Here is a 66,051-nt window from a genome sequence, read left to right on the forward strand (position 1 = left end):
TTTAAATAAGTTTTTAAAATTCAAGACCTTACTACGCACGTACCACGTAATGTTATAAATAAAACCTTAGAGTCAATCAAACCTTCGATCCCGATATTCATTTGAGCCGAGAGCTCAAATTTAAAAATTCTTAAATATTTAACAAACGGTTAACAACTTATAGAATAGTAACTATTATATAAAAAGAGATATCTTATAATGGTTCAACTGTTTGTTCAAATCTGAATTTTTTCATTCAATCAACAAACTTTTCTAAACTTTAAGCTCAAATTTACTGGTGGCAGATCCCAATATAAAAAAACAGTCATTATTATAACTGTTGTAACCATGGAGATGTTTATACATGTGTGAGTTTTTGTCTCTCCTGTAGTAACAGGTTTAAGGTTAAAATTACGTAGGTACGCAATTTGACTCTCTCTCTCTCTCATTCTACATTTTCCCAAACTCGATTTTTTTTATTTAACACGAGTTTAAAAAATTAATTTAATGTTATGTAACAGAAATGTCGAATTAACTAAAGATTGTTTTTTTTAATGTTTAAAAAAATTTATGCGTTGAAGAAATGTGGGGAGTTGTTTTTATAATAAATAATGTGTACATACGCAGTGTGGGGAGGGGGAATTAAAAGCATTAGGTGCGTACAAAAGGAAACGAGTATCCTAAAACAGTAGTTTTTACTGCGTGCGTATTTTATGGATAACCCCTTATGAAAAATAGATATTAGATAATTTTTACTTTGTGTATATTAATGTTCAAGAAAGAAATTACTGATTTTTTTTCTCCTTTTCCTTGGTAAAAGATATTGAATCATGCTTTTATAAATATATTTAAGAAACTGACGTGCATCATTTTTTGATGGTAATGCGTCAAAAAGGTCTTCAACATGACGTTCGTAAAACAATGGCTCAACTCCATTGGTCGCCTCTGGTCACAAGAAATTACAGAATTAATTGAAGAGCAAACGAACCTTTAAATTTGCGAGTTATGGGAAAGTCAATAAACACAAGTGTTAATGAAATTTATCAATTTTATTAGCACTGACAAAACAAAATATATATGCCAATATAATCCAAAAAATTTTCATAAATAGGGTTTCAAACTGATTTTATTTTTTTGTATTCATATCTGCTTTTTTTTTAAAGATATCTTAGCTAATTCCAAAGTATGGAATTAGCTAAGATATTTTTATTCTGAAAAATATCTCAGCAAATCCCAATGTTTTGGGATCAGCTGAGAAACCTTTACAATAAACATCACTCTTAAAAAGTTGAATTTGAAAAATTTTTTTACCAACGGATACTGAAACGTTTTACCGGTCAAAATAAAAACTCTACGGTCTTTAGGTTTCTAAATTGTATAACTGACCATATAGAAGATTTGACTTCTATAAAGTTTCTTTTCCTTACAACAGTCGCTCCTACAATGAGTGTAGTCAGTCAATAATCATTTACATTGAGTTAAGATTTTTAAAGATGCTTGCAAACACCTTATTTACATGCTTTTCAACTTGAACAAAACGTGCTCAGTAGTATGACTCATTTTTCAAATCATTTATACAAGACTACGTGTCCTTTACCTATAAGACCATTATAAGACTTTTTTCTCTTAACACTCCTAGAATATACAGCGGTGGCCAAAAATTAAAGACCACTCATTTTTTAGTTGGTTTCTTAATCTTTATATTAAAATTAAGAAGATTCTAATTGACATATTAAATTTTTTTTTTAATATCTTATTAATTAAAACATACGGATTAAAGTGGTATAATTTTTTTTAATCTAATTCTAAATAAATAGCGTTTAACTTATTAAAAAACTGATGAGTACTTATAAATCTTCTTTAAATAAATTGGACAAAATTTAACGACCACTTTCAAATCTTTAATTTGCACTTATTAAAAATAATAATCCATTATTTTTTTTAACTGTCTTAATTGCTTATTACGTTGGGTATAAAATAAAATGTCGAAACCTGAGTTTCGATATCAAATAAACATTTACTTTTTGAATTGCAATAAGGATATAAAAATATTGCAAAAATGCGTGCAAAGATCGAAGAAAAAGACAGATACGCGGCTCTTGTATTAAAAGAAGAAGGCTATAGCATCAGACAAATAGCAGAAAAGATCGGAAGGTCTCACTCTTGCATTATTAACATAATTCAACGATAAAAAGAGACCCGGTCAATTAATGATCGTCATAGGACTGGACGCAATAAAATTTCAAATGACCGTGATGTTCGCTCGTTAGTGAGAATAATGAAAGAAAACAGACAAGCATCATCTACAGACTTGTCTACGAAATGGACACTGTCAAATGGTCTGAAAGCAAGCCCTAGAACTGTGCGAAGGGTCCTCCACAATTTAAATTATTTATGGCGTGCTGCTGCAAAAAAACCACGCTTAAACAAAAAACAAAAATTTTCCAGGAAAGAGTGGTGCAAACTACATAAAAATTGGTCAACAGATCAGTGGAGCCGTGTGGTCTTTAGTGATGAAATAAACGTTGAGGTAGACAACAGAAAAGGTTGCGTTATGTTGCGTAGACTTCCAAGCGAACGGTTCGATGAATCATGCATTTTGAAACGAACAAAACAAGGCAGTGGTTCAATAAGCATTTGGGCCTGTATGAGTGCCTGTGGAGTTGGCGTTTTTCATTTATTCGATAGTAGACTCAACAAAGAAAGGTACATCGAAATTTTGGAAAACTCGCTTATTCCTAGCATTGATTTATGGCAGTTGCAAGATGGATTTATTTTCCAGCAAAATAATGCGCCGTATCATAAAGCGCATGTTGTTAGCGATTGGTTCAATTCTAATAAAATTCAAGTGCTTCCATGGCCTGCCAATAGTCCAGACCTGAATCCAATAGAGAATTTATGGTCGTGGCTTGATCACAAGCTTGGTAAAGAACAACTTTACAATTTGGAAGATTTGAAATCTTCTATCTCTCATCATTTGAAAAATGTGCCTGATGAAGTATTCAAAACTCTAATGAATTCAATGCCAAAACGAGTACAAGAGTGCTTGAAAACAAATGGAGGAACAACACGTTTCTAAATTATTTTTTTATTGCTTTTTGAAATATTTTTGAAACTGGTCTTAAAATTTTGTCCAATTTTTTTTCCCATTTATAGTCAGTTTTTTAATTTTTTAACATTATTTTGTAAAAAAATTATAAATTCTTTTATAATAAATATAAAATATAATAAAAATTCTTTCTAAAACTGTTTTTCTTTTTTGATACCTTTTTCCAAAATAAAATTATACTAAGGTTAAAAATAAATTTTGAAAAAAAAAGAGAGTGGTCTTTAATTTTTGGCCACCGCTGTATATATATATATATATATATATATATATATATATATATATATATATATATATATATATATATATATATATATATATGTATATATATATATATATATGTATATATATATATATATATATATATATATATATATATATATATATATATATATATATATATATGTATATATATAAAAAGAAAGGGATTTAAACTTATATCTTGAGAAACTATATATATATCACTGGCTAAGATTCAAGATTTCTAGGTATTTAAAAAATACGAGCCTGATTTTTATGACTTACCACAATATGATGATAACAAAACTGGAAACAAAAAATAAATGTTAAAATTGGTTACTTTTTTTTTAAAAGTTGTTTTCAAAGTTATTCGAAAAATACTTTTCTTTTACTTTTATAATAATTTGAAATTTATGCTTGTTGTTATCTTAAAATGAGATAAACATTTAATGGCAAAAAAATAAAAAATTTTATAGCTCACTTTATTCATTTCACATCTTTGTGCTTTTGTGTTCTTTGAGCTGGCAATTAAACTTATTTTTAAGCTTTTGGCAGGTAGGTAGGGAAGTTTTGTAAAAACATTAGATGCATTAGATTTTTCATTGCTATAGTGTACCTATTAGATGCAATGTTAAATTTTAGTGTTTCGCGGTTGCAGGAACACCTGAAACTATAAATATATTGTACAAGGATTCAAACATTGTTGACCGAAGTTTAGGTATAATAAGTCTAATAATGCAAACTGATAGAATATGGGTCAATATTGAACCAGTTTGGTGACGGCTTATGTAGAATTTTCAATCAACTTTTACATTGTCTACGGTAAATTACAATATGCATTTAGTGGTGAAAAATCCATTTTCAATTTATAATTAACAAGCGGTTTTCAGACTTGAAAATTTAATATCTCAAAACAAACTTGTGATTATTTTGGATCTAAAATAAACGCGTTGGTTTAAATTAATGTCAAACCTTTTTCACTTTAACAACAAACACAACGAAAACGCAACGTCGTCAATACAATAAAAACACCAAAGCATAAATACTTTCACTATTCAAAAAATCATAAAAATAAATAAATAAAAAATTTTAACAAAAACAAAAAACATGAAATCGTAATTAGCAATATTAAAAAAAAAATGATTAAAAAAAAGCATAAAATTTTTGTATCAGAATTGATTGATGAAATTAGTCAAAAATAATTTCGACACTCCAATTAAATATGATTCAGATACTATTTGATTAAGCAAGAAAATCATCGTTAATGAAAACAAAAAACTAATTATTTATCAGAAGATTGTTAGCATGCTAAAACTGCTAAGATCAAACAGGATTTCTGTATTCTCTGAAATGAAAAAAGGCTTGAATCACCAAACCAACACATGCTAAGAATCCAAAAGCCTAAATTTTTAATAGAAAATAAATTATTAACGAATATTGTTTATTTTCCTATAATATAATTGTTTACTTTTAGTTTTTAATTACTAAAACATTAAAGGTTTTGTTTAAATAGATTGTTATATTTATATATGATACTTTTTGAAAACTATTTGTTGTTATATTTTAAGTTATATTAGTTTTAATATGTTAATTTATCTTACCGAAGCTGCACCCAGTGCATCAGAACCAAATCCTGAGTATGTATTGTACTTTCGGGCATCATTTGCAATAATAATCGAAGATATTAAGAGCAAAATAATCCATATTGCGCAGTTTAAACAAAGCTATCAAAATAAAAAATATATAAATGCATAAATAATTGAAGTATAAATATATTATATATTATGATATTAGGTGTACACATAGCAGTTTTTTAATTTCTATAAAAGTATTTAAAATACATACGATGATTTATATTTTGTTGACCACTTTCTATGAAGTATCATATGCATAGACTAGGAACTACCACTAGGAATTATTACTTAGTAGCAGGAGTTTTAAATTTATGCAATATAAAACATTTTTTTAAGGATACAGTATATGCAATATAAAACATTTTTTTAAGGATACAGACGTATTTTACTAAAACTTTAAGAAAATTATGACTCATTTAAAAAAAGCTTCTAAAACACTGTTTATCAAAATTCAAAGAAATTTATTAGTTTTATAATATTAGACTTTCTTTTTTTTTAGTTTTGTAATATTAGACAACTATTTTTGAAATACGTTTTGGAAAAGCAGTGTGCCGTTCGGCCGCAGAAAGTGCGGAGAGACTCAAGCTTTGTGTTTGGTACACTTCAAATGACTTAATGTTTGCTCGTCTACCATTTTCAGCAGAAGATTCTGTTAAACAATGCTGAAACAGCACTTTGTTGTCCTCATTATTTGTTTTTCACTATTAGGCAATCTATTTTTAGTTCATTCGTGAACTTGCAACTTCTTTTTTGCATATTAAATAAAAACGAAAATAACCAATGATACATATACACCTATAAAGTCAACGAAGTTAGAAAAGACCTGGAAAGTAATTACTATTATTTGTTTTTAGTATAAAAAGATTAGGACTTTTATATTTAATTTAATTTTTTTTTTTTTAATATAATAAAATTCAGAAAAAAAAAAATAAAAAAAATAAACTTAATCGTTAAAAATGATTCTACTCAATAGTATATACTCTGTGTTTCTTTGTGATTTGTTTAAATGTAAAACATTTTTACGATAACTTTTATGCATTTACGATAAACATTTATACATTAAATTCCCGGCGAACGCGTTCTAAACGCGTATCAAAAATATGCTCAAAACAGACGTTAAACTTATTTATACCTTTAAATAACGCAAGTAAAAACGCTAAGCAATATAAATTTAAAAAATACTTTAAAACCTAAATTATTCTTTGCTAGTCAAAATAAAATCGCTGTTTAACTAATTCACAAAGGTTTTTGTTTATCAATATTTTAATATATTTTATGTTTACTCCCTAAATTTTTAAAAATAAAGTCATTTTTTATTCAAAAACGATTCGATAAAAATAATTATTCAAAAACAAATTTCATAAATCATGAAATATATATATATATATATATATATATATATATATATATATATATATATATATATATATATATATATATATATATATATATATATATATATATGTATATATATATATATATATATATATATATATATATATATATATATATATATGTATATATATATATATATATATATATATATATATATATATATATATATATATATATATACACATACATACATACATATATAAGTATGTATATGTATATTACTAAATTATATTAAACTAAAATTAAAATTAGAATAACAATTGAAAACATAACAAACTTTTCATAATATTTATATTTACAACTTTTGTACATTGTTTTAGTTATTTGAGTTAATTGTTAAATAGAATTAGTTTGCGGTTATTTCATTGCGGTTTATTCATTGGTTTATTCATTGCGGTAGTTAAAGTCGATAAAAAAATAAAGATAATTTTATGACGTCAAATATCGCGTTAAGCTAATGCATTAAGCACGTGGCCGTCTAAACTTTACAGGCCTCGTAAACGCGTAAATCGGAACCTGGGGCTGGGAGCCAATAAAAAACAACAACTAAGATAAAGTTAAATAAAGCATGAACATTTGCTTGTAAAAAAGCGTTTCCATTTAGTGCGAGTGAACTATAGCTAATCTATTTATTTTACATAATAATTAAAACCTATTTATTCATAACAAACTTTCTACAAAGATAAAAAGACATTCCTTAGCTACAAAACTTTGTCTATATAAACTTAACTTTCCTCAGCTATAAGATACAAAATCTTTTACAAAATCACACAATCAGAGGATACAAAAAAATATATATTTTATAGTATATTTTAAAATGCTGAAGTTTCGAAAAACCATAAACTGAACATATTTAGCAACAACAAAATTTGTAACAAAGTTTTTAAAATATTTCAGATATAGATTAAAATAATAAATTTTCACCAAATCACTAAACAAAAGAAAATATAAGTAACTTAGAGTTGTAAAGTTTTCATAAGTAAAAAACACACAATAGGTTTACCTTGAAAGCTTCAAGATCTTTTGTTATGCCTCTTTAGGCGACCTTGGCGCAAATAAATTAACAGTTTTTAAAAAAATGTATAAGTTTAAAAAAAAATGTTTGAAAGTGAAATAGCACATTTCTTTTCCATATTAAAGTTAAAAGACTGATATTAACATTAAAATATTGCAGAGTGACTTTCGACAGGCATTATGAACAATTTCATGAAACAAAATATAAGAAAATATGGATACATTTTGGGACCCTCTGAAAATAACAAATTTTTACAGTTTTCTTATGCTTTTTTTAGTGAGAGCACGTGTTTTTGTATATTTCTAAAAATTCAGAATTTGTTTCTAAGGCATGGAGCAAGTTTTTATATTAAGGTTTCATGGTTACTTTATTAATAAATAACAGGTTTTTAGCTCTATCTAGAGTATTTATTTGTATTTTATGGTGACGAGCAGTAGACCCACTGTTTATGATCAATTTTGCATGTCGGCCATAAATGGCCGTCCGGCAGAATTTAAATTTTTTTTAAATTTAAATTCTACAGGTCAGAATTTAAATTTTGTAGAATTTAAATTTTGTTAAAATTCTGCAGGTCAGCCAGGTAGCTGATTTGATAAATTCGATCATGGCCGACCATTAGAACACAACTATAAGGACAAACTATTTAATTATTATGGGATTACTAAGGATTATACAATTAAGGATTATACAATATTTAATTATTATAGGATTATTAAGGATTATACAATTATAAGGACAAACTATTATTTATTATACCTACTTATATTTGTTTTCTTTTCCAGGGACTTGTATCATTGTTAATATACATATATGTATATTAGTTGTAGGTTAGGTTTAATTAAGCCTAACCTAATATATGCTTTATTTACAAAAATGCCGCTAAAGAAACGTGGTACTATTCTAAAATATACAGAGAGTCGAATGAAACTAGCTATTGAAGCTTGTAGAAATGATGGAATGAAATTTAGAGAAGCTTCCAATCATTTTAATGTACCAAGGTCTGCACTAATGGACAAGTACTATAAACGAACACCCATAGCAAGGAAAATGGGATCTGACCCGTTCTAAGTCAAAAGAAACAGAAATTGTCAAGTAAGTTAATTTATCATTTAAACTCAATTCTTATACAACACAAAAATCATGAAGGGTTTTGTAACTGAATTTTTACTAGCTGCTCAAAATCCTTTCAAAATCACTATTTGATTGATTTGCAATTTTACAGACACAGCCAGGACTCGGAAGGCGTGTTCCTATCTATTAAAGCAAATCCGAGTCCCTGGGCATATTAATTTAATAGATTGATTGAGTAAGTTTGAGATAAATTAAATAAATTTTTAGCTGTGGGGTAATGATGTACAGTACAACATGAACAATATTGCTAATTTACTATCTATTATAAAACATAAATTTTTCTTAATTTACAGCTGGATTAAAAGTCAGTGTAGGAGAGGGACACCGCCAAAAAATAGTGATGTCTTGAGCACAGCAATGCAGGTTGTATGAAGATATAACCTAGTAACTCCTTTTATCAATCATAGGCCAGGCAAGTCATGGTTCAAAGTAAGTGACAATTTTGTAATATGCAAGCAATAAAGTGTACCAACATATACTGTATTTGCCTATATATTGCCTATATATTTTGATTATGTGCACTAATTTAGCCAGTGCAACCCTTCACTATGTCATATAGCTGTATTAATTTCCTTTTTTCAGGGTTTTATGAAAAGAAACCCAACACTTTCTATCCGAACCCCTGAACATATCTCCAAAAGTAGAACTGAAGTTAAAGAGGAAGATATCAGAAAATGGTTTACTGACTGGCAAGCTGAAATGAAAGAAATAGGCTGCCTGGATATTTTTGATGACCCTTCTCGAATTTTTAATTCAAATGAAACATGTATTCAGTTAGCCCCTGTAACTGGTAAGGTCATTGGGTTTTGTGGTTGGAAGAATATCTATGAGGTAGCACCTGGACCTGAAAAATCTAATTTAACTTTTTTAGCAACATTTTCTGCAAATGGGGATATTGTGGCCCCAGACATAATATTTCGGTATGTAAGGACTCCAGTTGATATTGCTTTAACAGTCCCTAAAGGCTGTTGTATTGGATCCTCTGAAAGTGGCTGGATGAAGACCAAAACATTTTTTGAATTTATAGCAAATTGTTTTGAGCCTTGGCTAAAAAAAATATAATCAAACGCCCAGTGATTTTATTTGTGGACAGGTACAAAACCCATACATCGCTAGAAGTGTATGAACTCTGCCAAAAAAATCAAATTATTCTTTATTTATTGCCTCCCAACACAATGCATATAATGCAGCCTGCAGACGTTGGAGTATTCAAAGCTTTGGAAGTATATTGGAGGCAAGAAATACACGCTCTACAACAGTCTGAACCATTCCTTTCTGTAACAAAGAAGCATGCTGCTCCTATCTTAAAAAAAGTTCTTAAAAAAATTAAGAAAACTTACATTGTCAATGCATTCAGGGCATCAGGTCTATATCCTCTAAATGTTGAAGCCCTAAAATTTATTAAAATATTGGATGAAAGATTTACTAATAACCCTGACGATCCTAAACCAAATTTACTTATTGAAAGAAATGAGTTTGAGGGTGCAGCAGAATGGCAAGTACAATCAACAAATGAGATGGTTCTATATAAAAATATAATTGAGGTACTTTCCAAATAGCTACCAAGTGATGTATTATCTCTTTTAAATAATAATGAATACAATGATGGACGTATTCAAAATACTTGGAACAAAATATTAAAAACAGCAAGGAATGCAACATCACAAATCATGATTTTGATAGGTGACGATGAGGAAATGGAACCAAGGAATTTGCTTTTCAATGAAGCAGTTGAGTCATCAGACCTTGTTGTGTCATTGAACATTGACTCCCAAACTTTGGAAATGAACGCAGGCAGTGTTGATGAAAAATACCAAAGAAGCTTAAGGGCCATTGAAAATGAAATTAATATTACTTTAGGGCTTGTAAGTTTAGAAAAGGATCCTCTACCATTGCCATCAACAAATATTTTGTTGCCTAATACGGAACTGGCCACCAATATAGAACACAATATGCCTTCCACCTCTTCTCCTGCTCATAGTTAATCAGGCCTTTTAAGTGCAAATTTGCAAACAAATAGGTCTCCAGTTTCCCAAGAAATGGAAATGTCTCATATACCTTTTCCTGGCCCAGTAACCTTAAGGAAAAGAAAAGCACCACAAGAAAAAGTATACCATAACATGAGTTCAGACCAATACATTGAGACACTTAAAGTTAAGAAAACAAAAAGTCAAGCTACAAAGAATCCCCGAAAGAAGACTGTTCCCCAACAAAAAGTTCCAAAAAAGAACTGCAAAGAAATGTGTATCAAAAAACAAGTAGTTAAGGGTTGTCACGAATGTGATGCAAGTTGGGCAGTTGAAAAATCAAGATCAATATACAGTACATGGATCAATTGCGATAAATGTGACAGAAAGTTTTACTTTGATTGTTACAAATCTTGAACATGCACATGATATTATTAATAATTATGATGATGAAGATGTAGAATATTTATGTGTTACTTTTGAACTCTCTGAATCTCAACTATAGGCTACATATGCAGTATAGTCAAAATAAAGCTTATATTTTATATTATTAGAAAAGTTAAATGTTTATTTGTTTTGTTAAAGGAATTTATTTATGTTGCCTATTTTTTAATATATCTGCCAAATATTTTATTGAAATATCTAGCTATATATTATTATTCAAGTCAAAGTTTTGTGTTTATTAAGCTTTGTGATCCTAGCACAGTTTCAAGTAGGCTACCATGAGAACACGCACAAAATTCGACCCTGTACAATTCCCATGAACTTGCTGGGGGACTTGAAGATGAATTTGAAGATGAATTTTTCCGGCCGACTTGCAAAATTTTGCTAAATTTCCCGGCCGAGAACTAAAATTTTCACTCTATCTTTTCTAGGTGTCTTGGGGTACACTCTTTGATAATCAACCAACTAAACCCTTGTTTTGATTGCAAATTCAAAAGTTCTGCAAGAAGTTAAGGTTTATTTCACTAGGTTACTCTACTTTTTAAATTTTTTCTAAATGTTTCTGTTTATTATTCCCTTAAGAGGCTGAGGACTACTGCCCTTACCCTAACTATTAAACATGAAGTAACAATTCCATTAAGACACTCTTAGCATTTTTAAAATGATCAAAATATAAAGTTTTGTTTCTGGTAATGACTGCTTTGAGTTTAATCAAAACTTTGGTTTAATCAGAAACATTTAAAAAGAGCAAACAGGCGAGAGTTGTTATGGGTAGGTTATATTTAGGAAATTTGAAGCTTTTAAATCATTTTTACAGATCCACTCTTTTTCATTAATTTTTCTATATTTTATGCAAGCAAAATGACTGATGTTATTAAAGTTTACCCACCGTGAGATATAAATATTAAGTGTTGACATATTAATGCAAAAAATGGCTTTATTGTTATGCATCTACCTCTTTTTTTAATCATTGATATTTTTTGACTTTGATTTAAAATTGTACGCTTGTAATATTAACAATAATATCATAATATACATAATATTATTATGTAGAAGTTATAAATTATTTACATATAAGTTATTTATGTATAATTATATATTATTATAAATAATATAAATAATATATTATATGTAATACATTATGTAATATAATAATTATATATAATATAATATATATAATTATATATTAATTTATATATAAGTTATTATTAATAGTAATAACTTATACTTACAATACATATACTTGTAAATACTTTTAATACTTAACTTATGTTTACAATACTGATAAAATTTTTATTGATATGAACCTTTGCATTCAAACTTTAATTATAAAACTTAAATTTAACTTGATAACTTTAACATTAATAACAATAACTAAAAAAAGTTATTATATAGATTATGACCATACGCTAATTTATTATAATTGAGTTATAGTAAGTTGAACACTGTTTTTGTTTTCCATAACTTAATTTTAAAATGTTGGGATAAAAGTACTAAGTTCTGGGTCATAGGTCTTATGTATATCTTGTATTTTGCAGCATGTTTAAGAATATTTCTGCTTAGTGCACTCTGACTGTTAACAATATTTGCATACTCATATGAGTAAAAGTGAATTCAACAACCAGAATGTATTGTTGATAAATATTAGTAATGACAGGTTAGTAAATATAATTATAATAATAATGGTAATAATTTTTACTTATTATAATTAGTGAGAGACTTATGTATGATAGAATTGCATGAACTTTGGGGAACAAATATAATGATTGGAGTAAATATTACCTTAGTTTATTACAACGATTAGAGTAATGTAAGAAAAAATTATTTTTATCTAAAAAATATTTGGCAATTTAAGTATTCAATATTAAGTATTAAATATTATAAAAAGCAAAAGTCAATATTAAGTATTAAATATTATAAAAAGTATATGTATAAAAAAAAACATATATTGTAAAATAAAAAAAATAAGTATCCAAGTATAAAAAAAACACATGTATTATAAAAATATGGCTTGGATTCTAAGTTGCCAGAAAAACTTGTCGGTGGTCGTGTGCTTGGATTGCGAGTGTACAAACAATGCAACCAAGTCCGTTGGAAACGTGACAACATACCCAAAGTTCCGGAAGGAAAAATGACACGTCGGCAAATCTTTTCTTGGTGCGGACAGCTGACCGGACATTTTCCAATAGCAAATTGGCTGCGCCCTTCGTGCAGCTATCTAAAAAGAGTTTCGAGTAGTTGTGGATGGGACTCTTTGGTGAACGAACGAGTTGTTAAATTAGTAAGCAGTTTGAATGAAAGACTTACAAAAGAAGATCCCGTTCATGGGTCATGGAACGTCAAAAACATTTCTGAAGCAACAGTGTGGTGCGATGCAAGCAGTTTAGCTGTTGGCATAGTTTTGGAAGTGGCTGGGGAAATAGTAGAAGACTGTTCGTGGCTGAGGAAACAAGATGATACGGCTCACATTAATCTTGCAGAGTTAGAAGCCGTGATAAAAGGAATTAATCTAGCAACAAAATGGGGATTCGAATGTATTAACATAAAGTGTGATTCGGCTACTGTTGTCGGTTGGTTGAGATCCTTAATTATCGGTGACAAACCCGTTCGAGTACACGGTCTTGGAGAACCACTTGTCCATCGCCGGTTGTCATTAATTGAAGACCTTGTGAAGGAGTGCAATATAAAATTAAAACTTTTCCTGGTAAAGTCAGCAGAAAACAAAGCCGATGCTCTTACGAGAGTACCACAGAACTGGCTGCATGCAAACCATTCTGCAATGACAGCAAACGTTGTACCGCCTGATGTGAAGTCGTTTCATAATCTTCATCACTTTGGAGTCAATTGAACACTTTATTTGATGAAACAAACATATCCGAAGGAGAAAGTTTGCAGAAAAGACGTTGAATCAGTCGTGAAAAGTTGCGAAAGATGTTTATCGGTGGATCCTGCGCCGATTAGATGGGAAGAAGGAAATCTTGAAGTTGGAAAGAGCTGGCATCGTTTGGCTATTGACATAACCCACTACAAATCAGAGATTTACTTGTCTATTATTGACTGTGGAAAAAGGAGCAAGTTTGCAATTTGGAGAAGGCTACAGAACGAGAAAGAAACAACAGTGTGCTTCCATTTAGAAGAAATATTCCGAGAAAGAGGACCTCCGTGGCAAGTTCTACTTGACAACAGCAAGACTTTTCGCTCAAAACTCGTTGGTGAATTATGCGCTGATTGGGGAGTGTCCATCTTGTTTCGTTGCGCTTACAGGCCATCTGGAAATGGAATTGTTGAACGTCATCATCGCACAATCAAGCGCATGGCAGCCAGAAGTGGCAAAGACCCGTTAAAAATGGTATATTGGTATAACATAGCTCCCAGGAAAAATGGCGAGGAAACATCGCTCCCCTACAAAGCTATATTTTCCTACGAGTGGAAACCACACACAATTTCTGCCAAAACTAACGTGGAAGTTCTCCACAACTATACACAAGGACAAGAAGTATTTGTAAAACCACCTGACTCAAAATGCACGAGCGAATGGAACAGAGGAAGAGTCTCAGATGAAGGACGAGGAGTTTCGGTAGAAATCAATGGATTGCCGAGACACATGTCGGACGTCAGTCCTGCTCCCATTGTAGCTGACTTGTCTATCAGAGAATCGGAAAAACCCATCGCGGATAACCTAAATCTCCGAAGATCGACGCGAGTGCGGAGGTTTCCGAATAAGTATGCGGACTTTGTGATCTAGAGATCAAGGGGTGTTGTAATTAGTGTAAATAACTGTATTATATATAAACTATTGTTGTATTGCGACAGAAGGAACGTTGTGGGTGTGTCATTTATTACATTGTATATAACGTTTATAATGTTTATTATACCCTCGGGGGTATTTGCAAATGTATATATATTGAGTAAAGATATTTACAAAGTGTGTGAGAAAAACAAATATAGAATTAATATTACATAAAGTTAAAGTTTCTTTTAGACTTTATACACCTAGTATGCTTAGGGGTATGCGAAGACTAATCAACTTATGGTTAAATGGCCCAAATGTTGTAAATTATCTCAGATTACAGTCAATACTTTATCTGGCAGATTGTTCCAGATATGTCGTTACATTCCAAGAAAATTTTCTAGAAAACCAAGGTCTTAATTAAATATTAAAAAAGGGAAAGCAACTAAACTAAGACTTTTTTTAGTATACACTGGACCAGTTGTTTAAATGGGATGATTTAGCCAAAAATCTATTTAAACTTTTTAGTACTTTCAGTTGTAGGTCTAATTTTTTGATGTTTTATTTTGTTGAAAAAATATGTTGATTTTGCTTGTCAGTAACTAACTTATTTTGTGCAGTTATTTGGTGAACTTTACGTTAAGGATCAACTAGTTTACAATATCCTTTGTTTAATACATATAGGAAATGATACAGTTGAATTTTAAGTACTTAATAGATGTCCCTCGTTCAAATACAAAACTTTTTCAGATCAATTAAAAAAGCTTGTTCAAAGAACAATTCCTTATTTTGATAGATCAGTAACCATTGCATTGAGGCACTGTTTACAATTTAAAATTATCAAGGTATAAAATGTTTTGTTTCAGCTAATGAAGGTGATAATTGTTTTGAAATTACAAAAAAAAAAGGTTTAGTTAAAAAGGTTTTAAAAAGCTGACGAATCCTGTGACGAATAAGTTATTTTTGAGGAACTTGCAGCTTTTAGTTGTGTATATATATATATATATATATATATATATATATATATATATATATATATATATATATATATATATATATATATATATATATATATATATATATATATATATATATATATATATGTATATATATATGTATATATATATATACATATATGTATATATATGTATATATATATATATATGTATATATATATATATATATATATATGTATATATATGTATATATATATATGTATATATATATATATATACATATGTATATATATATGTATATATATATATATGTATATATATGTATATATATATATATGTATATATATATATATATATATATATGTATATATATATGTATATATATATATATATACATATATGTATATATATGTATATATATATATATATGTATATATATATATATGTATATATATATATATATATATGTATATATATGTATATATATATATGTATATATATATATATACATATGTATATATATATGTATATATATATATGTATATATATGTATATATATATATGTATATATATATATATATATGTATATATATATATGTATATATATACATATATGTATATATATATATGTATATATATATATATGTATATATATATATATGTATATATATATATGTATATATATATATATATATATATATATATATATATATATATATATATATATATATAAAGTTATATATAATATATATATATAAAGTTATATACAATATGTATATATAAAATTATAAACAGTGTATATCAAATAATATTCAATATAAATATAAAATTATATTTATATAATAGTTTTATATAATTTATTTATCAGTAACTAAAGGAATGTTATCAATTTTTTATTTGAATCACAGGCATGTGCTTATTTATTACAAGCACATTTTAAAACGTTCAAATAAATGTGGATTATAAAATTAAAGATTATATTTTTCTACCTTTGATGGTGAAAATATTTTATCTGAAGAGTTTTTTAGGAGAAATGGTAAGAGTTTTATGACATATTAAAAATAATTTATGTTACCTATTAAATTTAAGACTAACAGTTAACTTTAATTTTTTTACAGGTCATATTAAAACGAGATATTGAGTAAAAAGGTTTTCAGAGAAGACGTTTAGACATCAATAGAAATGCTTCCAATTCGCGAGATAACCGTGAAAACATTCGATACACGATTAAAGAATCGTTTAAAAGTTTGCCTTATTTCTACTGTTATTTTAACTATTTTTTTAAAAATAAACCAATCAAGCTACATATAAATTAGCTTTTTCTGTAATTTTTAAAAATTTAAACGCAGTTTTTCAAGATTTGCAATGGGCAAACCTCGTGGGACCCTTACCTGGCGGGCAAACCCATATGGGCCTTAGAGGAAAACCGCGGCCAAGATCCGGCGGGTTCCAGATGGGTTTCCCGTATGAGTCCCAGTTGCAAACCCAAATGGGTTTCCTTACGGTTTTAAAGTACGGGATTTGACTGGGACCCATTCGGGATACCCACAGCGGGCATACCCTTATGGGCCCCATATGGAAACCGCGGCCAAGATCCGGCGGAATACCGTTCGTCTTCCCATATGGGACCCAGTGGACAACCCGTATGGGCCCTGTACGGTACCTGTATGTCAATGTTGGCTGGGTAGGTTCTTGCCACTACTATTTATTTAAAAAATGGTTGCCGAGCCAGCGCTGGATTTATGTAACTACGCATATGGTTGTAAAATGGAATTAAGTTAAACTCGGTAGTATCCATAATATTTTTAAGTTTCCTGATTACCCCATCCGTATTTTGAGGCCTTTCTTCCTGTTTGTAAGTATGCTTTGAAAAAGAAATACTTTTTCTATTGGATTAAGCTGTGGCGTGTATGCTGGCAGATAGTTAATAGCTATGCCATGAGAGGCTAGTGTTTACCTAACAGGAAGACTCCAGTAAAATTTACAGTTGTCGATAACAAACACCGGCGCTTCCACATCTGCATTCCTAATCGCTGGTGCTAACATTGTTGTGATAAAAGTACAAAATGAATCTGCATTCCAGCTACCAGTTTTTGTTTCATAAGCCAGCACTCCCATTGTTGAAAGAGCAAAAATCAAGCCAAAATTCTTGCCACAATTTGCAGACGACTGTAAAATTACTAGCGCACCTTTTAGCAAATAACCATGTGTGCTGTTAGTGTGCACATTAAATCCAGTTTCATCCAAATAGATAAGTTTTTCACTTTAAATTCCGCTAAATTTGCTTGCAAACGCATAGCGTGCATCAATAACTCGTGTTAAGTTTTGTTCTTCTGGCACATTAATTTTTCCCCCTTCTTTCATTTTATTCGTAGAGTTCCATCTGCACCCTTGTTTTAAATTTATAGACTAATTAAACAGACAAATTTTATAAACTAGGTAAAAAAGAGGTGTTTATTAATTTAGGCATTTTAATAACTTTTAAAACGTCAAAATTAATAAACACTACCTTTTTACATAGTTTAATAAACTTATGTAAAATTAACTTTAAGAAGCTTTTACCCAGCCGGCCCAACTCAGAAAAAAGTTTCGCTTGGTTTCTGTTGCGTGTCTAAAACCTTCAAAACAAAAAGAATAACATTTTCCAAGTATGATTTCCATTACTTGAAATTAAGTATTACTATTTACCAAAAAATACCAGTTAAAAATATTAACTGTTCGTTACGGTAACATAGTATTATATTATAGTAATATTCAGTAAAGAATGTGACACTAATGATAAAGGAACGCAATATTTAAATTTGACTTTAAAACCTCAAAAAACACGTGTTAAACTTGAGTAAAGTTGCCCGGAAAATAACCCTGTTTTTGATTTGCGTCTTGATCGTGACAAATATGTGTCTATACATATTTTAGTTCCGAAAGTAAAGCTAGACGTGCAGACCGGGTATTCACTTTATTTTAGATTTTAGATTTTTTCATTGAATGAAGCTATTGTTCTTAATAAATTGGGAAACTAAGCTAGTTTCAATAGATACGGTGGATACCTAAATTTTATAGACAATAGGGATATCTAAAAAGGAGTACACAGCTACTGTAAGCACTATAAGTGGGTATCATTGAAAGTGGGTATCGTTGAAAATTATCAATCAAAAACAAATTTATTAAATATCTTACAGTAAGCGGCCAATCGATAGGTATTTTTGTGTGGATCTTGAAAATAAATACAATGAAGAGAATGCAAAGAACCAACCAAGGTGTGATTGTGGCAAATAAAAAGTAAGAAACATGCCCCGAAAGCGAATAAAAATAAATATTATTGTCTTTCCAACCAGCCATTATTACCCAAGCAATAAACAGTAGAACCTTGAAATAAAATAATTTTTAATATTAATTTGCAAAAAAAGAAAATGTTAGATATAGAATAAAAATGTGAAATTAAAAATCTCAAACTTAGTGTTAATATTTAAAAAGTCAAAAGTATTTATTAGAGTTTTTACTTACTATGTTTACAGCCATCAGAATCCCTGGAAGAGAACGTAGAAATCCAAAATTTGGTTTCATATTTATCTTTGACTCTGCGCTGCCTTCAGAAGTTTTATTGGGAGCGTCAGACATGTTTTTTTTTAAACTTGTTTTAGGTATTTAATTAAATAGATAAGTCTAAAAAAAAATCATGCATACATCTTTTTTAAACAAAAACAAAATTCCAATAAATTTTATTGTCTGGAAATGTTGTATTTAAAACACAATTTTAAAAAATACACTATAACAAAAATTCAAATTTTAAATATAATAAATTTATTAGCACTAGAGGCCTTTTAAAACTCATCATTTTTTCGTATATAATAATTTTGCAACAATAAAATAAACTGCACGTTTATGTTATTGTTGCAAAATTATTACATACGAAAAAATGTAAATGTCTCTCTCTCTCTCTCTCTCTCTCTCTCTCTCTCTCTCTCTCTCTCTCTCTCTCTCTCTCTCTCTCTCTCTATCTTGTTACGATTTAAATATTTTAATTAGTTTATAAATAATATATTTTTTGTTTATAGCTCCAAAGAAAGATTTCAGCAAACAAAAAACAAAGTGAATCCCTCAAAATGTTAACTCGATCTATACTTCTTGTTGGAAAAAAACGTTATGAATGGTAATGTTGATTTTTTTCATTAAATTGTAGAATTAGAATAATACTTTCGATTTGCAATTAGTGAGATCTTCTAAACATTCAAATCTATTTAAAGTTGATTTATAAGCAAAATTATTATTCACACAAAACAGTAGAAAAAAAGTATATAAAAACCAAGACATTTTCATAATAATTAACATTTTGAAATTTATCATGTCCATTGTTTCTAATGTTTAATATAAGTTACAAACACGAATATTGGAAAATATAGCAAGTTAAAACAAACAAATACGAACGTTTTCATCAACATCTTGTACAATCTCAAATATTTAAAGTAGGGAAGGAATGAGGACGTTTATTATTTTTTAGAAATCATTTGCACCGACATTAAGTTTATTAAGATCCCCCCTTCCCCCATCCTCCTTCCCCGTTTCTTGTTTTCGAAAAAAAAATTATATCTCAAAAATAAAAAATTGATGAATATTGGCCATTAAAATTAGAAAATAATTATTTCAATCACTGATCAAAACAAAAACTTTCAGTGTAAATAGGCTTTATAATTTCAATTTGTTGAAAATGAGCTTTTGGTTTATTTCTCACCAAAGTATAAAACCTATATCATCATATTAAATCCAATTGAAATTATGATAAACAGCTGTTAGAAAATGCGCATTTGACCTCAAGCCACGATAGAATTAAATAGTTTTATGCTTGTTGTCTAAAAAACATTAGTTTTGATTTATAAATTATAAACTATCAATACAAACCCCCTTTTATTAGATTCCAATCCCCCACTTTCCTCATTTATAAAATCTTGAAGAAAAATTTCACCCCTCCCTTTTATTAAATTCCCTCCCCCCCTCCTCCATTTTATTCCTCTCCTAGTCCCCCCCCCCCCTCGTCCTCTCCTCTCTCCTTGTATTAAGGACTCGAGAGAAACAGCTTTTTTTTTTTGTTGTTAATCCACTTCCCCAAAACCAACTACAGAAGAGGAGGCTACTTATTTGTGGTTATAACCCTCTCTAAACTCTATAATTCTGAAACATGAACCATGACGAACAAGACCACTGCGCGGAGAAACGAGTTGAGTGCGGTACTACCAGGGACGTGGTGGGGATTGAACTCGGATCCTCTCGCTTATAAAACGAGCGCTCTACCACTACACCACTACCGCAGAGAAACTTAATATACTTTTGCATACACAGATATTGATTTTTAAAGTTTAATTTTTAAATAACCTGATAAGATTATGTAAGTTTTTATTTTTCCTAGGAAAGAAATTATCTTTTTTCTCTTAAAACAAATTGTTAAAAAGTTTTTATTAGAGCAACTTCAAAACTAACTGTTGCATTTTAGGAAATGTTAACACCGCATAACTCTAAAAAGAAACATAACTCCAAAAATAACTGTTGCATTAAGTAATAACTCTTGTAAAAGTAGTATTTTAATGTAATCACACTATGAATTTATGGCATAACAATCTTATATTAAATGTTTATTTGAATATAAAACATATTTTTCACAGATCTAAGGTGATAATAAAATGTTTTTCTATAGGTAAAAATAATTGCAAATGATATAGGGTAACCTGGGGCAAAGCGAGACACTTTCAGGGAGAATGTTCATAACTTCACGTTTCTTGTTGTGAAACGTAAGAATCACGTTTCACAACAAGAAACTTTGCAGGCCACTAGCACATTATGTGTGTAATGATCTCCTAAATATTGGTGGTGATTGGTTCTTGCATTGGCACATAATTAAATTCAAAATGGCAACAACTACCCTGTCTCACTTTCCTCAAAACCTGAGGCAAAGTGAGACAGATTTCATTTGAAAAAAAAACTAAGTAAAAGTATAATTTTCAATAGAATTAAAGCAAACTTTTGATTAATTCGATCTGATTAGATATAAGAATGCAAATAGAAACACAATGGTATCATATTATAATGTAGTTTCTCTAATGCAACTCAAAATATATGAATATATTAATAAATTTGCTTGCATAAAAAACAAATATTATTTAAAACAAAAAACACAGAAGGAAGTAAAACGCAATATTAATTGAAAAAATATCTATTGAACACAAAGTCTCATGTTTGTCAAATGATTAAAATGCCAAATCTACTTGCATAAAAAAGCAATTTTCCTTTTAAATCAAAAAATATGATAGGAATTAAAAAAATGATATTAAAAAATGCATATGCAATGTATCATGTTTGTCAAAAAATTTGAATAAAATCTATTCACATAAAAAGCAAACATCGTTTAATATGCATTTGTGTACCCAAACAGTACATACACAACAAGCTATCAAGTCAATTTGGGTACCATTGCACCATTTTCCCTTGACAAACTGGACAAAACCATCCCTCTTCATTGTTTACATCTTTTTCAATCATTTCTTTAATTTTTTTTTCTTTTTGTTCTTTTTTATTTTTTTTTTTGTATAATTTATTGACATTGATTTTTTCCAGTAATTTTTTTTTCTTATTATTCTTTTTTTTTTTCGTATTGTTTTTTTTTTCTCATTGTTCATTTCAAGTAAAAATTTTTTCCTTTATGGAGAACTAGTTATAATCTGAGATTTTTCAGCTAATTTTCTTTTTGGAGGATAAAGTTTTGGAATTTGAAGTAGTCTTCAAAAGAACTTAATGAAGTAACAGTGGTCTCTGAAAAGCTTTCAATTGGCTTTAATTTATCATGACTCATTAAGTCTAATGTAGCCAACTCTCGCTGCTGTAAAATATTATTTTCTTTTTTGTTATCGCGTTCAAAGCGATATTTATGAGGTATGGACAACCTGATTTTATTATTATTATCACTCAATGATGTCCTTTGATATTCATTTCCTAACAAATGCCGATTAAATGGGACAATTCCAGTTGCTCTAAAACTTGAAGTAGTATTTTCCATATTAGCAGTTCTTAAATATGCTTCATTAAAAATTTCTCCAACATTTTCTGTTTGTATTTGTCTTCCTGAATGGATTCACATCCATCTCATACATGCTTGATTAAAAATAGTTTTCAAAGACCTTAAAAATCCACGGTCCAATGGTTGAAGTTTATGAGTTGTGTGTGGTGGTAGCAATAGCAAAAACAATCCATTGTCACGAGCATAGACTATTAGTTTTAAGCTTTTGGAATGAGAACAATGACGATCAAATATAAGTAAAACTTTGTTGATCAAGGTGCATCATACATGTTTAACAAAATGTTGTTATATTCAAGAAAAAAATCACTATTAACTCAGCCATTTTCTGAGCACCCTTGAATAGTTCCAACTGAATCATTATCTGTGAGTAATAATTTCTTTTTTTTTGCACTTAAATATCATCATGGGTGGTACATAATGACCAACAGAATTACATGCACATAAAATTGTTATAGTGACTCCTTTTTTCCAATTGTCACTGATGAAACACACCGTTTTCCTGTAGATAAGATAACTTTTCCTAGCTAATGAACGCATGACAACCCAGACTCATCACAATTAAATAATTGATGTGACTCAAAATGATATTTATCTAATAAACTCTCTAAATTACTAAAATAGATTTTAGTATTATCTTTGTTCAAACCAAATACTCTGTTTATAGAAACTGCTTCTGGTTTTCTTAGTGATAAATCAGGATGGCGTTTTAAAAAGCCTCGCACAAAGTCTTCTCCAGCTAATTTACTATCTTTGTTAAAAGGATTTGGAATTTAATTTTTTTTGCAAAACTCAAATACTATCAATCTAATATTCATCATTGAGAGACTATAAAATGAGTTGTCCATATCTTTAATATACTTTTTTAGATCTTGTTCTTGGTTATCAGAAAGCACTTTTCTAAATCTTCCAAGTAAATTAGTATGTAAACTACTTTTAAGTGAAGCCTTTTAACACGCCAATATAGTGAATATTTTGGCACATTAAAGTTTTTACAAGCTTTTCTCAAAGACATCTGCTTCAACTTTACTGCTGTAATAGTATTTTTCATGTAATCTTCGTTCCAGTTAGCTTGATTGGTTTTTTCTTGTAGTTTCTCATTTAAATATTTTTGGTCAATAAATGAAAACAAAATTAAGTTATATTCTTTTAAAGTTTCTAATCAAATTATGTTTTACTTTTACATAAAACTCTTTCATGAAATGATGATAGTTTAGGCAAGTTTATAAGCTTGTTATCCTAAATGTTTACTTTGGCGACATTTTCCAGTGACTTGCGTTGTCGCACTTTTCCCGTAAATGTGAAGTTATATATTTCTTAAATATCTTTGAAACAAAATAATCTGACATAAAAAAAAGAATGGCAGCTGAAAGATTACAAATAAATGATTACAAACTTAATATTATGTTTGTTCTGTGGTATAAAATGGCAGCGCATATGGATTTTTTCTACAAAAGAAACTCGCGAGCTTCAAACCCACTTTTCTATGTCATATTATTAGAAAAGACTGATAAAAGCTTCTTTAAAATATAAAAAAAAAAACATGAAACTTCTAATGAAATAAAACAAAATTACTGTTTCATTTCAAAAAAATTCTGTACAAAGCTAGAAAACCTAAACGTCTCACTTTGCCCCGGTCTCTCGCTTTGCCCCAGGTTACCCTAAAGTTAAAATACTTAACGGCTAACCCATTATGGCGAATTTATGAATAATATTTTAAAATGCATTGCTTCATTTAAGATCCTTTTGAATTCTATAAAGAACATATAATCTTAAACTTAATTTCACTTAAATCAATATAAAAACGCATTACCAACTGTTTGATTTTTGCAAAAAATAGAAAATGTTATCATTACGAGAGCTCAAGAACTAAACTTTTAGGAGCCTTTAAAGGAGCTATTTAATAAAAATATCTTTTATAAAGCTCACGTAAACACTGAAATACCATTAAACTTAGTTTTACAGGATAAGAAATGATTTATTTTGTTGCAAAACAATTTTAAAATCATTTTTTTTAATAGATTGTTACCTCATATCCACGAATATAGCTATAATTAAGTTTTAATTTTAAAACGACGTTAAAAACACAATTACTTTATCATAGAAACAAACTTACACATCCTGAATCTCCATTTAAAATTAAAAAAAAAAAGAGCAAAATATTTATGAAATCAACATATACCAAAAGTTTTGGCAGTATATATTTTATGAGCAATATATAAATTGCTTTTTGTGTTATGCTATGTGTTATGTTTTGCTGGAATCATAGAATTATAATATATTAATTTATAAAAGTTGTATAATATAAGTAGCTATTTTACAAACAATGTTAATAAATATAACACAAAAGAAACAGGAAACTTTACTATATTCATTGAAAAAAATTAAATTTTACCAGTTTATTTCATGCCGTGGCTTAAAAATAAATCAATTTGTAATCTAGATAGCTAAAATTTAAATAAGCTGAAATATCTGGTCCTGAATATAGACAAATATTATAAGCTTTTTTAGCTCAGACAATATCAAGCTAAATAAGACAATAAACTAAATGTTGTTTATGTGTATTATACTTGAATTATAAAGTACTCAATGACTAGACGAAGATCTTCTAGTTCTTTTTAACTAAGTTAGTTAAATTTTTATGCTTAAAAATAACTGTATTAAAATAAAAACAAAAAAATATTTCAAGAATATCTTTTATTTAATATTCTAAACATAAGTTTTGACAAAAAATTGATTCTTCATTACCTTTGCTCCATATTTAGCATGTTGCTTAAAATTTGTTGCAAACAGATGTTCAAATTTTATAATTTAAAATATCATTATCTGGGAGATATATTTTCCTAAAGAGGTATTATCTATGATATATAAAGAGATAGGTAGCTATCAAGGCATTTTTGTCTTTAGACATCTAAAGACTCGTGTTTAACTGTCTTAGTCTTAGTCTCGGACCAAGATAGAGTTGTGGTCTTGGTCTCGGAGCTTTATTATCTTGCACTTTCCTGATCCTTAGAAAAAATGTCATCATATTGGATGGATTAACAATTAATAATAAATTATGAAGTTAAGTGTTACATAGATGTCTGTATTAATTCTTAGTATTTAAATAGAATATGTAAACTTTACTTTTTACTTGCATATTTTGATACCATGTGGCTACTATAGTTACAAAAAAAAGCTGCTATATGTATGCTATTCTTAGTTTCACAAATTGATACTTTTGTGTCTTTTTTTATTAGTATATTTTGTTTTTAACAATACAAGAAACCTTGTAAGTTTTTGTTTATATTAAACAGAAACAGTGCACTGCAAAATGAGTCTAAATGTAAAATGATACATCAGCTCAAGACCTACTAGTACACATACGTTTGTGAGAATGAGTCTTATTGTGTTAAACTTCTAAGAATTTACGTCCTAATCTCAGACTTGTGAAAATTTTTAAAGTCTTGTTCTTGAGTTAATTTTTAATATCTTGGTCTTGTATTGGTTCTAAATTCTCAAGTATTCCAACCAGCACAACTCAGAAAATAGTTACGCTTCGTTTCTGTTACTTAAAACCTTCTAAAATAAAAAGAATAACACGTGTCAAAATAGCTTTCTCTTCGTAAAAGTAACTATTTACCATGAATACCATTTAAAATATTATTGGTTTCGCCGTTACGGAACTGTAGTATTATATTATCACTTTTCCGTAAGGAATGTGAAACCACTTATAAAAGCAGGTGACAAATTTGACTTTAAAACTTCGAAAAACACGTGTTAAACTCAAGCAAAATTGCCCGTAATATACACGTGTTTTGGTTTACGACTGGATCGTGACAAACACGTATCCATACAGGTTTTAATTACGAAAATGGATGTGCTGGTAGGGCTTGATCTTGGTCTTGAGTTATAATGTCTTGCTCTTAGTCTTGGTCTTCTTTAGAGATTTATATATAAAAATATAAGTTTTATTTGAACTTAAATGCAGTTGTAGTACAAAAATACACATTAAAGCATCTAAAACAAAAATTAAATTAACTTTTTTTAAATATTTTCGAGAAAGATTTTTTTAAGTTCATAATATGGTACTTTATTGAAAATAATTTTAGATGTACCAAAAAGTCTAAAAAAATGGATTCAGGAAGCATACACTTTGTAAAGAACAGAAAGTTGACATGAAAAAAAAAAGATGGTCACGGTTTTTTTTGTATTGATGGTAATAGCTTTTTTGTATTGTCCTACGTGTTTAAAAAAAATAGAATTACGGCGGGGGTAGAATTATTGTGGCTGTTGAAAAATTGTGGGGGTGGTACCTTACTCTAATAATCTAAAAAATCTATAAAAATCAAATCTTTTTAGTATTGTTCCACGTGTTTAAAAAGGAATAAAACTGCCGCGGGGGTAGAATTATTGCGAGAGTTGAATCATTGAGGGGTTGTTCCTGACTCTAATAATCACTATTTTTTGCGATTTTTAACTTAAAACTTGAACAGGTAAAAAAGATAGTAATATTTTCATTCATTTTGAAAATTATTTTTATTAAAAAAAAAAATAACTTTGGGAGTTTTTTTACCAAAATTTCCTATTCCTGTCTATTCCAATTTTTAAATAGTGAAATGTAATTAAATTTAAGGGTTTAAACGACGAAAACGTTAACAAATTTTTTTTATTGCGGTAAAAATTTTATTACTGTAACATTTTTCTCGCCTAAATCGAAGTATATCGCAAAACAGAAGTAAGATGAAAAAAGCGATTTTCTAAAAAAAGATTGAAAATATAAAATAATAGATAAAATACATAAATAAATACATAGAAATACAACCATAGCAATAATTTTGATTTTTTCTAATGTTAAGGAACTAAATTATATATTTTAAGCTAGAAATTGACAAATATGTTCTGACTTAGCATCAAACATATAGCATTAAAATAAAATATCACGAGGAAATTCAAGAACATTCCGACGGAATACACAAATTGGATGCTTTATAACTTGAAGTCTAAATACGATATTGAGTTTTTTTTAGCAACTACGTAGGGGAAGTTGGGGCACAGTGGATCGGATTTCTTTATTTTTTAAATTGCGCAAAAGCTAAAATATGTATTTTATTTTTTTGAAGACGAAAGGATTGAGATATATGTCCTTCATGATTATAAATCACTAAAACCAAAATATTTATTATCTAACGCCTCACAAAAAGGTTTAAAGTGAGTTGTGTTACATCATTCACTAAGCCAAAGTACTGTGGCACAGTGAATCAAGGAACACGGCTGTGTATTAATAATCGTAAATAGGGGCATGGCCAAATAGATATGAGGCTGAGGGAGTAAAGACACTGTACACTGTATACTTTTGGCATACTTTTACTGATTAGATTAGTATAAAATCGAAAAAATAGATATTTTGAAAATTGAGAAAAAAAAAAAAGATAATGTATTGATAACAAAATAATAACAAAACTTATAAAAATATTAAAAAATTAAAAAAACTTATTCAAATATTATTATTCATAACTTCAAACTAATAAATTCATTTTCATGTAGTTTGTTTATTAAAAATGAGTGAATAAAAAATAGAATAGTGAATCGACCGATTCACTGTTCCCCGATTCACCGTGCCCCATAACAAATTATGTTTAATTCTAATTTCTTTGGACATGAGTGTTAAAAGAAAAGCTAAACTACTCTAAGAAAGCATAAATTTCAATAATCAGAATGAAAAACTTCAACTTTTAAAACTATTTCAACCATGATCTTCATAATAAACATAAGGAAAGGTAAGAAAATTTACTTTAGTTAGCTAAATACAAACGTTACCTACCAAAAACCGGTAGTCAAAAATTATGTGGTAATAACTAAAAATAAAGATGGCTGATATATGAGCACATAAAATGATTACATTATCACGATGAACACAATTCTAATCTTTGAGAAAATGCCTCTTATTTACTTTGCCCCTCGATCAACTGTACCCCCTACACTATAAGAAAAAAAAAAATTAAAAAACCATTTAAGCAAAGGTAAAACTGTAAATAGTTAATAGGTCGGGTGAATAAAAAAACCTAAGCAAAACACTCAGCGTTTTCGGAGTAAATTACTCAGCTTTTTGTAAATAAAAATTTAGGCAATTTAGCATAAATATTTATTTACGTAAAGCTGAGCAATTACTCCAAAAACGCTGAGTAAAAGCAATTGGTTTTTTTTACTTACCCGGCCTATTCTTTTTTTAGTAAGCAAAAGAGAATTAAAGCTGCAAAATGTCGGAAATTCATTTCCACTAACCACTGTTAAATATCAGAAAACAGATCGCCGTGATATATAAAAATGATAATTGGAGAACTTTTATTACAGTATTATTTGTATTATTTATAATACAGGGTATTTAAAAACAATATATCAAATATCTATGCAGTTGTAAAATAAAGCTAAAAAAGAAAAAGTTTCTAAAAGTTTGCAAATTCATATATTTACACTAAGTCCGAACTTTTATTTTTTCTAATACGTAGGTATAAAAAGTAAGTTTCTATAGAGCTAAGTAAGAAAAGTAAACTTACGTTTGTAATTAGTTAAAATTCTTCAACGAATTTGCGCTCCAGGCACTATTTATTAGCGAGTTTTTGTAAAGAACAAATAAACAGACAACATGTCTTAAAAAAAAATATTGAAACGTTCAAGCATACGATCAATTAACGTATTATAAAAATAGTAATAATATTATAATATAATGCATAATGCATTAGAAATTCAACCAATCAGGTTTTCAGATTTTTAATATACCATTTAGAGGAAGCCCTAATTAACATGTTAAATCAAGTGTTAAAGCAGTTTGCATCAACTTTATTCAGTTTTAAGTATTTTTTTGATTAAATAAAAAAGTGGAAACAATTTTGAAATGAAAGTGAAATTTTATTTATAAATTTTACTTTAAAAATATAAATTTTACTCAGAAGAGTTTTACTTTAAAAATATAAGTTTTACTGAGAAGTTGTTGAAACAAAGATTTTAAACCTTGATAATATCGAACACAAAAAAGTGAAGCAAAAAGTGATATTTTTTTCTAAATTTGCGTTGTTAATAATTAAAATGTTAATAATAAATAAAGCACCAATTAAGAATCGTTTAAGGTTTGGCGCGGCGAAACTTTTCTCTTGTTACTTATGATCACGAGAAAAGTTTCGCCGCGCCGAACCTTAAACGATTCTTAATTGGTGCTTTATTCAACTCCCGTAAACACTAGTTTATACTTTAATAAAATATATTAGTTAATAATTGTATAATATCAAAGCAGAACAATTTTTTAATAAAGCAGAAGAGTTTTTTTATAAAGCCATTGCAAAAAACAAAAAAACAAAATTTTAAGACTTGTGTTGTTTAATGTTTCTTTAATTTTTATAATCTTCAAATATTTAAGAAGTTGCGTTATTGTAATGTTTTATGTCTCAAAAAATATTGCAGTTAGTCATTCCACATTTTTTTTTGTCCACATTTTTAAATATGATTAAGATGGTTGTATAGAGCTAAAAAAGACTTAAAAATTGAGGGGTCTTTCAGCATTAAAAGTTTAGTGAATATGAGGAAAATTGGCTGTGTAGCGGCACTGAAATATAATAAGTAAAGATCAAAAATCTAGTGCAAAAATAAAAACAAGCAATACGCGAACGAAAAAAAGAAAAATATACCTAATTTCTGGATAAAAATCCTAAGTACCATTTCTTTAAGAAAACATAAATAAATACTTGATTTGAATAAAGGAAAAGTTACACTTGCTTTTTTCACAGGGAACCTTTTTACAAAATATTTTTGTTTTTTTAAATAAATCAACCCTTGATTTTTTAAACGCTAAAAATTAAGAAATTATTAATAAAAGTTAAAAAGGTTCCATTAAATTCCATTAAATTCCTCTTCCCTTTTTAAATTAATATGGAAATTTTCAAACAAATATAATGTGTATTGAAACTTAGGAACTCTTATCTATGAAAACTCCTTTTGAAAAAACGTTCTCACTGCAAGCTTTTTTATCAATAGTGGTCTTAACACATGAATTTTATGTAAGTGAAGCCACTTATATAATTCATGTATTATATAATTCATGTAACTTATATAATTCGTGTATATAAAAAGTTTATATATATGAAAAACTCAAAACTTCTTATGCGTAATTGGAAAGAAGTTGAGTCAAACTAATTGATTGATTAATTGATTGAAAGTTGAGTCAAACTAATTGATGCAAAAAAGGTTCTAGTTTAATTATAAAATAAAGATATAAGAGTGTAAAGTTCATAAAATTGCGTGTTTTTTGTCAAACGTCAAATGCTTTTTATTGCGCTTTGGAATCGCAATTGATTAAGCCGCTCTGACGTCAAACGAAAACAATCCATTGGTAGTCATGTTGAATGAGGTAATAAAATTGCGATAAAAGAATAAGAGTAAATCCTTAAAGAGTTTTTGGTAATCAAGAATGCTATAAGAAAATCATTATAAAGAAGTGCCAAAAAAATGATGAGGTCATGCATTATTACGGCATTGTTTCATTTTTTTTGGAATTAAAAATTGATCTGCAAAAGCATGTTGTTTAGTTAGGCTACGCGAGAAAGTGGTATGATTAGCGAGAGATAAAAAAATTTACGAGATAAAAAAATTATTTATTTAGAGATAAAAAAATTTACGATTACGAGAGATAAAAAAATTGTTACTTACTAATTAGCAATAATTTAATATTTACTAAAGCCTAATATGGTACTTGGAAATAAAATACAGAGTAAAAAATGCTTTCATTGTTAATTAAACTCAAATGAAGAAAAACATTGCATTCACTTGACAACCGCGACTTAATTGCAACAATTATATTTTTTATTTTGTTTTGAAATATAAATTAAAAATTATATATATATATATATATATATATATATATATATATATATACATATATATATATATATATACATATATATATATATATATATATATATATATATATATATATATATATATATATATATATATATATATAATATACATATATATATATATATATATATATATATATATACATATATATATATATATATATATATATATATATATATACATATATATATATATACATACATATATATATATATACATATATATATATATACATACATATATATATATATATATATACATATATATATATATATATATATACATACATATATATATATATATATATATATATATATATATATATATATATATATATATATATATATATATACATATATATATATATATATATATATATATATATATATATATATATATATATATATATATATATATATATATATATACGCATAATGTAATGTAGAAATTATATTATTATTTCAAGTAATTGAGTGATCAATATAGTGTGTTAAATAATAGGCAGAGCATATAATCTATCGCATACTAAATAATTAGTTAGATATTTTTAATTACATAACTTCAAGTTGTACGATATAGCAATAGGCGTAGCACAAACAAAAACTATATACAAAAAAATGCAATGGAGTGTAGAAAAATGTCCGCTTTGATGACGTTATTTACACGGCGGCACTTTGACGTAAACTCATTTTGTTTATTGAGTAAACTTAAATTGCGATTTAGTAATGTTGTTTCCGCCTAATTCCAAAATTTACCACCAGGTTTGAATGACTCTGCTTTTTAAATCGGCTATTCCATGCTACGCGTTAATGATTTTTTAATCAAGAAAACAAAACTTTCGAAATTTACATTTTCAAAATAAAAAATTAAACTTTATTTTAACATTACAACAACTTAAATGAATTATAAAAACTAAACTAATTTATTTATATTTCTACGTTTATATTTTATTATTAAAATACGCGTGTCACAACGTGATATCAATTTTTTACGCTGTAACGCTTTTATTTTTGCAATAACTCTTTTTTTTTTGCAATAACTCATAAAATAGAAAGTAAAAAATAGATTAAAACTTATTCTAAAGAAAATATATTTTTTTACCAAAATAATGAAAATTTAAAAATTTTTATATTCACATAGAAGTTATAAAACTGCATTTCCTTGATAAAAACACCGAGGTATTGGAATTTGAAAGTTACATCAAGGATGTTAACTGATTAAAGAATTGTTTTTTATTTGTTTGTATATCATATGGTTCAACCCCCCATTTAATAAAAATGTCCCCACGAATGTTGCAAAAATGTATTTACTAGAAAAAAACTTCCCTAAGACACACAAATTTCACGAAATCTTAAACAGAAACACTGTAAAGGTAAGCTACAGTTGCACTGAAAATACAGAAAAAATTATAAAAAACCACAACAAAAAAATTATCTTCTTAAGAATTGTAAACAATGATCCAAAATGCAATTGTTGGAACAAAGCAGAATGCCCCCTGAATGGTAAGGGCAAATCCACGAATATCATATATAAATGCATCATTGCAGCAAAAAACCAACCCAACAAAGTTTATATCGGATTAACGGAAGGTGAGTGGAAAACCAGAGACATCATCATTCAATAAAACCAGATACATCATCATTCAAATCATCATTCAATAATTACTAAATACAAAAATTCTACCGCCCTATCAAACTATGTCTGGGATTTAAAAAACAATTTTAATGAAACCCCTAACATGGTCTATTCTCAAGTCAGTACCCCCCTACTCGAATATTTCCAAAAGATGCCCACTATGCCTGCATGAGAAATTTACTATTGTATCATATCCAAAACCTGAAGAACTGTTGAATAAGAAACCGAAATTATATCAAAGTGCCGCCACGAAAATAAATTCTTATTAAAAATTTACAAAGCTTGCTACAAACCTGACTAACAACTAAAAATAAAATTAACTATACTAATCTACTCCATATATCTCTAGGCTAACTAATAAATTACTCACATACACAGCTTTTGTAATATATTTCATAATATTATATATTTTTTTATATCAATTTTAATTCTTATTTTATTATTTTTTAATACACAAATAATACACCTTAACACATAAAAAATACTTTAAACAACATTAAACATATAACTATTTCACAACTATTAGCCAACTAAAAACAAATTAATAATTTTATTAACCAACTGCTAATCAATTTCCGTCCCGTAACGATCCAAAATACAAATATAAACCGTAACGTCCACTAAACAAATTGTAGCAAAATTAAACTTTTACTACTTGCCTGATGTTAGTTGGCGATTAGATTTTTTTTATTATGTCTTATGCTAGTGTTACAAGTAAAGTAGAGGTGTTACGAGATCGTGTACTTGAATTCCGAACCCGTTTGGATTATTCAAAAGTCAGCAATTCAAAATATATCTCAGAGAAAGCCAAAGAACTTAGCGAGAAAATAGCAGCAAAGATTGGAAGGAGCAAAATTGAAAATAATTCTTACCACAGAGATGGTAGGTGGATAACAGTTCTTAAACCAATTAATGACGCGACTAACCTTTCGATGGAGCAGATTGAAATCAATGAATGCGAGAAACCCGTTGTTTTCAAGCGAAGAGAAGAACAAGGTTTTTTAATAACAATTAAGTGCGATCCAACTGTCACGGATGCTGAACTATCCGATAAACTTGCTCCTTACACAGATACAATTTACTCAATCAAACATACAACTTACGACTTTGACCGAACTATCGAGGATGGTCGGAGACTTTTTAGAGTTAAGCTCAACAAATTGGTAAAATATTTACCACATAATATCGAAATCAATGGAATGAAAATTAATCTAAACTTTGCTGGCAAAGAATTTTATTGTAATAACTGCCAAAGCAGACATGTACCAAGAAATGCATGTGTTCCACCAACTAACAACCATGAAATAAAAAATATAACTACAGTCGAGAATCCAATTGATTTCACGTTCGGTCAGAGTCTTATTGATAAGAAAGGCAAAGCACCCGTATTTCTTTTCACTCCACCGTCACAAATGACAACACCAAATTCGACAACACCAAGAGGAGAGGTAAAAAACTCAATTTATTCCTTGAATAAAAATAATTCTACTATTACTTTAGAACACCAACTTAACTTGAGTTTACCGGAAGAAGTAAAAAATAAAATAAAAAATATACAACACGAAAATGAAAGCGCCTTTGACGATGCGAGACGCTTGGAAAAAGAAAAAGTGAAAACGAGTTTGAAAATGGAGAAACATCGAGCGACGATAACAACGACAACAACGACGAGAACGATGTGGCGATGGAGCAAGCGAACGATCGGAAAAGAACACACCCGCAAACTCCAGTTAAACAGAAGCAAATAGAAAAAATACGCGATAGACGAAACGGTATTTCTAAAACAAAATGGCAAAAGTAATCGTTCAAATGGGGATGGACGGGGACCATTCCCATTTTGAATAATTTTTCCTTTATTTTTTATATTTATTTTCGTTTTTAATTTGATTTTATCTCAGTGATTTTTCTTACTAATATAATTTTGTTTATTATAAATAAGTCAGAAAGATTTCTTTGTAAACAGGTCTTATTTACTTTTTAAACAAAAAAACTTTTTGAAATTTTCATAATCAAACGATATGAGCCATGAAATTAAAAATAATTTATGACAATAAATTTTAAAATAATCGCTAACACACAGAACTATTTCAAATAGTTCCGATAGAATTTTATTTTATGTTTTTTCTTTTACTTTTTATATTTTACGTTACCTTGTAAACTTATGAGGGCGTCAGTAAGGCAAATAGCCAGATGACGTAATAAAATACCATACAACTTGCCTGATGATTGAGTAATTCCACGTCAAAACAACCATTTTTTTTAAAAAATGCAACCCTATGTCCTTGGATTTTCTTTTTATTTTTACCATAGTTAGTACATTATAAAATAAGATAAATCCCAAAATTTCAAGGTCTAACTCCCAACGGTTCGTGAGTAATGGTTGTTTTAATTTTGGCTACTATTATTGTTTTGGTCATTTTCCGCCATTTTTAAATTTACATTTCTTCTTATAAAACCAAGTCTTTAAACATGTGAATTCTAAAAATAAGTGACTTAATTAATCTTAAGGTGAGGAATTTGAATATATAAATAAAAAACTCATTTTATAATTAAAAAGTACCAAAATATCAATTATAAATGTTAAAATAATGGACACCTGCCCCAGTAAAATTTTAAGGTGTGCGGTAAATTTTTTAAGCCTAAAATTTCAAACTAGATCATTGTATGTTTGAAGAACATTGTGTGAAAAAATCATATCTGCCAAATACATAGTTTTGTAATTATTTTACTTTTGTACTATAAATGTATATATATTGCTATGGTAATTTAGGAAAAATGATAACTCCTATCTAAATCGAAGTGTTTCTTAAGTTATCAAAGTTTTTTTAATGTACTTTTTTATTTCCTTTTTGTTTTCTTGTTTTCTTGTCTTTCCAAATTATCAAAGTTTAATTGCTGAATTCAGACATATTCATCTAGTTTAAATGTTGCAACTAATCCAATATAAATAATGTAATTAGTACTTGTGCATTTTTAAATTTGCAAGTATAACATTTTTTAATTCATTATCAGAATGATTTCATGTGATATTGGTAAAGTTTTGAAGTCAGAATGCCATAAAACCTCATATTCTAGAAATAAAAAGATTTTTTTACTAACTGACCTAGACACTGATATTCGTCAAAACATTTTATGGAGATCTGAGTTGCGTGCTTGTGAAGAACTATTTAGCATTTGTAATCGCCATTTTCACTTCTTTGAAAAAAGATTTGAAAAGAAAAATGGCAATTGTTGTGATGTTTATAAAGTGCATAAAAAAATAAAAGGTAATTTGATTTTAAATATATGAAAACTATCTGTAAAAGTATACAACACGTATCTTAAATATCCTTTTTTTTTATTAGGTAAATTTACAATATCTTTAATGTTGGCTAGACACTTTGAGTCATTAGGATTAAGAGTTTTATCTGGGTGGAAGTTATGTGCTAGCTGTAAGTCAAAGGCAGTTTTATCAGAAGAACACCCTAGTGAAAATGAAGTAGATGAGATATTGACAGAAGAAGATGAACCATTTACTCATATTAATTTATCCTTGGAAGGTTTAGGAGAATCTCCTATTAATTTACATTCTGTTGCTTTACATCAACGTGTTGCATCTGCAATGAAAAAATATAAAAATTCAATAAAAAAGATTGGTGAAGATTTAGCAGCCCATTATGGAATAAGTAATTCGTATTTTATAGATAATTCTAATGCGTCTTATTCGAAAACAGATCAAAATAAAGCATCTGATCTGGATAAACTGACACTATTGATGAAAGAAAAGATAAATGCTTCTGACTATAAAAATAAATTAAAAATTCTCACTTTAACTCCTGAGTCTTGGTCTAGAGATTATGCTTCTAACTACTTTGAAGTTAGTGTGAATGCTATTCGAACAGCACGTTGTATGAAACAGCAGAGTGGCATACTTTTACTCCAATTGGATAAAATTGGAAAAAGTGTTCCACTTAATGTTGTCTCCATTGTTCAAAGTTTTTATGAAGATGAATACTCACAAACAATGTCTGATAAAAAAGATTATGTAAGTGTTGAAAAAAGAAAAAATAACAGAATACAAGTACAAAAACGATTGCTATTGTGTAACGTGAAAGAATTGTACAGCCAATTTAAAGTTATAAATCCAGGGATTAATCTAAGAATTTCTAAATTTTGCAGTCTGCGTTCTAAGTGGTGTGTAAGTGTTGGAGCCTCAGGTGCTCACTCAGTGTGCGTATGAGTTTATCATCAAAATGTAGTTCTTCTTTTATATGCGATGAAATGGGATATAATTTATAAACATTTAATGAAAAAGGTTTATTTTCAGTTATAAGTGTGTTTAATTTTCAAATTGTATAACTTTTCTGGTGGATGTGGAGGACAGTATAAAAATTATTAAAATTTTCTAAATCTATGCCATCACTTAGAAGATTTTTTATTGGAAGCTGAATGGATATTTTTTGCAACCAGTCACGGCAAATCTTCTTGCGATGCAATAGGCGGTACAGTAAAACGAACAATAGCAAGAGAAAGTTTGCAACGTCCAAAGAAAAATCAAATACTAACAATTGATGCAATATTTGAATTTTGCACTCAAAAAATGCTCACAATAAAGTTCTTTAAAATTGATAAAGAAACTAAGGTTAAATTTAGAGCTACGCAAAATAAACGATATGAGAAGGGAAAAACAATACCAGGAACTCGAGGATTTCACCTTCCATACCAGTTTCGAAAACATCTATGTTATTTAAAAAAACTAGTAACGATATAAATCCAAAATCTATTAATATAACTAAAAAATCAAGTACCAAAATTTAAGTTTAACAAATTTTAAGCTAATGCAGAAGTACGAATATACGCATGTACATATGACTCGTTTTGGTGGATTGCAGTAGTCGAAGAAAAAAATGAAGAATATAATAATATAAAAGTAAAGTTTATGCATCCACACGGTCCATCTAAACGGTTTTTATGGCTGAAAAGGGATGATTATCGTTGGATACCTATCACCGATGTAATAACATTAATAATGCACCAACAATAATATCAGACAAATACGAACTTTCAAAAAAAGATTTTTACAAAATTAATAAGTATATATTTGTAAATCAATAATTTTTTAATGGATATATTATAAAAAATTGTATATCAATTCAAGTATGCATCATTTTTATTTATTTTGAATACTACGATAAGCGAAATATACTATATTTGCTTTGTTTGTAATATTTTTCATTTAATTTTTAAACTATTTATTTGGCAGAAATGATTTTTTCACACAATGTTCTTCAAACATACAATGATCTAGTTTGAAATTTTAGGCTTAAAAAATTTACCGCACACCTTAAAATTTGACTGGGGCAGGTGTCCATTATTTTAACATTTATAATTGATATTTAGGTACTTTTTAATTATAAAATGAGTTTTTTATTTATATATTCATATTCCTCACCTTAAGATTAACTAAGTCACTTATTTTTAGAATTCACATGTTTAAAGACTTGGTTTTATAAGAAGAAATGTAAATTTAAAAATGGCGAAAAATGACCAAAACAATAATAGTAGCCAAAATTAAAACAACCATTACTCACGAACCGTTGGGGATTAGACCTTGAAATTTTGGGATTTATCTTATTTTATAATGTACTAACTATGGTAAAAATATAAAGAAAATCCAAGGACATAGGGTTGCATGGCCTGGTTGTTTTGACATGGAATTACTCGATTGTGATAACACATGAAACTCAGAATTGCAATATTAAATTATATCATAAACATTAGTATTTAGCTAATTCCTGGTACTGCGAGTAACAGTAACATATATACTATATAGACACACACACACACACACACACACACACACACACACACACACACACACACACACACACACACACACACACACACACACACACACACACACACACACACACACACACACACATATATATATATATATATATATATATATATATATATATATAAATCTGTTACGTTGCAACAATATCATTTTTGTTTTTATTTTATGAACTTATATATATATATATATATATATATATTTATATATATATATATATATATATATATATATATATATATATATATATATATATATATATATATATATATATATATATATATATATATATAAGTTCATAAAATAAAAACAAAAATGATGTTGTTGCAACGTAACAGATTTAGACTTATTTGGTTTAGGGGCTATTGCATAATTACGCCACGCTCAAGAGTGGGTGGGTTTCCTGAAAGCGTAACAATATAAATTACAAAATGGGCTAGTACTAGAAAGTTTCAAAACTTTTTCTTAAGTTTTTAAAGTTAAGGGGTTGTTCATAAAACAAGCACGCTTTTATTTTAACTCTCTCTCCCCCCCCCCCCTCCTTCCCTCAGTTTGCTAAACGCTTATTGAGTATCCTCCACCACCCTAAATGTACCTACGCATTTATCCTGCCTACCCAACATTTTATGATATTTTTATCAATTTAGTGTCTCCTTACTTTTATATATAACCACCTGCCCCCCCCCCCTTCCTCCTCCTCTTCATATCATATACACCATTTGCAGATCCCTATCCCCATCCGAGCATCCGTACTTATGGACGATCCTTTACTAAAGGTTTCAAAATTTTCAATAAACTGAAGTATATGAAGAGTTTCTTCATATACTTCAGTTTATTGAAAAAAAGAAAAGAGATATCGAATGGAACTCATTTCAATTACGTGCGAAAATATTTTTCAAAAAAAGGCAATTTAGAATAGCGAATAAATTTTTAGATCAATTTTTTATTTTTCGCGCAAGTTTTATAAAAGTAAAACTTGCGTGAGACAAAGAAAGTTTATTAAAAAAGGGGGTTGATTGTACCCTACGACTCCACCCCTATGGTACGGGCATGATTGTAGGTTTCAATTTAGTGTTATATTGATATGATATGCAAAGGAAAAATTAGAAAATATTTAACGAATTCTTAATAATTGAGCTTCTTGCCAAAAAGTAACTCAGTTAGTTTTTGGCAAGAAATAGCACAGTAATAGTTTCTAAAATTTTATGGCTTTTAGTTTCATCTTATTATGAACTAATTTTTTATGATAAAAAAAGGTGTATACGGTTTAATGTTTAGCTGTTGGGTGTGTTTATAAGGTTATATGATATTAATTTAATGTGTAATCGTTAACGTGTTTATACTGCTAATTTTTGAGGTTTGTTGTTTAGTAGAAACTGCCGCCCGAATTTTTAAAAATATATATCATTTTTTAATAATTCTAAGATAACTATTTGGATGCAAAAACATGTTCAAAAAAAAAAAAAAGTTAAATAATATGCCGGATCTTTAAATTGCATTATATATATATATATATATATATATATATATATATATATATATATATATATATATATATATATATATACCTATCTTAGCCTGCTTAAATTACACGACTTGATTTGTTGCGTTTTCCTTAAAAAAATTAAGTGGCCAGTTTTATTACGGCTTCTGTATAAAAATTTAATTTTTGTTGTGGTTAAAGTCGTGTTTGTACTTTAAATGTTTTATTCCTATTTTATTAAAATGGTTTAATAGTAGCTAGATTTTCTCTGAATACTTACATTTTTTTGTGCTGAATTTTTTGTTAACTGATTGCCTGCTTTAAAATTTGTTCTGCAAACTTTTAGTTGAAAAAAAATGACTGCAATGTTTAATTAGAATAAGAGAAGTAACATAAAATACTAAAAAGATGACAAATAAAATTAAAGAGAGATTGAATTGGATGTATAGGTTCTTCTCTGTAAAAAATAACGTGAGTTGATCATAAATTTTTTACCAATATTACTTGCTTTAGAACATATATCTATGCTATCTTCAGAAAGCTGGTGCTAGTTTTTATGTAGGCAACTAAGCAATATCTTGCATAATATTTTTTAAGGATTACCAAAATTTTGATAAATATTTTCTGGGAAAATTAGCCAAATTTTTTTACTAACGCATATTTCTAGAAGACTCACAAAAAGTCTGCCACAGGTCATTTAACTATACTTACTAAAACCTAACTCCAAGGATCACTTTGTAAATTAGAAGTAAAAAAAATTAAAGCCTTGTTCAAGTAAATCATTCATAAGAGATTGCTTGTAGTGTAGTAATTAGAGCACGAGAAGTTTGTTTGGTTAATGTAAAGTATTTATCAAATTTTATTTTGATCAGATTTCAGTACAATTTATAATTTCTCTATAAAGTGTGGGTTTGTTATCACCTTTCAAAGCAGCATTTTTTAGTTTCATTGAATAAATTGAGTTTCTGCATTGAATTAAGTATGAAAAATAACTTATAAAACAATTGTAAATATTGTACTGCATCATTTCTTTCAGGAAAATAACTCTATATTACAGCTGCAGCTGTTTAGTCAAATAGTGCCAATGTAAAATTGATAGCTTGTTTTTTGTTTCCAAGATATGTGACTTGATAATTAATTTTTCTTGCTTTTTCTTAGCTGTTTAATAGTTGATCTTTTAATAAACTTGAAGAAATATATTTCCTGCAATGTAACTAGGAGTAACTTCAACATTTTTTTGCGTTTAACAAGTTGTTTCTTATACTTTTAATAAGACGGAGTATATCAAATAATAAGTATGTTTGAAACACTTCTTTTCTAAACTGGATGATAAATAAATAGTTTTCTATCTCCATTATATGCTTTATAAAACTATGAAAATGCATTAACATTGGTAGAATGGTTATCGGTAACAACAGCTCTTATTTTAAATTCAGTTTAGTGCATTGAGGTAATGCACTCACCAATTTGTTTTTTTTGAACATAAACCTGTTATGTAAACTTTAGATGAGGATTTCGAAACATAAGAATAAATTTTTAAAGACCTACAATCATAAAAACAAAAACAACTTCTTTATATAGATTCAATAATTTTTATATTATGTTACTTTTTTATTAAGTTTTTTACTTTGTAGTTTTCACCACTGTGAAGCCATTAAGGTAAAGAAATATGAAAGCATTTATTAGACAATGAAAAATTAAGAATTTTAATAACAGCTATTGACTCCAAAACAGTTGGAATGTCTGATATTTCTTCCAAAACAGTTGGAGTGTCTGATATTTCATCCAAAACAGCTGGTATGTCTGATGTTGCTTCCAAAACAGTTGGAATGTCTAATAGTTCTTCCAAAACAGTTGATATGTCTGATATTTCTTGGCCTACTGTAAATAAATGACCTGATTTGTTGCATTTTAATTGCTGCATGTTTGAAACAAGCAGCATAATAGAGTATTTACATTGCAAAACGTTGTTTTGCAGTTCGTAATTGCAATTGTTATACCTAATAATTGCAATTATAATAAATACAAAATTACAAAATTTTAAAATTATTTCCAATGGAGAGTGTGGGTAGTTGTAGCAACATACAAGGTTATTTTTAGTAGCATGTTGGTATGTGCTGATATAGCTATCTGAAAGCCTATTTCAGTATTCTGTGTTAATGGAATAAACTGAAGCAGGCAATCAGTTAGCGAAAAATCTAGCAACTCATAAGATAATTACTCATAGAAAATCTAACTGATATTTAAAATTTTTATTAAAATGTGAATAATGTTTTTTTAGTGCAAACACGACTCTAAGCCATAACTACCACTCAAGCTTTTATATATAAACCGTAAAAAAACTGGCGTCTTAATTTTTTACGGAAAAAGCTACAAATCAAGCCGTGTATTTAATTAGGTCATGGTATATATATATATATATACATATATATATATATATTTATATATATATATATATATATATATATATATATATATATATATATATATATATATATATATATATATATATATATATGTATATTCTTGTATATCCGGAAAAACAGAAGCCTAACCTAAGCAGCCAGTATTGTTGTGCCAACAGTATTTTGCTTAAGTTGACCAAACTGCATTATATTCGCAGTTGGGTCATCAGCATTTTATTTTAATTGGCCGAACTGCAGTTTAGTCATTTAAATGATACGCATAAATATATATATATATATATATATATATATATATATATATATATATATATATATATATATATATATATATATATATATATATATATGTATATATAAATGTATGTATATGTATATATAAATATATATAGAGAGGCCAACCCGCCTACTACCCCCATTTTTACCCTTAATAACATTGCCAACCAACTCAGCAAACTCAAACCAGGTTCCTCAGGACCAGATGATCTCTCTCCGTTTTTACTCAAATCTGCTCGCTTTGAAATCGCCTCATCACTCTGCATCCTATTCAATCGCCTCATAGAAAACAGTTACCTACCTGACCAATGGAAATCAGCAAACATAACACCGATTCCAAAAATTACAACCCACACTCGTCTAATGACTATCGACCAATTGCCACTACATCCGCAATATATAAAGTTTTTGAACGTATTATTACCATATTCATTGTCCATCACACCAAGCACTTATGGGTCTCAAACAAACAGTTCGGTTTCCTTCCAGGCCGAAGTACAATGGACGCTATTATTTTAATTACAGAGGACTGGAGTCATGCGAAAGATAACAACAAATCAATTTATGCAATATTCTTTTGATTTCGAAAAAGATTTTGATCTTGTCAGTCATGAAAAGTTACTGTTAAAGCTAGTGAACATTCTACCTAGCTGGCTCACCTCTTGGATCTCAGCTTACTTATCTAACTAACCGTCAACAAAAAATTAAAACAAATGACCACACCACTGACTGGAAATGTATCGAAGCAGGTGTACTTCAGGGTAGTGTTCAAGGTCTAATCCTGTTCATTCTATTTATTTCCAACATTAACGTCTATCTTCCACCTGAAACCATCTTTGAAAAGTATGCTGAAGACATACTGACCTTAATAATTAATGATAAAGTTCCTACCAACCTACCTCAATCCATTGTTGATGGCGTCGCTCTTTGGTCTTAGGTAAACGGAATGAAACTAAATGGCCCGAAATGTAAAATCATAAGAAGTATTCCCAGTTGCTCCGAAATTCAAGCTTTACCATCCATTGTACTCAATAATACTGAACTTGAAATAGTCAGCAGCCAAAAATACCTTGGAATCATGCTCAATGATAATATTGATTGGGATAAACAATGGACAAAAGTTCACAACAATATAAAATCAGTACCATATCTGCTCAAACGTCTTAAGCAAATTGGGCACATTCAGCAAAACCTTTTACAGGTTTACCGATCTTACGCTATTAGCCACTTGATATATAGTGCTCCTATTCCCACTTCGTGCAGGGCTGCTGCAAAAAGAGATTTCCAACATCTTCATAAAAATCCCCTGCAAATTATTGGAATTGATGTAACCAATTCAAGCAGCTTCAATATTATTTTTGACATTGAAGAGTTACTTGACAGGATCTGTATTAATATACTCAAAAAGATCCAAATAATGCTACTATTTTTGAGTAAAAAAAGAATCATTTTTACCTACACCAACAAAAGTACTATCAAACTGCAACTGTTTATATTTTTTTTTTTTCCCAATTACGTTTTAAACAACATGTCGTTATAAAATATAAAGGTTACAAGATTACAAGATAAGAATAATAAGTAAATGACAATAAAAAATTTACAAAATTAGATCGATAAAAAAAAATAAAAGAACACGGGGACTCGTAGAAAACAGTTAGGTCTTGTTGTCCAGAACCGCAAAAATAAACGTGATAATTTCTCGTCATATTTGTAAAATATAAACAAGATAATTACAAATTTTTTCTTAACAGAAAACAGAAAAATTCGTTAAAATTATTAAAATCTGATACTACATATCCATAAAAAAAAAATACTATATACTACATATCCACAAAAAAATAAAAACTGCATAAAAATCTTAGCATGTATATATAAAGTTTTGAAAGTTTTTTGATAAATACAAGGTAAAAAGGGGATATACAAATATATATATATATATATATATATATATATATATATATATATATATATATATATATATATATATATATATATATATATATATATATATATATATATATATATATTAAAAGTGTATTACCAAATCATCAATTGTAAAAACTAATTCTTTAAATTTTCGTTTAAATAAGTTGTAGCTACATTGTTCGATAAAAACTTGAGAAAAGTTTTTTAAAATTATTTTGTTCCATAAAAATGGTCACAAAAAACAATGCAAAACTTACTATAATTTGTTGGAAAATATGGCTGCTTAATAAAATTATCATTGCGTAGAATGTATTTATTTTTATCTTTTGACAAAAGAAATCATGAAAAAAACCCGGGGAAGAATTGATTTTACATAAAAACATAAAACATAGTACATTATAAACATTAAGCTGATGTATATTTAGTGCATTCATTTTTCTTAATAGAGGTTTTGCATGGGTACTAAAATTATCACTAAAATTTATTAAACGTGCTATGTGCTTCTGATGAAGATGAAGAGATCCAAGTTTGCTTTTATTGATACTAGCCCATGCAATACTTACATAGTTAATATGGCTGTGAATAAAAGAAAAATATAATTGAGTTTTATTATGTTTTATTATGTAAAAAGCTTCTTACCTTATATAAAATTCCTGTACTTTTTGAAGTTTTGTTGCATGAATTTCCAATGTGAATTTTCCAAGTAAGGTTATTATCAACATAAACACCTAAAAATTTTGTAACATTTACTCTGTTTATTTCGACATTATCAATGAAAAGGTATGGCATTTTCTTAAGAATTAATTTTTTTTTAGAAAGTGGATGAAAGAAAATCCAATTAGTTTTTTTAATGCTATGCAATAATTTGTTTGATTTAAACCAATAAGAAATCTTGCTTAATTCTAGATTCACAAGTTGAAACAGTGAAGGGATGTTATTATGTGATAAAAATAGGTTTGTATCATCGGCAAACATTATTGTCTTTAATCTGGATACCTTATGAAGATCGTTAATATATATGAGAAAAAGAAGAGGTCCGAGAATTGATATTTGTGGAAAACCACCGGTGATCTTTAGCAAAATCATTGGTGAAGGAGCGCCAACAGATACAAATTGTTTGCGATTATTTAAATAACATTTTAACCATTTAAGAACATTTCCAGTTATTCCGTATTGTTTGAGTTTTTGAAAAAGAATTTTATGGTCTTCAGTATCAAAAGCTTTGGTAAAGTCAATGAAGATGCCTAAGGTATACTCAGATTTTTCAAACGATTCAGTGATACAACGTGTTCTGTAGAGTTATTTTTTTTAAATCCATACCGATGGTTATTTAGCAAAGGATTGTCAGTAAGATGTGTGTAAATTCTGTTATACATAATTCTTTCTGGAATTTTTGAAAAAACTGGAAGAACAGATATAGAGTTTTTAACATTTGTTAGATCTCCTCCTTTGAATATCGGTATAACTTTTGCTACTTTAAACTGATCAGGAAAAACTCCTTGTCTAATTGAAGATGAAAAAATCTTAAAAAGGATGTCTTTAATAATTTCGTTTGAATTCTTAATTATTTTGCTATTTATATCATCAAAACCACTCGCTTTGTTTGGTTTTAGCATACTAAAAGTAGTTTCAATTTCCACACGTGGTAATTTAAAAGAATCAAGATTAGTTGTTGCTAAGGACGAGATATCAATTTTTTTAAATACATTTAGAATTTGTTTTGCTAAATTAGGTTCAACTGAGACAAAAAAATTGTTTAGTTCAGTTATTATTTCATGAGAACCATATATGATTTCATCATTAATTTTAATGTCATTTTTTAAAGCGGATGATTAGTATGATGAATATGATGATGCGCATGATGAATATAATTAGCATTGATAAATTAAAATGGTAAAGGCTCCTCTTCATGAACATATTATAGCTTTTTTTTACTTTTTATTAGCCATAATCTTAAATGCTCTTAAATGTTGACCGATTGCTCATGTTCAGACAACAGACGTATGATTTGCTGTTAGGGCGAATATGAGAGAGGTATTAATTTCTTAAACTTTCCAAGATAGTTTTCAAAAGGAAATGTGCTCACTGAATCTAATGCTCCAAATAACAAAATATTATCAACAATGTGGATTAAATTTTGAACATTGTAAACTAAAATACCTTGTCTATAAAATAAACGAGCAAGTTCGAAAAGCTGCGTAAGAAGTTTACGAGAATACTCGGCATAGTAATAACAAAGATTTGTTCTTAAACAACAATACATTGCAGTAGAAAACAACAGGAAATGTTGATACATAGTTTCGTATAAAATCCCTTTAAGCACAACTGGTCCAGTATATAATAAAAACTGCCGAAATTCAGTAGCCTTCCAACAAATAACTCCTATAAAGATCGCGGCAAACAACTAAACTCTTTTGAAATCATAAATTGAAAAATGCTTATACGCTCAGAGAGATGATTGATCAACTTTGCAGATTTTGCAACTTTTTGCAAAGTTGTTAAAGTTGCAAAGTCTACTTTTTAAAGGTTCTTTTTTCCACATAGTTAAAAGCCGCCGCACAGTGACTCAAAACAACGGTAATAAACCCCACACAACTTTTCTGTAAATTAAGTACCCTTTTTTAAATAATATTAAATTGCGATAATTTTTTATTTTAAAAGTATAAATAATTTTTTAATAAAACTTTTATTTCGTATTTTATAATAAAAAGAAGTGAAAAAATTTGATATTATTTTCAAAGAAATCTGAAAAATGTGAGATTTTTATTTAACTAAAATAGAGTAGTTTTAATTTAAATAAAAGTGTATATTTATTTTGAAGATAATTTTTTGGCTCTATATATTTCAAATTTACTAAAAAGAAAAAAAAGTCTGATTTTTTTGTTTAAGTTTTTTTAAAAAAAGGCAGCAAATAATTGTATTTTTTAGGTTTATGTGTCAGCAAAAAAAGGCAGCAAATAATTGTATTTTTTAGGTTTATGTGTCAGTTGAAAAAATGTTCCACCGAGTTCCAAAAATATATATATTTTCTAGTTTATTAACATTTCTACTTTTAAAATATAAAGGGACTACTGCGGTCTCCTGCAGTATTCGAAGTTATTAAAGAAATACAAATGTTGTTAAACACTTAAAAACCTTGTTTTCCGCCATTTTTGAAAGTACTTTGATATAATCAAAACAAATGAAAATGGCGGAAACTTAAATTTTAATTTTTTGCTTGTATTATTTGCTCTAATATAGTTTTTAAATCATAAATATTAAATATAGTTTTAAAAAACGTGCTTTTGTCATTATATACTATTTAAAAGTTTGTTAAAATATTTATTGAAAATTTTAAAGAACGATTTATTATTCGATAAGTACAATATGTTTGGAAAAGCTTAACTGAACAACTTTATTATTTCCTGTAATATAATGTTAACTTAGTAATATAGTGTTTTTACAGGATGTAACAATGTGACAATTGTTAAAGCCATAACAAAATAAAATTTTAAACAGTGTAAAGTAAAAAAATATATAATGTAATTTAAAATGTTTCTGATACATTAGTTTTATTATATTGATTGTTCTTAAAAAAATAAAAATGAAAAGATTAGATCTCATCCCAAATATACGTGATTTAGGAGTGGATAAATTAAGATTATGGAAGGATTTACTTAATGAAATAAAAAATACTGAAGAAATTCGCAAAGAAAACTTAAATTAAGTAAAGGTTGCTTTAGTTATATTTATTTCAAAGGTGAAGAAAAAACTAAAACAATGTGGACGAAATTATGATACATTTATACAAAAAGAAAATCGTTGGCTTCAAAGAAATCTTATAAACAATAAAAATAGCCATTTTGGTTCTGGAAGGCCCCATAAACAATGGAGTGTTCTTGATGAGCGAAGCGAAAAAATAAAAAAATAAAAAAAAGAACTAGCCACTGAACATCATAAGGCTCTATTTTTAGCTTCTGCAAAAAGTGCAAATGCTGCTGAAGAAAAAAAAAATTTTAAAAAACAATATTTCTAATGTTTTAGAAAGTTTAGAAAACGTTTATGAAACTTTGGATAAAACCTTTCCCATTAATATGAGTGTAGAGGAAGCTCTTGTATTAAAAATGAACACTGTTCTCAGCAATAAGCAATATCAAATGATCAAAAACTCAGCTCTTGTACACAATGTACATATTTATCCTATCTTGCACGATATTTTCGAGGAAAAATTGAAATGCTATCCTGAGAATATTCACTTTTCTGAAATTTCTGCAAAGTGTACTCTTCAAAGCATGTTAGATCACACTGTGAGTAGAATTATCTGAAATGATGGATATGCCTAATTGTGGTCAAGGTAACGAAATATTTGGAGTTTTAAATGGAAAGATTGGTTTTGATGGAGCATCAAGCCAAAGTATTTATAAACAGAAATACGAGACAAGCAACACAAGTATAGAACTTAAAAGTGAAGAAAATCTTTTTAGTACAGATTTTGTGCCTCTATTGCTCAAATTAGAAGATGGCGAAATTTGGAAGAACGGAAATCCTTCAAGTCGTCACTTTTGTAGACCTCTTCATCTACAATATAAAAAAGAGTTTCCAATTTTATCCAGAAAAGAAGAATCAGATCTAAAAAATCAAATAAATACCTTAAAGACATTTTGCAAAGTTTTTGATGTTGCCGGAAGGAAGGTGACCTTTAATATCAGGTATAGAGTTCATCTTACAATGTTTGATAATAAAGTAGTTAACGCACTTACAGAGATAAAATCCACTCAATCCTGCAATGTGTGCAATGCTAAACCCAACGAAATGAACAATATTGATTTATTAAAAGCAAAAACTGAGAATGAGTCAGCCTTAGGGCTCTGAATTTCAGCTTTGCATTGCTGGATAAAATGCTTGGAATTTATTCTTTATTTTAATTATAAAATTGAAATTAAAAAGTATAAGCCAAAACCAATTGAGGAAAAATTATCTGCAGACTTAAAAAAAAAGAGATTCAGGTACTCTTCAGAGAACGGTTAAGCCTATATGTTGACATGCCTAAAACTGAGTCTGGAAATACCAATGACGCCAATACTGCCAGAAGAGCATTTAAAAATAGTGAAGTTTTTTCTGAAATTACTAAAGTTGTTTGTGACATAATTGAAAAGATTGCATAATATTCTCATAACCATATCTTGTGGATATCCTATTAATATCAATGAATTAGATTTATAGTGCACTGAAACAGCTAAACGTATCGTGAGTTGTTATGCCTCCTACTGTACATAAACTGCTACTGCATAGTAATTCTATATCACATAAATTACCTTTGCCAATCGGGGTATATAGATGCATCGGAGAGTTTAAATAAACAGATAAGAAATTCTAGACTTAAGCACACGGCAAAAATATCAAAGTTAAACACAATGATGAATCAGATGCACTACCTTCTAGTAAGATCAGATCCAAAAGTATCAAGCATATCTTTTAGAAAACATAAGAGCTATCGAGGAAAACCATTACCAGATGAAGTTATTAAATTAATTGTAATGTAAATAATAAAATAAATGTAACAAAATAGAGTTTTTCTTCTCTATGTATCAACATCGTTTAAAAACCTTTTTTTTTTAAATATTAAGTAAAGCAATATATCAAGATAATGTGTTTGTCTTAAAGATTCTAAAACTTGAAGAAAATTTTTTTTGTGCGCGTATAGTCACCTTTAACGCGCGCATACGCGCATTAAAAGCGTCGAAGCTGCGCGTAAAAAAAAAAAAATTATCAACAAATTTGAAATCTTTGACCCAAAAAATATTATTTTGATATATAACAGTATTTATTTACAATTTATGTCAAATTTTGTCTAATTTTTGCCGTTTTTTGATTGTCCTGAGTCACTGTGCGCCACATCACTCCGACACACACAAGATGCATGTAGTCAAGATTAAATCTGCTAACCATTCCAATTTTAGGCTCTTTTAGGGGACTGACAGCATGACGATGTGCATGATCATGCTTTTCGTCAAAAGATGCATCAGTGCTCAATGGTGAACTCACTTCTGGTAATATAACTTTTCCGTCAACCAATTCACTTTTCTGGATGCAGCGCTGACATGAATTATAACCTAAATGCATTTTTATGCATTTTAAAAAAGCTCGTGCTGGTGCGTCACAAACAAAGTTAGAAATAGTAACTTGAATAAAGTTATTTTCAATTAAAATATCTTCTTTTTCAAGAACTTTTATTTCAGAAATGAAATCATTTAAAAATTCTCTGATACATGCAGGCTTTTTATTGCCACCATAGATACCAATGGTAAATGGTTTCTCACAAGCAGAGCCTTTGAAAATTCCAAGTCCAGGCCTCAATTGATAACTCGAGCTTTTGTATGTGGGTAAACCGTCAATATTAATTAAAAAACATATAGAGCTATTTAACAAACAATTCAATTCTTTTGCATAGAGCATTTTAACTACATTATCTCTGACCCCAACATGTCAATATAAACTACCCTCTTTTAAATGAATTACATTTGTTTGTCTTGGAGTCTGCAATATAGTGCGGGTATCAATAGGTAAGAATTTATGGAAAGGGTGAAAAAGTTGCAACAGTTGTAAAAAATGAGTTACTAGTATGTTACAATTTAAAGCCCATACAGAAGGTAACTTAACCCTAATTCAATTACTTTAAAAACTTCATAATTACATTTATATTATTTTTTAATTTAAACTAAATTTAAATCTTTTTTAAACATAATATTTTTGTTCTTGAGAAAATGATAAACGTATTCAAAATCAATATAACTTAAGTTGTTACATATGAATATTATTTTTTTTTCGGTTAAAAATCAATTTTTTTCGTTTAAATCATAGGTTTTGATACGCGTAATTTTAGCCGTACTTTATATTATCTCAACCATTTATATTGTTTTCTCTTTAAAATTTGTAGAATTTTTTAATAATAAAGGATTAATGATCAGTGTTTTTAAATAATAAATTTTTTTTTCTTTATTAAGGCATCAAAAGTCATTTAATAGTTTTTAAAATGTCATTTTTGACAACTAAAGAAAAATCATATTGGAAAAAACGTCGTGATGTCAAAAAATTGTTGATATGTATCTCGCAGAAGATTTTGAGTTAAGTCAAAATGTTATCGTGGATACTACAGGTAGTGATGTTACATCTTTTAATCCAGTTAATACGCAAGAGTTTGCCAAATTGGACAACTTGATGATTGACTCAATAAGTGTATACAGTTCAGAAGATATTATTGATTCTTTGGAATCCGAATCTTCCAATGAGGATGCGTCAGACGAACAGTTAAATCCACTTTTGAGAGAAAGTCAGAAAATAAAATAAAAATCATTGAAGTTTTTATTACTACGTTTATTTTAAGAGCCATTTTCTGATAAAATCAGGCAAAAGTACTGTCGGCTCAAAAGTGATATCCTTTATTCGCGGTCAATTTTATATACAGTAATGCTAATAGGGTAAAAAAAAAGCTTGTAAATTTTTTTTTTTAATATTTCTAGTTCCTGAGTTATGGTCGGACAAACATTTGCCCTTTTAATACTTGAAAAGTCACTTTTGGGGTTTTATGATTTTTAAACTAAGATTAAAAGCAATGAGACCACTGCATCCTAAGCTTCTTTTCATATTATGGAAGTACAGGTAAAACTCTGGGAAAAAAATCAAAAAACCTGAGGACAACCTTTCCTTTGTCTAAAAATCATAAGCTAAAATCACACATTTTTGAATTTGGGGCCTACTTTAAATACATTTATCTTGGAGCGTAAAAAGTGCCCGCGACTTATCTTATTCTTTTTTGATCTCATTGTTATTTGAATGATATAAAGAAACGCAGAGGATATTGTTTACAAAAAACTTATAAGTTATCAAAGTGTCAAAAAATGTTTTAATTAGCGTTCAAATATCAGCCCATATGGGAAATGGGAAAGGTACCAAGATTGAAGATGCAGATTTTATATTACTCCATATTACAATTTTTTTAATCCGAAAAAAAACTTAGAGGGTAATATTTCATTGTTAAAATAACTCCACCACAAAAAGTCAAATTTTATATATATTTAAAAAAAAAAAACCCGAATGTAGCAGCGGAATTAATCAATATATTATATGATGTCGTTATCTTATTATGTCATTGTTTGCGTCATAAATCAGTTTTACATATCCTATATCTTTGATTTTATCGCATTGTTGCTAGAAATGCCTTTTGGGCTTTTTCAAATTGATCATCCACAAGCTTATAGTCTCCAGACGGTAAAGGTGGTAGAATTCCACAAATGATTTCACTGCTGTCTTTGTACTTTATAACATCAGGAAAAGCTGGCTACTTAAAAAAGTTCTTGACTGCAGAAGCATACAGCTCACCATGTAACCATCACTGAGAACCTAATATGATTAATGATCTTTCTAATTTAAAAAATAGTTTGAAAAATCTGATTCTCATTTGACAAAAGTAAAACTTCGTTTAAATTTAGTGACACATTCAATATGATCAAATAATGTTTAAAAAAAATGTTTTTATTTGAATGAAAAACATTTTTTTTAAACATTGAATGAAAATGAAGTACCTCATTTATAATCCCAGGATACCAATTGCCAATATAAATAACAACAATCCAATTGTTTTCATGCCATGTACCAGATAAATCAATGGCAATGCTTATAATCTCCTTTTCAAATTCTTCATTTGCTAATTCTTCTTGACCTACCGAAAGAAAAATATAAATATTTATACAAACACTTGTAAAAATATTTATAATTACAAAATAATATTAAAATATATATTAATGAGAGTAGATATAAAAATTATTACCTTGATCTGCTGTCTCTTCTTCTTCTTCGTTATCCGCATTAGTACTACCAACATCAATTGGTTCATTTAATCTTTCGTCTTTTTTTAACCTGCTCTGACGTGAAAATAGTGATCTTATTTGCTGAGTTGTTACGTATTCTGAGACTTGAAGCTCTTTACTTATCAAAAGGTGCACCTGCTCTGGGCTAAATTTTTTTCCAGATACTTCACCTTCCATAAAGAGTTTATATAATATATCTTTTTGTCTCATACTATACCGGAAGTTACTGCGTGTAGGTAAAGCCCAACCTTTAACATATTTGCTAATGTCAGAACATTCTTCCTCAAATACCTCCTGTTGTGAGTTTGGTTTATAACTATGTAAGTTTGGCTGAACTTGCATCTTCATTATGAAACTCTGTCTCAAGTTATCCATTCCTGATTTTAAAGTGCTGATAATGTGTCTTCCCGACATCATGTGTTCTTCTAGTTCTTCTGATGTATGGAATGATCCATTACAAATTGGCTCAGAGCAAAAGTGAAATAAATTTAGTGATCTATCTTTGCGAAACTTTTCCTTCATATTGCTTTTAAAAACTCTTGTTTTCTTGTCAGTATCACTATATGGGTGTGTTAAAAACATTTGCAGATCAAAATTGACATTAGAATATTCTTATTTAACTCCTTCGCCAACTGCATGGTATCGCCACATTGTCATATAGTTATGAAAGAACTCAAACGAATGATACTGACTTATTTTAGCTATTTTTGTTCCACTCAACTCGCTTTTGCCCTTTTTGTGGCAACACCAACAGCAGAATTTTTCAGCCCATGTCCGTAGTATAAAGCAGTATAAATGTCCTCTGCACACATCAAATCGTTACCAGCGTCAACAAAGCTACAAATCAATGACTTTGCTCCGACAGCTTCTTTGTCGCACTGATCCTTGCCACGACAAGGTTCGTTATAATCGTAGCGCTTAAGCTGTATTTGGTTATTTTTGCACAACATAAAAAGAGCTTCCATAATAAAGCTGCCATGGTACGATGAAGCATTGTCAGATTTTGCAAAGAGTTTATTAACAGCAGAATGATCGTGCTTAAACTTTGGAAGAACTAATTGGGCAATTGAAAGTGTTTCCGATAAACCTTGCTCACACCTATGAAGAGCTGTAAAATACACCTTTTTATGTAAAATGTTGTTTTTCTTAGTGAAGAAAATGTCTACATGCAGTGACATCCCCTTTTTTCCAAAATATTCTTTTTGACCTTCCCTGAATTTGGATGGTAGAACTTTTTGGCAATAGTCTTTAAACCAAAATCCAGTTTCTTTATCAAGACTTTCAAAAGCAAAAACTTTGGCTTTTTTCTGTTGACAATCACGCATTAAATGTTTTTTATAATCAATGATATCTTTTTCAGCAATTTCAATATCGTAAATAGTATCCTCGTTGGCTGAATTATTTGATGCTAATCTTTTTATCTCAAATAAGGATTTGTTTAAATTTTTACACTCATAACAAATCTTATCATTAGTTGCTTTTGAAATCTGTTGCAATTGCTTGTCGGTTAAATCACTCAAAGCAAATATTGGGCAGTGGGAGATTTAGGGTAGGTCGCACTGCACTTAAACTGGAAATTAGTTTTGTCATATCGTTTGCTGCGTTCAAATAAATTACTCAGCTCTCTATTTTGGTACTTCAAAGATAAATCTTGCAACATAGAGAAACTATTCATAGCTGCAGCAGTAATATCATCCAGTCCCGCTGAACGTTTTTGTTGAGATGGTTTAACAGGATGAATTATTCGCCACAAACTGCTTTCCGATAAAGGAGAGTAGATCTCACTTCTGCAAACTTCATTATAAAATGCAATTGTATGACTCATTTTAGCTGTCAAAACTGCACGAGATATTTTATATACATCATTTGAGTTAAATTTAATTTTTGTGACTCCATATGAAACATCTTGAAGAAGATTGCTGTTAAATATGAAATCGAAAAAATGTTCAGCTTTTTTCTGCTCTAGTCGATTTCGCGTAATTTCTTTTTCGACAGGAATAGTTATACCTATGTTAGCATTCTTCAATTTTTGTGCCTGGTCTATCTTGTATTTGGAGCACCCAAAAACTTTCATAAGTAACTTCTTAGTAAATTTTTCATGTTCAATTAAACACAGAACAATGTGTTTACCAATAGAGTCACTTTCTTCATGAATTTTGAAATTTTTTTTAGATCATCAGGTACTGCATCATTGTCTGAAGTTTCCAAAGATCTATTTAAAACAATTGAGATAAAGTCTTCACTCTGATTTGGGGCAACAGCTTCAACGAACCTCTTTGCAAGCTGTACCTTGGCCCTTTCAAATTTTCTTCGTAAATTATTTTTGGTTCCATTGCTGAGATCAGCTATCTTTTTATTTTTTATCTGAAACTGAAAAGGGCTGATGTGGAATGCTTCTTTTAGGTTGTTACCAGTAGATGTAGCACCTTCAACCCTTTCTCCAGAAAGTAAAATTTCTTTAGGCTGAAAATCAGTTGTGTCCTCAACTAACTCTTCGTTAGTGGCAGTACTTGTTTTAGTTTGAATAAGAATGCGCTCTGACTCTGAAGGTGATTGTGACAAAATACGGAACCTACAGGAACATTTTTGTTGTAATGTTTTGAAACATTTGTTGACATATTTATTGAAACACTTCTTACAGCTAGTGATTTTTTACCAACACTTAGTTCATGCATTGGATGACAGCATCTTCTTGGAGGAACCCAGCCAATACCTCAAATTTTAACAAAAATCAAAATTTGAAATATTTATTTTAAAGAATTAGTAATTAAATTTTGCTGTTGTTGAAATACGGTTGTTAACAAATTCTTACCAAAGTTAAATCTATGGTAAGGACATATATAGTCGTTATCAGAAAGTGATATGCACCCTCGGTTTTCTATAAGAGACTTTTCTGTCCATTCTGTGTCTAGATGCGCATTTAAAATCTAAAAACATAAAGCTTAGATATTATGCAATGCAAACTGAGGAAATTAAACAACAATCGTTTTACACTGCTTTATGATGCTAACGGGTTTTTTTTTTACAACTGCTAAGAGCATTTCTTACTTTAATTTTTACAAAGTGTGCTTTGACATCCAAAGTCAAATCTTGTATCTTGAATAACCTTTTTTCATTGAAACGAGGATATGGTCCACACCTGACATCATTAGTTTGCAAACATTTTCAACAACAACCTCTTGCTCTGACATATTTTTTGCAACTAAGTGTTTTTCTTTAAAAGTACATTTAACATAAAATGCTCATTCTCTGTTCTGAATAGTTCAAAAGTAAATGCTCAATAAACCATACTGAATAACTGTAAATTAAGAAATAATGCCTAACAATAATTAATTATGTTCAATAAACATCAAGTTGAAAAAATTTTTTTTTAAGTCCACAATCGTTTAAATAAAAACAAAACAAAACAGATTTAGCATCATTTTGATGTAAAGTTATTTCAACAATGTAATATTACCCCTAAGTTTTTTTTTTGCATTAAAAAAATTGTAATAAGGAGTAATATAAAATTTATAAATTCAATCTTGGGACCTTTCCCATTTCCCATATGGGCTGATATTTGAACGCTAATTAAAACATTTTTTGACACTTTGATAACTTATAAGTTTTTTGTAAACAATATCCTCTGCGTTTCTTTATACCATTCAAATAACAATGAGATCAAAAAAGAATAAGATAAGTCGCGGGCACTTTTTACGCTCCAAGATAAATGTATTTAAAGTAGGCCCCAAATTCAAAAATGTGTGATTTCAGCTTATGATTTTTAGACAAAGGAAAGGTTGTCCTCAGGTTTTTTGATTTTTTTCCCAGAGTTTTACCTGTACTTCCATAATATGAAAAGAAGCTTAGGATGCAGTGGTCTCATTGCTTTTAATCTTAGTTTAAAAATCATAAAACCCCAAAAGTGACTTTTCAAGTATTAAAAGGGCAAATGTTTGACCGACCATAACTCAGGAATTAGAAATATTAAAAAAAAAAATTTACAGGCTTCTTTTTAATATTACAAACAACGCAATAAGTAAAATTGAGAATGATTGAAAGATATCACTTTTAAGCATTGCCTGGTTTTCTCAGAAAATGGCTCTTAACTTTTAACGGCTTATCATAAAAATTGTATTTAATTATAACTAATAACACTCTCTTTAATAATTATAACTTAATACTATTCACTCAAAAAAAAAAAAGTTTCCTTAATTCATCATTTTTTCATAACGATTTTGTCAACTATTTAAAGCTTTTTAGCGGTTTTTCACATTAAGATTCCTGGTTGCTATGCAACATTGTTTTTTTACATGTTAATTTAAAAAAAAGTTACACAGTTAAAGTTTTCCATTTAAATAGGGCTAAAAAAAGTAATACTAACTATATTCTCGGTGCTATATCATTGTCTGACATAATAGAGTATATATAAATAAGAGCTGCAATCTAAAAAATCAACGGAATCAAAATAAAAACAAAATTACTTCCGTTTAAGAAGTTTTTCCTGTATTTGTCAATTTTTGCATTTATAATGCAGCCGTTGAAAATCTTCCTTATGTGTTTTATATTAACTCAAGTAAACGAGTTTGAGTTTTGTAAGTTATTTTTTTATATGCTATTATATATATATATATATATATATATTTATATTTATATTTTATTATAAATTTTTTTATATTTTATGTAGGGCTTTTTATATTATGTAAAGTGCTAAAATCTAAATCTGTTAAAAAGAAATTTTTTTGGTATAGTCAGATTTACAATTTTTTTAAATTTTTCTACTGTTGTAAATTGTATATATAAGACTACAACATTGTAAACATTTTATTTTTGTAAAAGTTTAAATAATGCGTTTCAAAACTGTCTGTGTTAGTGTAAATGTGTGATTGTAAAAATTTACTAAATCAAATTAAATTATATATACAAATACTTTGTGTAAATAGATAACCCAACTGCACTACCATCATTTATAATAACACTAATGCTTGCTAGAGCTTTGCAAGTGGACTAAGTATCACCTAATTTGGTTAATCACCGTATTGGAGGTGCATTTAATTTATTTATGCATTAAAAAAATGATAAAATTGTTTGTTTGTTGTAACTTAATGTGACTTAAGATATAAAAGAAAATCTTTTGTTTCTATATACTATTATTTTTATTAAAGTATATTTTATGCATTTTGTTATAAAGTATACCTATTTTATTTTTCTTTACATTTAGTGAATCGTCGACAACTAATATTATTAGAAGAGATCAAACAGGGCAACCAAACTTTAATTTTGCTCCTGCAACAATTATTATCTCAACAGCGGCGTGGGAGTATAGAAACAAGTTTCGACGATTTTTGGCTGCCTGTTTCATGAATGGAACAGTTAAAAAAAAATTGAAACAAATTGTCTTGACAATGAAATGCAAGGAACGCTTGTAAGATAATGTATTTTTTGTAACTGTTTGGTTTACCAATTATTTTGGTTCAACTTAATTTAAATTTAATACATTGTAAATTATATATTTTAAAAGAGTTTTTTATTTTTAATTTAGACGCGTTATTTGGGTCAGTGTGGTGGAACAACTGTTTCTGAATCAACAAATCAAGATCAACAAATCGACTGTCAAGATCGATAAATATAATGAAGCAATTGATGACAAATAGCTTTGCAGTTGCTTGTAATTAAAAAGGAAAAGGGGAGAAATATGCTTTTAGCAATAGCAAGCTTTGCTTATAAATAGTGCGCTTTTTTGTGTTAAACCAGGAAACGGCAACGTTCTGCTCGCGAGCTGCATGCAGTTTTTTTAACAAAACTGTATGGCTCTTTAACCTGTCCGAGTTTTATACTTAAATAGTATTGAATACCATTGAATAATAATTCGCAAATTCATGATCATTACGGCTCTTTGGTTAGGTTTTTTTTATTATTATTTTAAGAAAAATGGCCCTCAATTTGTAACAGGTTGCCAACCCCTGTGTTAAACGATCATTATTTATTCTTACTGTGGTTTTACTCTTACCGTTATTATACCGATAATATTAATATAAATAGAACATTTTATTTCTTTTTTAGATTACAAGATTAAAAGATGCTTGAAAAATTAAACTAAATAAATATGAAACGAAAAATTAGTTTATAGTCACCTAACCAATATTTGGTTTTATTTAGATGCTGTTCGACGTAATTCGTCTACATGCCGTAGTACGGATGTCGATGTAGCAAGTGCAATTAAAGCATGGCTTCGCTATGCAAAAGATCACGATGGAGGGAGGACGACAAGAGAAGCAGCGTTTTAAAATGTTTAAATATTATTATTTCAATAATAAACAAACTTTTATTTGAAACTCAAAAGTTTATTAGAACTTTATTAACTTAAAACGTAGCGCCAACCTGTAAAACCAATTATGATACCAACGTTGGTTTGATGAGCTATTCGGGTAAATCATCCCAGCCTACACACTATATTATGCCAATGTTGCAAAAAGATAAAATGCACAATTGAATCGTTGCTTGATGAGGAGGCATTTTAGCGGCTACAACCTTTCACCAACGTTGCGCCGATCTAAGACAAACTAAGTAAAATATCATTAAAATGCGTCGCTAACTGTACACAACTAGCCTACTTTGTTAGAAAAATGTCGGCCCAAAGTTGAAACAACGCTTGAAGCGTTGTTTTGACGTTAAGCCAATATGTTTTCAACAAAGTGTTCTAGCTTGAAACCGCTTGGTTTGGCTAACGTTGCGCCTACAACATAACAGTTAGAATGGGCCAATATATTTCCAAAAACGTTGAGTAAAACAATGTCAACATAATCTCAATGGAAAACCAATTATATACCAACCCAACACCAACCTATACATTTTGTTAGGCCGACATCGCTCTTACAAACTTACACCAACGGTGCGCCAATGTAAGGTCAACGTAGTATAAAATGCATTATGCCTATGTGTCGCCAAATGCAGCAACTTGCTTGGGCCAACGTTGCGCCAACAATTTAAAACCATCAGTAGGCCGACATTTTGATAACAACGCTGAGAATATACGAAGCCAATGTAGGGACGATATGCAGCCAATCTTTTTTTTTTTTTTTTTTTTTTTTTAGTCATATGCCGACACAACGCCAACCTACGGCTAACCGAATCACTTCCAAGGTGAACCACCTTAAAAGTGCTTTGGTTGGTGAACCACCTTGTTTCTTGTAACCAAGATGGTCCTACAATCACAAATACGTTGGGCTAACGTTGGGCCTACTAAGTTGTGCTACTCGGGAACCAACTGACAGAGGCGCACGTTTTATGGAACGAAATAAAATTAGGAATTTAATTGAAGTGCTAAAAAAAAGATTTAAAATCGTATAGTTTCATTTTGTTCATATCCCATCATGTTCCAGACTTATTCAGCTGATCCTTCGACAACCGTTTTAATCAATCAATCATATATATTTTATGAAAATAAATTTTTATGGATATTTGAAATAGTAATGAAATACTTACCTCAAGTAAACATATTAAACAAGAACTTTTATAAATATATAACTAATTATAGTAATAATGATAATAATAATGGTTATAATAAAGTAATAATATTAAAAATAGTAAGAATGATAAAATTGAGAACACAACAGCAAAATAATTTTAGTATACTTAAATTATCTGTAAATAGAAAAAAGAACGGAATAAAGTTTAAACATAACAGCGACATCAAGTTAAATTATGTAATAATGATGATAACAACAACAATAATAACAATAATAGTTACGATAAAAGCTATTTAGAGATGATAGAAGAAAGCTATTTAAAGAAAATAGTTAAAGGAAACAGTTAAAACAAAATTAAGGAAACAGGACAAATATAAATTCACTAACAATGGCTGGTGAATTTAAATTTAATGCAACAAAAAAAACTATTAAGAAACAGCGATAATAAAAAAACAACAACAACAAAGAAACATTAAACAAAAAATAAAAAAATAATCTTTAAAGCTATTAAATAGATCTGATTAAGTAAACATAACAAAAAATATTACTCATTATGAAAAATATAACAAATTTTCTGCTGCTTGTTTTTTTAGTCAAACTTTTAAATATTAAAGTGAAAAAAATTTTTTTTTTTTTTTAATTCAAGTTGTTTTTTCTAAATTAGTTGTAACTTCATTTCTTAAATTTCCTCATTTATTTGTTGCATATTGTTTTTTTCTTTCAATATTTTTATACCTTAATATTTTTTTCTATTCTTTCTTTATTTTATAAATTTTGTTTCTTTACTTTTCTACTGTTTCTCTTTAAAATTTCCATTATCAGAAAACTTTCCGCCATTCCGAACGCCACACTAAGCGTCGCTTAGCGGAAATAGGATTTTGTACATATTTTTTTGTGATTTTTCATATTTAAACTTTTTAAGTTTTTTTTTTTTTGCATCTAGTTTTTAATTTTCTGTAAAAAAAAAATCAGACGTAGTTTTTTTAAACTTTTGATATTTTAAGGGTTTTTTCAAGGTTTTAAAAAACTCGCATTTTTGTTAAAATCCTTTCAAGGTATATGATAAGTGTTAAATTTTTATATTATTTTTATGCGAAATTAAAATAATCATATATTTAATTGAATATAAAAATAGAAATAGAAAAAAAGGTTTTTGCATAGCATTTTTTTGCTAATTTTTTGATTTCTTAATTTTTTGTTTTTTTTTTATTTTTTTTTTTTTTTTTTTTTTTTGTTCTTTTATCTTTACAATATTGTGATTCTATCTATATAACTGATACAAATTTACAATTTTTATAAAATATATGATGGTAGGAGAAAAAATAAAATCTCACAACTTTTTAGAATACAAAGAATATAACTGCAGGGTATCATTATTATTAAAAGAACGCGGGAAACTTGCAGAAGACCAGATGGTCTTGTCATCAAGAAACCGCTTGTACTAGTAATATTTTTTGTATTTTTGTTTTTACATGTTTCTAGTTTCACAAAATATAATGGTAGTTCATTTTATATTGGATTCACATATAATAAAATGTAAGATAAAAAATAATTGATAAATGCTAGATTTTGCACACATAAATATATGATTAGGCATAAATAAAATTATTTTTGATTTATATATTTTTTATATTATTAGTTATTGAAGTTTTTTGGGATTTTCGCTTCAACGTTAATTTTGGCTCTAGTTTCAGTATTAGTTTAGTGTAAGTTCATATAATTGTTTATATTTAAAACGAATTTTTTTAGTAAGATTTTCAAACAATTTTGGTTATCTAATTTTGTAATTATGGCATTTCTGGATATCAGTTTATTATAGAGATAGGGACCGCGATATGAAATTGTGAAACGCGATAGTTTTGTTTTTCTAAACGGTATGTTAAAGTTTCCTACTTCTCGAGTGTCATATCTATTTCTATTGCTTTTAAAGAAATCATTTGAGAAATGTGATGGGACAAGCCCGAGTTTATATTTCAGCATAAACAATAAGTTTTGATAAATGTTTATTCTATAGACGTTTAGTGCATTAAGGAGTTTTAACAAAGGTTCAGCATGAGTGAATTTGTCTTTTTTATAGACAATTCTAACGGCATGTTTTTGACGTCGATAAAGTGATTTCAAATTGGATTTATTGGTACTTGCCCATGCTATATTACCATATGTATAATAGGTCTGTATAAATGAGAAATAAAGATGTTTTAGATTTTCTTGGGATAACATTGGTCTAGCTTTGTATAGCACGCCAATGTTTTTGGTTATTTTTGTATTTAAATAGTCAATGTGTGCTTTCCATGAAATATTTTCGTCAATTAGTAAACCTAGAAATTTTGTTATTGAGGTTCTTTCAATATTTTTGTTTTCTATTTTTAGCAATGGTAATATATTAGGTATTTTTTTTCTTTTTTGGTTGGGATGGAATAAAATGTAATTGGTTTTTTCTGTGTTTAAAGATAATTTATTAGATTTTAGCCAGATATTAAGTTTTTCAAGTTCGATATTCGTTGTTTCAAAGAGTTCTTCAATAGACTGAGATGAATAAAATAAATTAGTATCATCTGCAAACATTATTACATCAAGTTTGTTTAAGACTTTTGGAAGATCGTTAATGTATATTAAGAACAATAAGGGAGCTAGAATGGAACCTTGGGGAACGCCACATTTAATCTTAAGCAATTTTGAACAGATATTTTCATCAGTATTAACACATTGCTGTCTGTTTAGCAAAAAATTTTTAAACCAGAGTAATGCAACATTTTTTACGCCATATTTTTCCAATTTTTTTAGCAGGATAGCATGATCAACAGTATCGAATGCTTTCGATAAATCTATAAAGATTCCTAAAACAAATTCTTTATTAACAAATGAGTAGTTGATGCTATTTACAAGATCTACAATTGCATGTTCGGTTGCATGTTGCTTTTGAAAGCCGAATTGTTTTGTATTTAAGATATTGTTGTTTGTTATATATTGGTATAATTTATTATAAATTATTCGTTCGAGGAGATTTGAGAATACAGGAAGAATTGAGATTGGTCTATAATTGTTTAGTAAGTATGGTTCTCCAGTTTTATATATTGGTACAATTTAGCAATTTTCAATTTCTCTGGAACGGTTCCTGTTGTAATTGAAGACTTAAATATTTCGAAGAGGGGTTTCTTTATTATCGGAAAGATACTTATTACAATATTGCTACAAATTTCATCAATTCCTGGTGCTTTGTTGATTTTTAAAGAGTTTTTTGCATTTTCGAGTTCTTCATAGCTTAATCCGTTGAAAGTTAGTTCGCTATTTAGATCAGTAAAATAATTTTCAAAGGAGTTATTTGCGGTTTGAATTTTAGACGCCATGTTAGGGCCAATATTTGCAAAGAAATTGTTGAATTGTTCGGCAATAGAGTTCTGATCGTTGTGTTCTATTTCATTTATAATAATTCTATCTGGTAAGCTGTTTGTTTTTATATACTTTTTTCCGATTATTTCTTTCATGATGTTCCATGTTTTTTTGGTATCTCCATTAGTTTTTTGAAGTAATTTAGAATAATAAACTTTTTTAGAATGTTTTCTGATTTTTTCGAAAAGATTTTTATATTGTTTATAAGTAGATAGGTTTTCTTCATTTCTGTTTTTCAAATATTTAACATATAGTCTTTGTTTAGTTTTTGAAGATTTTTTGATTCCGCTGGTGATCCATGGACAGCTCAAATGTTTTACTTTTATTTCTTTTTCTTTGATTGGAAAATGATTATTATAGTGTTTTAGAAAAATATCTGTGAAAGTATTATATGCAGAGTTTGTGTTCCCAAGGTTACATTCTTGATACACTTTAACCCAATTTACTGCCGATAGTGCGTCTTTAAAACATTTAATAGAATTTTTATTTATTTTTCTTATATAAATTTTTTTTTTCGAGTTATTATTTATTTTTGTATCATGTTTTATTGTAAAGTAAACTGGAAAATGATCTGTTATATCAATTTTTATTATTCCTGCTTTTAAGGAGGTATCTAGAAATGAGTTTGTTAGTATGTTATCTATAGCAGAAATAGTATTCGAGGTTACCCGTGTGGGTTTATTAATAATTGGTAAAATACAATGTTGAAACATGTTATCAAAAAATAATTTAGTGATCGGACACTCTTTGTATTTTAAACAATCTATGTTTAAGTCCCCGATACAGAACAACTTTTTTTGCTCTTTATTGATTTTAAGAAAAATTTCTTCTAGATAATTAGAACATTTTTTAATATTACCTTCAGGTGGCCTATAACAGGTAGAGACTATAATATTTTTAAATTTGGAGTTGATGATCTCTATTGTAAAGACCTCACTATCGGGGTTAGAAATGGAGTGATCTTTTCTCACTTTTATCACTTGATCATTCCGAACATAAGTTGCAATCCCTCCTCCTTTTTTGTATGCTTTCCTTTCAGAAGATAATAATTTATAATTTGGAATTTGAAAGTTAGAGTTATTTTGGATTGATTCATCAGAACACCAAGTTTCTGTTAGGCAAATCATACTGAATGAATAATTGCAATCAATTAGGAAATGTTTAAGTTTGTCAAAATTTTTATTTATGCTTCTTATATTTATGTGAATTATCGTAAAATTATTTTTATAAGCTTCAAGTTCA

At 28.3% G+C, this 66,051-nt stretch overlaps 4 protein-coding genes and 1 long non-coding RNA gene across 5 annotated transcripts in view; 1 reads left to right on the plus strand and 4 right to left on the minus strand.

The window, feature by feature from the left end:
• Positions 1–4,364: 4,364 nt before the first annotated feature.
• LOC105844019 (MARVEL domain-containing protein 1) lies at positions 4,365–29,335 on the minus strand. The gene is made up of 5 exons (XM_065818831.1): positions 29,194–29,335; positions 19,102–19,260; positions 18,775–18,963; positions 4,927–5,049; positions 4,365–4,726 (listed from the first exon to the last, which is right to left on the minus strand). Exons 2-5 carry the CDS (start codon positions 19,213–19,215, stop codon positions 4,649–4,651), a joined length of 504 nt encoding a protein of 167 aa, XP_065674903.1. The 5' UTR covers positions 19,216–19,260; positions 29,194–29,335; the 3' UTR covers positions 4,365–4,648.
• A 21,604-nt stretch (positions 29,336–50,939) lies between these two features.
• Positions 50,940–51,560, minus strand: LOC136092022 (uncharacterized). Its single transcript, XM_065819743.1, has one exon. The coding sequence runs from the start codon at positions 51,558–51,560 to the stop codon at positions 50,940–50,942; it is 621 nt and encodes a 206-aa protein (XP_065675815.1).
• A 1,604-nt stretch (positions 51,561–53,164) lies between these two features.
• LOC136091554 (uncharacterized) lies at positions 53,165–57,175 on the minus strand. Its single transcript, XM_065819231.1, has 4 exons — positions 57,020–57,175; positions 53,932–56,898; positions 53,687–53,823; positions 53,165–53,504 (listed from the first exon to the last, which is right to left on the minus strand). The coding sequence occupies exons 2-4, from the start codon at positions 54,551–54,553 to the stop codon at positions 53,421–53,423; spliced, it is 843 nt and encodes a 280-aa protein (XP_065675303.1). The 5' UTR covers positions 54,554–56,898; positions 57,020–57,175; the 3' UTR covers positions 53,165–53,420.
• Positions 57,176–58,286: 1,111 nt separating this feature from the next.
• LOC136091487 (uncharacterized) lies at positions 58,287–60,288 on the plus strand. Its single transcript, XR_010644023.1, has 4 exons — positions 58,287–58,545; positions 58,894–58,995; positions 59,172–59,375; positions 59,493–60,288. It is a non-coding gene; the product is annotated as an uncharacterized LOC136091487 (long non-coding RNA).
• A 4,175-nt stretch (positions 60,289–64,463) lies between these two features.
• LOC136092023 (uncharacterized) overlaps positions 64,464–66,051 on the minus strand; it is a 1,737-nt gene continuing 149 nt past the window's right edge. Inside the window, exon 1 of the mRNA XM_065819744.1 lies at positions 64,464–66,051. This exon is cut by the window's right edge and continues 149 nt beyond it. Within this exon, the coding sequence (XP_065675816.1) occupies positions 64,464–66,051 (1,588 nt within the window).

The sequence above is a fragment of the Hydra vulgaris genome, chromosome 15 (genome assembly GCF_038396675.1).
Source record: "Hydra vulgaris chromosome 15, alternate assembly HydraT2T_AEP".
Taxonomy (NCBI): Eukaryota; Metazoa; Cnidaria; class Hydrozoa; order Anthoathecata; family Hydridae; genus Hydra; species Hydra vulgaris.

Coding starts and splice junctions, on each gene's coding strand:
- LOC105844019 (XM_065818831.1), bottom strand. CDS start 19,215: ATGTCTGACGCTCCCAATAAAACTTCTGAAGGCAGCGCAGAGTCAAAG. Junction 18,964..19,101: donor TTCTGATGGCTGTAAACATA/GTAAGTAAAAAC, acceptor TTTTATTTCAAG/GTTCTACTGTTTATTGCTTG. Junction 5,050..18,774: donor CTATCGATTGGCCGCTTACT/GTAAGATATTTA, acceptor TTATTTTGATAG/CTTTGTTTAAACTGCGCAAT.
- LOC136092022 (XM_065819743.1), bottom strand. CDS start 51,560: ATGCTCTATGCAAAAGAATTGAATTGTTTGTTAAATAGCTCTATATGT.
- LOC136091554 (XM_065819231.1), bottom strand. CDS start 54,553: ATGTTTTTAACACACCCATATAGTGATACTGACAAGAAAACAAGAGTT. Junction 53,824..53,931: donor AGAAGAGACAGCAGATCAAG/GTAATAATTTTT, acceptor TTCTTTCGGTAG/GTCAAGAAGAATTAGCAAAT. Junction 53,505..53,686: donor ATCCTGGGATTATAAATGAG/GTACTTCATTTT, acceptor TAATCATATTAG/GTTCTCAGTGATGGTTACAT.